The 72,089-nt window shown below is 40.8% G+C and overlaps 1 protein-coding gene across 2 annotated transcripts; it reads left to right on the forward strand.

Annotated features, from left to right (window-relative positions):
* The first annotated feature begins 29,550 nt into the window (after positions 1–29,550).
* On the forward strand, positions 29,551–48,804 carry TRA2B (transformer 2 beta homolog). 2 transcript variants are annotated; one of them, XM_011220303.2, is made up of 9 exons: positions 29,551–29,851; positions 41,399–41,532; positions 42,578–42,740; positions 43,651–43,839; positions 44,070–44,185; positions 45,191–45,274; positions 46,628–46,687; positions 47,242–47,315; positions 47,806–48,804. In XM_011220303.2, exons 1-9 carry the CDS (start codon positions 29,816–29,818, stop codon positions 47,814–47,816), a joined length of 867 nt encoding a protein of 288 aa, XP_011218605.1. In that variant the 5' UTR covers positions 29,551–29,815; the 3' UTR covers positions 47,817–48,804. The 2 variants fall into 2 exon arrangements, with proteins under 2 accessions (XP_011218605.1, XP_011218606.1); XM_011220304.3 differs by lacking the exon at positions 41,399–41,532 and having other exon boundaries at positions 29,640–29,851.
* Positions 48,805–72,089: the final 23,285 nt, after the last annotated feature.

Here is a 72,089-nt window from a genome sequence, read left to right on the forward strand (position 1 = left end):
TCTCCAAACAAAACATCTCTTTCTGGCCAAAAGAAGGCCCTAGAAGATCTGAACTGTCAACTTCATCAAGTGGTGCAGTTGCTTGGAAGGGGCCCAAGCGTGTTGGAGTCCTGGCCAGCCAAACGTACCCAAGCCACTTTTGGAGAGGCCAGGCGGAAGTGAGGGCTCTGATTTTCATGTTAAATCCCCATTTGGCCTTGGAAATGTTAAAAATAAACTTTCACCTGCATCTGATTTTCCTCTTTGTTATTGCAACCATTGTCTGTTTGAACAAAGACGTAGCAAGAGCCTCTTTGAGCAGTTCATAGAGTTCAAGCCAGAGCCCAAATTGGAGGGACACAGATGTTAATGAACAAGGGGACCAAGCAAGAGTGCCGCTGGGAATCAGAACACTTCCCAGGATGGCCAGGCCACACGCTGCTCTGTGAGCGGCCCCTCCTGGCTCTCAGGAGAAAGACCTAGGAGGTGCCTGTGCATGTCTCCCTCCGAGACGAGGTATTAGAGGGAGATGGTGATCCGGCCCTCCCCAGGCCCCCGTTTTTCTTCTCACTTGCTTGCATTTTGGAAGCACCCATCAAATTTGGGGGTGGGTAGGTTAGTTACAATAGAATGAGAAATCACAAACGCTACAGAATTTACTGGTGACCTTGGAAGCAGTACGTTGTTCTAGAAAGAGCCTGGGTTTGGGAGCTGGATAAACCTGGGTTCAAATTCATTTATTCTCAGCTGTGTGACCCTGGGCAAATTACTTGACCTCTCTGAGCCTCAGTTTTCTCTGCTATAAAATGGGCATAAAAACACCATATCGGTTAAGGCAATGCTAGCTGCTGTACTAAACACACACCCACCCAAAGTTACTTGGCTCTCACATTGGGGAAGTTCATTTCCGATTCACATAAAGTGCAAAACAGGTATTCCTAGTCTGCAGGCTGCTCTGTTCCAAGAGATGATTTATGTGCCTAGGTCCTTTCTCTGTCTGGCTTCCCCATTTTCTAAACATGGCTCTCCAGGTCATCAGGTTCTGTAGACATCAATCCAAAGGTGGGAGGAGGAGGATGGGGGACTGTGGCCAGTGGGAGAGTTTTATACTAAGCCTAGAAACACCACACAGCACTTCTGCTCACAGGCTAGTGTCACAGCACAGGTCTGTGGCTGCACTTAATTGCAAAGAGCACTTAGAACCGAGGTCCAGCTGTGTCCCAGGAAGATGAGGAAACAGGTTTGGTAACCATCTACCTAGTTTTTGCCACATACACCAACTTTTCAGGGCGATAATGGGGCTAAATGAAATAATGACCATGAAATAGGGCAACTTTCAACAAAGGCTGTTTCCTTTCCTCCTTCCCTTCTCCGTGGCCAGACTTGTGCTAGAAGCGATGAGAGAATCTTCATCTGTAATGACGCACGACAGAAGCAGCTGCTGACAGCAAGCTCCTGACCCCACCAGCCCTCGCCCGACATTTCCCTACTGCCAACACGGGGGGACCCTGAGACCGCGTTCCTGCTACTTCCCCGCATCTTCCAGCACTCTCCCCACAGCCTTTACGGCTTCGCCAGGTACCTACCCTTCCACGAAACTGGACGTTGCCGCCGTTAAATCCAGGGTCAGAAAATCATCACATAAGGAACAGGTGAGGTACGTTACCTGTGGTGTTGCTGTGTTTCTGTTAAATTGTATTCATGCCTGTGGGTGGGTTATGCAGTCTCTCACTGCCGTAGTCCCCACACTTTCCTGTTGGTGACATCGGTCTGCTTCATTCGTTGACCTGCCTGGTTCCTGGGAACCTTTGGATTTGATGCCCCCCAGGACTTCCTGGGGGCTGCCCAGGTCTCCATGCAGGGCTGGCACTCTCGAGCCCAGCACCCTTTCCTCGGGGGCGTTCTCAGTCGGCCATTCAGACCCCACGGGTATTGCCTGTGCCTGAGTCACAGCGTGGCCCCTCTTTCTGTGCACACACACGGCCTCAGGGATACGCTCCCCGTGACTTCCCCAGGTGCTGCCTTGTCCTCACCATAGCATTGGTCTCACTACTCATCTGGGCGAAACAGGTAGTGAGCAACATCTTACGGAAAGTCGTGGTTTCGGAGCATAGGGGTTGATGAGGGATCACCAGCTTCTAGAGGGTTGATCTTTGTACAGGGTGGCTGGTTAGCTTTCTATCTTGTCTCTAAGAGCAAATGTGTCCCAAATGCCAAACAAATGGATTCAGGATGAATGTTAGGATCCAAGCCTTTCATAACTTGAGAATTGCATTGATCAAAGTTCTGATATCATGGAAGACTCACGGACTTCAATTTAAATCCTGGCTCTGTCACCTTCTAGCTGTATAACTTTGGGCAAATTATCTAAACTCTCTGAAGTATGTTTCTTTCTCTGTAAATTGAGGAGATAGTCTTGTTTAGAGTGTTGGTGCAAAGACGTTGTGAAAGCATGTATGTATACAGCTCAGAGCATAGCGATGATACCAAGTAAACCTTCATAAATAACCATTATTATAGCTTGCCATAACGTAAGGAAGCATAGGTTGATCTATGCTGTTCATTGAATTTTATTTTTACTTATTTTTTATTGAGGTGTAATTGACTAACATTATGTTAGTTTTAGGTGTACAACATAGTGACTTGACATTTATATATATATAGGAAACGATCCCCATGATAAGTGTGGTTACCATCCGTCACCATACATAGTCATTACGGCATTATTGACTATACTCCCTATGCTGTACTTTGCATGTTTATTTTATAAATATGTGACTCATTTATTTTATAACTGGAAGCTTGTACCCCTTCACCTATTTTGCCCATCTCCCCACCCTCTGCTCTGGAAACCACCAGTTCTCTGTATTTATGACTCTGTTTCTGTTTTGTTTGTTTGTTTGTTTTTTTAGATTATTTGTTAAATTTTTAAAATAACTTTTTTTCCCATCAAGTTTCAACCTATAATTAACATATTTTTACTATGGAAAACTGAAGGAAAGGAGAAACTTAAAAGGAGAGAGTAGAAATCAACCAAAAACCTCACTATTCAATGAAAACCACTATTACCATCTTGGGGTTTTCCTCTCAGGATTTTACTACGTACGTGTGCACTTTACACCATTGGAATTAAGCTAACTATAATGTTGTTTCACATCCAACATTTTCCACTTAAAACATAATAAGCTTTTTTTTTCAGTAAAAATTCTTTACAAATGCTAATTTTTTAAAAAGATTTTATTTATTTATTCGAAAGAGCCCATGTAGGTGGTGGGAGGGGCAGAGGGAGAGGAAGAAGCAGACTCCCCACTGAGTGCAAAGCCAGCCAGTCCCAAAACCCTGAGACTGGGAAACCGACTGAGCCACCCAGGTGCCCCACAAGTTTTAAAGAATTTTAAATTCAAGGAAATTTTTTAAGCTATTCAATAGTTTATTTAAAGCCATTCATTTAGTGCTGAACATGTAGATTATTTCCATTTTCTTACTGTCATGAATAACACTTCCATATAAAATCCTGCAAATTTTATTTTTTCAATATTTGTGTTTACTTACTTAAAATAGCTTCCTAGAAGTAATATTGCCTAGTCAAAAGGGATGCACATTTCTAACCCTCTTGCAACAGGCAGCTCAGTATTTCCTTCAGAAATTCTATTACAACGTATTCTCTGGAGTGTTTTAAAATTCATGCTGTTGCTTTCCTATTCACTTGTGCAGGGAGCCCATGAGTTGACTCTTGCCAGGGGACGGTAACTTGGTAGAGTGCACAGTATTTTGGGGGGTTGCCCAGCATGCACTTTCTTTTCCTAACGATGCCCTGAATTCCATTGAGGGGATTGTCTCTGCCCCTTGTACAGTTTTGGTGTACAGAGTCGGAAGGGTCCCCTGGGCAGGAGGCAGAATGACACTGAGGCCAGCTGCAAGAGCACCCAGACCCAGGCTCTGCCCCCTCACCCCTGGGCTAGAGAGCAGTGCTCTGTGCTCCTGGGGCAGGAGCCTGGGGGCCCTTTTTCCATAAAAGTTTCACCCTCCACTCAAAAGCCTCTCTCCCCGGTGGGTCAAGCCAGTGCTGGAGCCTTTGGATAATACCCTGGCTCTTCCTTTCCTTTCCTTAATCCCAAAGTAGGCACAGAGAACGCACTTAATCCCACAGTGCCAGGTGCAAAGACAGTGTCTAGCACATGTTTGTTGAAACGACCTTGGAGGGGGACTGAGAGAGCCTTAAAGAGAGAGACCAAAGGGCTATAATATGCGCCATATAACTGTCTCCTGGAGCCTTGTTCTCCAAGAAAGCCCCTGGAGAAATCCAGGTGGGTCGAGGCTGATATCAAACTTCCTAATGGAAGGCTCGTCCTGCCATCTAGTGGTGGGCAAAGGGAGCGGGGCAGGGACCAGACCTCAGCAGCCAGCAGTCAGGGTGGGACGAACCTGCAGTCCAGGAGGCCACAAGTGGGTGGGCAGGTCAGGGGAGACCCAGAGCACCCCGTGGACACTGCAGAACTTGGGGTGCCATATAAAGGAGGCAAGAACAGGAATTATTCCCAATAATAGAATATTCCCGATAGTCTGCCAAGGACTATCCAAAGTGCTCTTTGCACTTCTGATCTTTTGGTCCTCCCAGCAGCCCATTGGGAGGAAGGGAACTAGCACCCAGAGAAGTCAGTGCCCGAGTTCCCACAACTAGTCAGTGGCACAGGGAGAGATTAAATCCAGCATTATCTGACTTCATAGATTGGGTTTCTAGGAAGATTTCTAAAATCCAGAGAGAGAGAAAGAGATCTCCTATGTCCCTCCTGTTTCATCACCCCAGCCCCACCCTCACCCAGCCCATTCCCTAGGCAACAGAGGGCAGTTTTGTTCACTGTGGTGCTCGGCCCCATTTCCACCTTCGGGGCCTCTCTTGGCTCCCCACATCTCTACTCAGAGCAACTCCAAAGGGAAGATTTCCTCTCCTAAGCCTGGAGATCGGACAGGCTGGTAGTGGACTCCTTTGTCTACTGGCAACAAATATTAAAATATTTTAGACTTTCTGTCACAGTTCTTTTCCCTTACTGGTTATGGGAGAGGAAGACGCAAACTAGGCCCTACAAGCATCATCTCCTTTCCGATGAGCCACTGTAAAGTTCGCTTCTAGGCCCGGAAAGGGCTTCATGCACCTTCCAAGAACAATGGTGGGGCTTGTGCAGGGCTACCCCAGCCATGTCCCAAGGCCTGAAAGGACCACCCAGCAAATACACAACGGGGCCAAGGAACCCACCAGCCTGCAGACACTCCCCATTAGGGGATGCTGAGGTTTATTTAGGAAAAAGCAGCCATTTTTTTCTGCCTGGCCCACCCAGATGAGTCATAAACTACCTATTTTTAGTTTAGGGATTTGTTTTTCTTTTCCCTTTTTAGAGATCTAGCCAGACCCATTTCCCAGGGTTGAGAGCTTCAAAGGCCTTGAGTTTGTTGCTCAGGGGAGAAGGAAAGTGCTCTTTGAAAAGGAGAGTGGTCCTCAAATGCACTGTGACTTCCCCCCAAGAACCAAGATTGTCCGCAATAACTTCAACATCATTCATTCATTGCAATAACTTCAATGTCATTCATCAGTCCACACTTGCCACTTGATGCCTTAAGAGCCAAAAAGGCTGATGTTTGGCACCGCCCCAGCTCGTTCTCCTCTGGGTCAGATCCTAGGTCACTTACATCCTCTCACACAGGGAGCACCATCCCATCCTGGCTCAGCTACTCTCAGTACCATCCACAGCCTGCCTCGCCTCCTCTCCCAGAAGTGGACAACCTCTCGTCCACTAACTACCAGTTGCTGGTTCTTACCACTCTCCAACCTATGCACATGAGTATTTCCCTTTCTTATAATTATATCATCAATTACCTTTTTCACTTATTAAGCCAATCAATACTTATTGATCACCTTACCTGCGCCAGATACCAGGACAAAGATGAGTTGCAATTCTCTGAGAGCCAAGAGAAAACTAGTAAGTAGGACAATTACAATATGGCGCAGGAAATGCTAAGCCGGAAATATACAAAGTTACCATGGAGTCCCTTCCCTCACCTCGTTCCACTTTCTTCCCTTCACCCTGGCCTTGCCTCAAGCTCCTTGCCTTCACCTACCGCAGGGCCTCCGGGTTTCACTTTAGCTACATGCTTAGATGGTCTCTCTTGCCCTGGCTTGACACAAACCCAGTCACAAACTGAAAAGGACCTATGGCAGCCTTGCGAGCCTGGGCCACCCCGACAGGAAAACACCCAGGAGAGAAGTCCACAAATGTACCATCAGTGCTGGCGCTAAAAATCAAGCTTGTGGAATGGATAAATGAAGGACCGATGAATGAATCCATGAATAACTGAATGATGAGTCAATAGATGGTTTAACGAATGAATGAGAGAATGAACTTCCATCCTCCAAGCAAAACTGAATTTTAGAATTTCCAACACTCGTGCTTGCTCATTGAACACTGTGTTCCCCAGAAAATCATCTACAAAGATTTTTTTAAAGATTTTATTTATTTATTTGACAGAGAGAGGGGGAGCACAAGCCGAGGGAGAGGCAGAGGGAGAGGGATAAGCAGACTTCCTGAGGAGCAGAGAGCTGGATGCAGGCAGGGCTCGATCCCAGGACCCTGGCATCATGACCTGAGCTGAAGGCAGACACCGAGCCGCCTGAGCCACCCACCCAGGTGCCCCCTCTACAGAGATTTCTAATTTAAGAAATTAAAGTTACTTAAAAGTTCATTGAGAACGTGACGATGCACTTGGAGATGCTGGAGCTGCAAGCAGGGTTCAGAGTCGCTTATGCAGGAGAACACTGAATGGCCCCCAACTCATGTGAGGGAGGAAGCTTCAAATTCCTCAGGCCAGAGCCTTTTGAGGCAGTGTGTCTGCTGCCCAGGTGGGGGAGGGGCTACCAAAGGTCATAGGTTTGGGGCTTCTCACTTAACCGAATGGGGGTACCAGGCTGAATGCTAGCTGGAAAGTCATGTGTGAGTGCAAAGTACTGTGTCCGATCACCGCTGCAGTGTTCCTATGGAGAAGAGAGCCGCAGGGACACCTTCAGCCTTCCAGCCGCTGGGTTCTGACATTATCTCTTCCATAAACGCAGATGATGTGCTGTAAAGAGGACCAGGGTGAGAGAGGAAAAGGGTTGTGTGGTCAGGGGCCTCTCTGAACAGTGTAAATGCCCTTCAAGGCTCCCTGGTTCTCTGAGATAAGCTGGCTGAAGCTTTTGACTTTGGGGTTTAGTTGGTGGGACAGCCTGACACCACGATCCAGCTCCATCTGAGAGACACAACTCATGTTGGCCGTTTCCTCCGCTGCAGGAAATCCCAGCTTCCCATAAGCTTCGGGGGGTGATCCTTTTTTTTTTTTTTTTAAAGATTTTATTTATTTATTTGGCAGAGATAGAGACAACCAGCGAGAGAGGGAACACAAGCAGGGGGAGTGGGAGAGGAAGAAGCAGGCTCATAGCGGAAGAGCCTGATGTGGGGCTCGATCCCATAACGCTGGGATCACGCCCTGAGCTGAAGGCAGACGCTTAACCGCTGTGCCACCCAGGCGCCCCTCGGGGGGTGATCCTTTAAGAACAAGTTAAAAGACAGGGAATGCTGTAGCCCACATTTAAAATAGTTTGAAATGAAATTATTCCCTTAGTGATGATACAGGTCCACAATTCTTTAGCCTAACTCTAAAACCCAAGGTACTCGGAACATTCTTAATGAGCAATTTGGCAGCACACTGACTTTTCTCAGCTAATTTTGTGGCAAAACCTGATCTGAACTTATGTGAAGCTATGTGTGGTGTTCAATGATCCCATTTAGTGGAAAGAGTCATGTATTTTTCTGCAGAGATATTGATGTGTTGATTACAGGCTCCTGCCCCAGCACCTGTTGGTGATGGTACATGATACATGCAGACCATAATCTGTCTAAAAGCTGGACGGTCCTAAAAGCTAAATCATTTCTGCCCTAAGTAATTTGGACAAGGTACTGTGGATCCGTACCCCCTTCACCTGACCAGCTTCCACAGACATGTCCTCATGGAATTCATCAGGAGCCCTCTGTGCAGCATCAAGGTTCCCTCGCTCTGGCCTCACACTGCCCCCCCACCCCTTGCTGCCTGACATCCCTTCCATCATCACTCCCCTCCTTGGTTAGAAATGAGCATTTTGACCATCCCAGCCTCTGCCAGGGCCAGGCCCAAACAGAAATGCTGCTGGTCACCTACCTTCTGAGCCACCTTCTGTCCCCTTCCACAAAATCCACCCCTCTGCATCCCTTCTGACACTAACTAGACCAATAGTTGCCCCACCTGAATCAGCAAAGACTGTTTCTAACTATTGGATCCAGTGTAATCTGTCTTTAGTCCCCAGAGATAAACTCTGACCTTGCTATGCCACTTGGCTTTAAAAAATGTGACAGACACAAACAACTTATATAAAACAGTGATCGTCATGTGCCATTTATAATAAGGAAAAAACAATAACAAATTACATGTCCCCCCAAAAAAAGGAATGGTGAAATAAATGTCGATACATTTTCTCTAAGGATATTATGCTGCTATTAAAATTAATGATTTTGAAGAAGTTTAACAGAATAGAAAAATGCTTATAATATAATGTTAAGTGAAAAAGCCAGGTACAAAATGTTACATATAGTATTATTTTAATTTTATTACATAAATACCCTGGGAAAGACTAGAAGAAATTATACCAAATCTTAACGGTTTCTATCTCTGATAAATCAAATTATGTGCTTTTTATTTTCTTTTTTATAATTTTCTTTATTTTCTGAGTTGTCTGCAGAAAGCACTGTTATTTTTGAAAACAGAAAAACAAATATAATTTCAGTGCCTTTAGAAACAGAACAGTATATGAGAAGCATGAAAGATGACTTCTTGTCTCCTTGGGTCACTCTCTCATCCTGTAATTTTGATTACTAATATCCTTCAGTCAAATAAGAGATTCTTTTCTGCAGATTTTGGAAGGAAAGAGATTTGTTCTTTTGTGTCTCAATTTCTGAGAGAACCGTGTTCCTTTTGAGATTACACAGACAGTTTCAGCCAGACCAGAGTTGCTGATGGGCGTTTGCTCTGAGGTATGGATTCACTGAAGTAATTAAGCCAACGGCCTCCTCTGACCAGACTGGAGGGAATGTCAGACTTCCAGGGCTGGAGCGCCACCTTGTGGCCACATGCATCCTTCCCCGGAGCAGCGTGGGCCGAAGCCCTTCCCCGCTCTCGACAGTGCAGGGCACTAAGTCAGGCGGGTTACTAAGAACAGCATCAACCGCTCTGTAGAGCGCCCAGCCTCTAATGCCCTCAAACTTCTGGTGCCAGAGAAGTTTCCACTGCATGGTGAAACAACTTGATGTACCGAGAATAGTCAGAGACCAGGTATACGATTAACATATGTTTGGAAGGTCCTGAGCCATCCAAAATAATGTCTACTCAGTCCCTGAGAATGGATGGACACACACACTCACACCACATGTTCGCACTCCTTCGCTTTTCTCCACTTTTCCTTACAGAACTCAAACCCCACAACACAAATTGAATACGAGACCCAAATGCAAATGCCCTGGGAGAGAGGTCAGTCACGGAGAAGTAAATTTGTACCCAGGCACAAGTGACTTGGCAGGTCTTCTCAGAAGTCCATTTTCTTCATGGGGTTGGAAGTAACATATTTTCTCCATGAAACTGTGTGTGGTTTTTAGTGAGATTCCCCAGATGTGGTTTTGNTTTTGGGAAAATTTGAAAACAAAAAAACCCCCCCCCCCAAAAAAAAAAAAAAAAAAAAAAAAATCCCTTGGTTCCAGTACCTGAGGCAGAGTTGGGAATCTAGACACCCCCTCAAGACTCACTTGGACCAAGAGTTGCAGATAAACACAAAAGCCAACCTTCTAACCCTAACTCCAGGACACATTTCACTGCAGGGATCAACGAGCTTTGTCTTAAAGGGCTAGAAATAAATACTTTAGGCTTTGTGGGTCTAACTGTTCAACCCTGTCATTGAATCATGAGCACAGCCACAGGCAATACATAAACAATGGTGTGTCTGTGTTCCAATAAATCACTATTTACCAAAGCAGGCTTGGAGTCTGTAAGGAAGAAGGGACCCCCTACTCTGAAGAGCTGTTAGTGCTGGATTGGACTTCAGAAATCATCCAAACAACAGTCTCATTTCACAGCTGGGAGAACCAGAGCCAAGAGAGGCAAAGAGCGTATTAGTCAAGGCTTGCCAGCTTGAGAGAAGGCATGGGCCCTCCTTTCAGCTCTGGCGGACTCCGTGTGAGGCGCACACAGACACACACTTCCTTCTCAGAAACCCTGTTCTCTTTCGCCTTCCTTGGAGAAATGGCTGGCGGTGCTCAGTACCATCAGCTCCTCTTGCTTTTCTGTAAATGGTCTGTCCTTGGGGCGCCTGGGTGGCTCAGTTGGTTAAGCGTCTGCCTTCGGCTCAGGTCTTGATTCCAGGGTCCCGGGGTGGGATGGAGCCCCGAGTTGGGCTCCTTGCTCAGTGGGCCTGCTTCTCCCCCTCCCTCTGCTTGCCACTCCCCCTGCTTATGCGAGTGCTTTCTCCTTCTCTCTCTCTGTCAAATAAATAAATAAAATCTTTAAAAAAATAAAAAAGAAAGGTCTGTCCTAGCCACACTCTAGGCCAGGCCATTCCAGCCCAATCCATTCCTGAGGGCTTACAGAGTGCCAGACCCCAAGCCAGGCACCTCCCTTGTGTTCCTCATTTCATCCTGCAACAGTCCCAGGAGAAAGAGATGTGATGACCTTTTTAAACATATGAATAAACCGAGGCTGGAGAAGTTACCTATCTTGCCAAGATTCCACAGATAGATAAGAAGAGAGCCAGGATTTGCTTACTTCCCCCAAAGGAGGAATGGTTCACTCATATTGATTCTAGAATTTAACCAGACCAGCTGTATCACTCCCTCCACCCAGACACAGTCTTGCCCACCCGCAAGGACCACTTCCCGGCCTCTTTCTTCTCCATGAAGTTTTCTCCTGCCCTCCTCTGGTCACCTCTAGCACGGATCATGTGAGCAGCACAGCTGAGCACCTATGACCTTCTGTTTTGTATTGAGCACTGTGACTTCAGGTGCATGAATATTTTTACCCCACCTCCTGTCAACTCCTCACAGATACGGGACATAACAGGTGCCTGGTACATATGTCTTGATGCCGAGCACTTCTTGCCATCTTCACTGCTACCACCCTGGTCCAAGCCACCGTCCTCTTTGACTTGAATTATCGCCAAGTTGGTCTTATTTCCACTCTTGCCCTTCCATGGTCTCTTTTCAACACAAAAGTTGGAATGATTCTGTAAAAACTGAAGTCATCTCATACCCTAACGGCTCATACCTCCAGTGGCTCTCTGTGTCTCTCAGAAAAACAAAACAAAATAAAAACAAAAACAAACAACAACAACAACAACAAAAACCATGGCTTACAGGACCAGCCCCTCTGTTAGCTCTGGCCTCACCTCCTACTTTCCCCCACATTTGCTCTGATCCAGCCATACTGGCTGTTCTCTTTGCCCAAAAACCTCTTGCCCTAAATATTCACAAAGCCCATTATTTACCTCCATCAGAAGGTGCTCAGATGTCACCTTCTCCAGGAGGCCCATCAGTTGTCTCATTTAAATCTCACATCCTCTCCTTCCTGCTGTCTCTCCACACATACTCACCCTGCCCTGGTTTTTCTATAGTACGGTCACCTTCTAACATACAAAATATTTTGCTTCTCTAGTATGATCTGTCTCCTCCACCAGAATGTGAGCTTCACGAGGGCAGAGCATTGTCTGTTTTGAACTGTTTCTCGCTGATTTCTCTATAAGGGACTGGCAAATAGACACGCGAACATATCGGCTGGTTTGATCCTCGAAACAATCTCAAAACACAGGAATATCAGGTCCTTGCCTGAGGACACTCAGCCAGGAAGCAGCAAAAGTGGGTTCAAACCCTCATCTCTCACTCCAAAGCCAGTGCCCTGCCTACAGGGTGATATGGCCTCTCATAGGTCCCCAGAATCCCAGGCCAGACCCCCGTGTAGACATGACCTAACCCCAGCACGCTCTTTTTTTTAAATGAAGAAACTAAGTCTATTGACTTGCCCAGTGCCTCGCTGTTAGAAGGCAACCGGCGAAGACAAGGATCATGGCCTCTGATTGTCACTCCAGTAAAAGTGACTTCAGGCTTAGCGGCCAGGGACTAAATACAGTATTTTGTCTTTTGAAGCAAAATTCGCTTTCTTAGATCGGATCTTATAGGTAAAATGTCTGCTCATTCCTTGGATATATATATCCTGTATCTGTCAAGCAGCTGGAGCCGCTTGAGGCCCTCAGCATCAAGTCTGCTCTGACTTTGAGATTTGTTTTTGCTTCGGGGTTGATGTTCTTGGACCAAGTTTAAAAGCAGCTGTGAGACAGTGGTAAAGAACATGGCCCCGGAGCCCAAGTGCCTGGGTTTAAGTCCTGGTCCTGCCTTTGAGATCTTGGGGATATTGCTCAGTATATCTGTCCCTCGGCTTCCTCATCTGTAAGATGGAGACAGCACAGTGCCAGGCACCTAGGAAGTGCTTAGTAAATATTACTTATTCCTGGAGTAGGGGGTGAGATTTGGGGATACCTGACACTGGGTTTTACAGACTTTGGGGGACCCTGATGGGACTGGGTACCAGCAGAAGTTAAAGGCATCATCTTTTCACCGATGGCTGATCCGGAAGTGACAGGCAAGCTGGCTTCTGAAACCAGGTAGAGGCGTGGGAAGAAAGGGGGGTGAAGAGATGTGCCACATTTATACATTTATCTAGTCATTTGTTGAACTATAATGGGAGTCACCTACAGGGCAGGGGAGGTGTTCCTGGCTCTAGCTCAGGTCTACTTGCCTGCCACTAGTTACCCTCTGAACAGTCTTAATTATGCGCCAAGGAAGAAAGGCTGAGTTGCTGCCACTGATCCTGCAGGATTCCCTCCATGCCCCAGAGCCACCTCGGACTATGGGCAAAGAAAACATCCCCAAAGGGTAAGGGGATGCCAGCCAGTGGAATTCCGAGGAGTCCTCGTTAAATCTATAGTCTTCCAGGCCCCAGCCCAGACCTATGGAATCAGGCTCTGCAGGCAGGGCTGGGAACCTGCCCCTGGGGTGCCAGGGTCCCACAAGAGACTCTGACCATGGGACCCAGGTCAGAGGAGAATGCTTTCCCTGCTGCTATAGAAGGTCAGGTGGATGAGCTAGAAGGAGAAGTCATCTTGTCCAACTTTCCCATCAGACACGAGAAAGCTAAGGCTTGAGGTCACAAAGCTAACTACTTATAGAAGAAGCATCAGTGTATGTTGAGACTGGAAGTGTAACCCTTTGTGTTCTCAGTCCAAGATCCCGTTCTCTGTGAAGTCCAGGGCAATCTGCTATCCCTCTCAGCACTTCACACACAGAGCTAAGCACATAGTCCACTGAAGAGGGGAAGCCAGGGAAGGAGGGAGGAGGGAAGGGGAGGACTGCTGGTGTCTGGCTAACTTTAACTGCAGCGTTCCAGGGGCACCTGGCTGGCTCAGTTGGTAGAACATGTGACCTTGATCTCGGAGTCATGAGTTCGAGCCCCACATTGGGCGTAGAGCTTACAAAGAAAGAAAGAAAGAAAGGAAGGAAGAAAGGAAGAAAGAAAGAAAGAAAGAAAGAAGACAGGAAAAGAAATCATTGCAATCTTCCATTTACCTACGGTGTGGTACTCACAGGCTTCCACGTGGTGAGAAAGTTTTCAAAGAGGCTGGATGCAGACACGGGTCATGGGGACGTCAATGGACCAGAAATGCTCCTCTACCTCTCCCTTCCCATCAAGGTGCGGCACCTCCAACTTGCCACCTCCTCGGGCACTTGACCTTTTCCAGGCTGCTGTAAATCACACGCTTCAGACCCAGGTGCTTGGCAGCCTCTGCCATGAGCTTTCCCAAGGGACAAATTCTCTCTAGACATGACTAGATTTGCATAGAGACTAGAGGACAGACAGGTGCTGGGTCCCCTCCACCCCCTTACTGCTGTTCTTAGAGAGGGAGCTTTTCCAGTATCAAAATATATTTAAGGTATCATATGAGAGGCCGCCAGTATCAGCGCGCAGAAACTCCACTGTGTCCAAATGCTGAAGCCGGCAGCCTGCTCCCACCAGAGCTGGAAGACCGTGGGACACTGGGGAGGTGGCAGGAGTAAAACAGGAAAGGAGGGAGGGGAGCAGAAAGAAAGGAATTCCAGGGACCACTGGGAAGCTGAGAGGCAACCTGGTGGGAACAGACCGGAAAATTGGCCCCTCCCTCTGGGCTTTCAGTGTCTTTACGGTTGATTGCCACTTTTACATATATATAAAATATGGTTTTCGGCTAATGGACTCCATCTGCATGTCATTTGGATATGGAGGGCATAACTGAGGGATATATAGATATATCATACACTTTACAGTTTGTTTTTACAATTTATAAAATACATAAAATTTGTATGTATAAAATCTATACTTACAGACAAATATAACTATCTTCTCTTTTTTGTGTGTGTTTTAGTTTCAAATTTTCCAAACACCTTCATCTCTCTCTCTTTTTTTTTTTTTCTCTTTCTTCCTTCTTTATTTTGACTGTGTCTTCTTTTGTCCCCTTACAAACCCATGTAACAGGCAGAGAAAACATAATTAATCTGGTTTAGTGGATGCAGACGTGAAGCAGAGAAGCGACTTGTGCTCCTCAGTTCCATAGTGAGTGAAGATCTGAATTAGAACCCAGAGTTCCTAAAATAAGCCTGCCCAAAGCCTATCACCAAAGACAAGCTGTAACAGACATTCCTTAAACAGTTCAATCCTGTTTTTAATTTTTTGAGTTATGCCACTTCTGCAAGAGGCTGAGCCCATCTATTACACTTTTAAAATCCAATTTTCATATTTTTTTCTAATTTATACATATATATCGTGTTCAAGTATACTGTGGGGGGAGTGGATCTTGTAATGACAAAGCAGTTCCCCGAGACCCTGTGCTGTTAACTGCTCTCCAAAGTAACCATTTTCATCTCTTAGCTCTTTAATTATTTCTAAATAACATATTAACTCTGCTAACTCCTCATTTTTTTCAGTTTACAATATCATTTCCTAAATTCCTACTATGAAAGATGAGCTCTCTTTTTTAGCGTTCTCTCTCAAGGTCTCTCTCACACACACAGTCCACCGCCATCACCACCACACGTATGCATAATTTCCTCTTGTTCATCCTCCCAACGTCGTAAAATCAGGGCTTACACCGAGCTGCAGCTGAGCCGTGTGACAGTCTACGGTTCCATTTGCTTTTTCTACAAACTTTTGTTTTCCCAGGAGTTAATCGTTGTGGGTTTATTTGCTTGTTTATTTCTTTTTCCGTATACCCGTTACTAATTCATCCCCAAATTCTCTGCCGGAAGTGTGAATACACTCATTGCACTTTTGTTCTTCCCAGTCTACTCTCAGGGTAACCTTAATATGTGGGGTGTCCTTCCTGCCACCCCTCCTACACCATCTACAAGCAAATGGGAACCAGAGAATCTAATGACGGGCTCCGTTGCACAGTGCCTCTCTGGAGATTTGGACAAGCGACACATAACACTGACTTCACAATCAAAGACACCTCTACCAAGCACCCCAAGTACATATATTTCATAAATGCCAGAGGGATGTTGTAGAGTCAGGTCTATATTTTTGCCCAGATTGAAGGCCTACCCCCTTCCAGGGAGGGCAGAGCAGCCAGGGAGGATGAAAGGAAAGGGCTCAGAGGTGGTTGCCACCTGACATGCTTCTTTCTCTCAGTCCCTTGACTGAAATGGTCCCAGAAGTTGGTGAGCACAAAGGTCCCCTGGGCACCTTTTAAGGCGGCATCCACTTCATCATTCAGGTCCCCTTTTACCACCTGGGCACCAAGGTTCCAGAGCGCCAGTGCATATGGTGGAATCACACACCTGGTCAGTGCTCTCCCAGCCGACTTCTTACTCCAAAATGGCCCTGGTCACAGAGTCAATCCTCAGCCCCTGCAGGATCAGGGAGAGAAGAAACACAGGAAGGATCAGAAAGAAAGTTCAGTAAAAGAAGTTGAGCTCTACTGTTCAGAGTAGAGCAGCTGTAGTCCCTGCATCAGAAGGTGCCCCCTGGCTTACCACACTGGTTTTCAAACTAGGTTTCAGAAGCACCTTTGCAGAAGCCATGGAGAAGAAGGATGGGAGAGGCTCGAGGAGAAGGTAGCCAAATGAGCAGGATACCAGACCCTGCCCCAGACTCAACTGAGCACCTCTACTCGTAGCAGGTTAAAGATTTTAGTTTGAGACCCTTCATACAATTTTATTTTCAAAAGAGGTTCCTAGTATGTCCTCTTTCCTAAGATAAATATACTACTGGAATACAGTCAGATATATCACAAGAAAGATACGCAGTGCCTCTGTGGCCCTAAACTACACTAGGTTGGAGAATTCTCAGAACCATTCCAAGCAAACATGCAAAAAGACAAAGATTTATATTCAAGGCAGTTTATCCATATCATTATTTCAATTGAAACAAACCAGACAGTCTGTTTGCCACAAGGGAATCAGTTAAGTAAGTTATGGCATAACCATAGGACAGAATGGTGTATCTCCATTAAAAATTACATTTTCTAAGAATTTTCATAATATGGGAAAATATGACATAAAGTTATATCAAGAGAATCAAGACCTGCCTACAGGGTGTGAGTCCAGGTTGTAAAGAAAAATAATTACACACACACACACACACACACACACACACACACAGACTGTTGAAGGCTTTTATGCAGTATGTTGGTGGTGGAGCCCAAGGACTGGGCATAACATGACGGTATCACACTCACACTTTTCTCCCAGTGTGGTACTAAGACAGGCACATTCTAAGAGCTGACTGAAAAAAACTAAAATCTATGAGGACATAGCAGCACTGTTCATGATAGCCAAAAGTTGGCAACAACCCAGATGTCCGTGCAGAGCAGACTGGATAAAGTATGGCAGGCAGACTCGCACGCCGGCATGCTGCCCAACGAGAAGGAACAGACTCTACCAACGTGCCACCTGGAAGAATCTCACAAATTAAATGTGGACCCAAAGAGTAAAGGAGCACCTAGCCGATGATTCCGTTTACATAAAATTTCAAAGGAACAACTAATCTACAGGATAGACATCAGAATAGTGGTTACTCTGGGGGCTAGTGACCCAAAGGAGCTTGAGAAGGCCTCCTGCAGGGCTGATCATGTTCATTTTGTGGAAATGTATCAAGCTGTGCAGTGAAGACTTGTGCACCTTTATATGAATATATAGATATATATACCTTAGACTTCACTGGAAAGTTTACTTCAAGGAAAAATAACAAGTTTGAAGTGACCCAACAGGAGAAGCTAAAATTGGCAGAGAGCAGCCTATAAGCGTATACACTGGGCGGAAACAAAAACGTGCGGCTTTTTAACTTAGCTGATCCCCCCAGGGCAAGTAGTGGCCCATTAAGAAGACCAGTCCTCGGAGAAAACAGTCAATGCCTTTTCCTTTGTAGTTTGAAGGCACCCTGAGCTGATGTCCAAGCTTACTTAGAGTTCCCTTGATGAGTCTGTGTTTTTGGTCCACCCAGTGAAGGGAACGGGCAGGAGTCCCTGCTCCTAACGTCCAGCTGCACGCCACCTTGCCTGCATTTGCCTCTTACGTCCAAGTATAATTACCTCGACCCAGTCAACTCTCGGCTAGAAGGCTGTATAACATGATTCAAGCTGCTGAGTATGACCGTCCTGGGTTTCACGCCCAGCTCCACCCCATACTAGCTGCACGAGCTTAGACAAGTTTCACACTTCCCTGAAGCTTCGATTTCCTCATTGTAGAGGTTGTAGGAGTATCAACAGCATATTGGCGTGGTGAGGATTAAATGAGATTAAACCACTTAATCTGTGTGGTTGCAGGCAAAAGAAATGAACTGCTATTATTTCTCAACCCACTTTGTACTATCCGGCTAGTTTCCTCACCACACCCAGCCTCTTACCCCACATTGCGGTTCATCTTCTCCACTGATAAGTACTCAAAGAGCAGCAGTTAGCTTATCAAAAAGGAAAATATGGAAATAAATCTGCCTGGGGGTGGGGGAGGCATGAAGCACATTTGAATCCAAACAAAAGATTTCATAGTTAGCCGAGCTTGGAGGCTTCCTGGGTCTCCCACTCTCCATGGCAGTTTCTCTTGGAGGATGAATGGCACCTTGACTCTACCCTTTTCCTCGGGTCTTAATGACACCAGCCAAAGAAACAGAGAAGCTTGGGGGATCTGGAGAGGTTGTCTTGACAGGGGTGGGCACTCACTTCAGTACGCAGTTTAAGGGATTGCCAAAAACTCCCTGATGAAGATAAAGATCTTAATGCATTATTTTTAAAAATGAAAATGAATCCCCAACATCCATGGTGAACATATTTCAAGATATACAGTAAAGACAGGATCCAGCAAGGCCAGGATTAGGGTGAGACAGGTGAGGCTATGTCTCCTTAGCACGTGCAGGACTCCTGAGCGTCTTCAACTCGATTTTACCCAGGAGAGCCACTGCTGTCTGGTAAAACACACATTTGTGTAATTTTCTTTTTTTTAAAAGATTTTATTTATTTATTTGACAGAGAGAGAGACAGCCAGTGAGAGAGGGAACACAGCAGGGGAGTGGGAGAGGAAGAAGCAGGCTCCCAGCGGAGGAGCCTGATGTGGGGCTCGATCCCAGAACACTGGGATCACACCCTCAGCCGAAGGCAGACGCTTAACAAACGACTGCGCCACCCAGGCGCCCCTGTGTAATTTTCTTTTAAACTAGGTGGTTAGCTTTCTGTAGGAGCCTGGCACAGGATCCTTTGTCCTACCGGGTCCCTTTGGAGCAGACTAAGCCGTGGTGTACCTGCATTTCCCAGAGCAGCAGCAAGAGTGAGTGTGTGTGTGTGTGTGTGTGTGTGTCCTCTCCCCTGAGAATGGGGACAAATTCTCAGGGGACAGAACTGATTAGCCTAACTTGGGTAAGTACCCACCCACAGTCCACTCAGCTGAGACATTGTGTGCCTACTCTGTCCCAGTCACTATGTAGGCATTAACGAAATATCTACTCCTTACACCAACCCTGTGATTTAGGTATTACTGCCTTCGTTTTCCTGATGAGGAAAGTGAATTACATCTAAATCCACAGAACTAGGAAGTGGCAGAATCGGGATTAGAATTCAGTTCTTCTCTCTGTCTGGCTGCAAAGCCCATGCTGTTTTCAATAAACACACTGCCTCCCTTTATATATAAGAAAGACCAGATAACTTCAATAGTTTCTCAATATTATAGTAAACTTAAGGTAAATTATTGGTGTTCTAAAAAGGGAAAAATCACTTATCACTTGGAGAGAAGCTGCGTGAAGGAGAAAAATCAGGGGAAGGACTTATGAAAGGCGTCATATTGTAGTTCAGATAAGAATTAGGATCGTAGGGGTGCCTGGGTGGCTCAGTCGGTTGGGTGTCTGCCTTCAGCTCGGGTCATGATCCCGGGATCCTGGGATGAGTCCTGCTTTGGGCTCCCCGCTCAGCAGGAGGCCTGCTTCTCCCTCTTGCTCTGCCTGCTTGTGCTCCTTCTCTCTCTGTCAAATAAATAAATCTTTAAAAAGAAATTAGGACTGTAGAAGTGGGTAAGAAAGATATTCCTGCTAAAGGACAAAGCTTCACAAGCCCGTAACTGCTTTAAGCATTAAAAAGTTTAGATGAAGTTCTTTGCTTGTGTTTATGTTTCCGAGATTTGAATGGATTTTTCTTATTTATCAAATAAGGCATTCCCCTGAAGAAGATTTGGAAAATTCTAGTAAGTGTAAATTAGGATCACTTTCCTCATAATATCACTACCTTCCTTGAGGCAACCACATTTAACATATTTAGCCCCATATTTTTTATTCATTTTTGTCTTTATGTAGTTGAGATCATTCTTTACATACAGGTGCGTAGCTATTGAGAAGTTAAATAAAGATGAACAAAAATAAAGGTGAATAAAATATAATAAAGCCATGTCAGTATATTCAAGATTTTATTAGTCAGGACTCTCATTTGCAAACAATAGGCACTGGTTATGGACATTATTCAAAAGATACAAGTCAAATTTAGAAACTTCAGAAATTCTGACAACAAATCTCAGAGGCTGAATGGTCAGGACATGCCTCAAAATGATGCTGTAGACTGGTCTGGCAAAGATACCAGGGCTGCTGTCTCTGAGCACGGCCACCACAACTCAGAGCCACCAACACTGCTGACCCCGGGTGGGGGACAATGGCAGCTTCCACATAAACCTGTATACAAATGGGAACATAATTTACAATAATAGCAGAACCACATAGAAAAGGACAAGTTATTTAATACCCAATGTTAGGGAAGCTGGTGATACCAGGTCCCAACCACACACAAAAGTAGACTGTACTTGGAATTTAACCCAAATGTGATAGATGAAAACAGCAAATAGAACAGAGCATAGAAGGTCTTTATAACTTATGATCACGGAAAGATTCATAAATAATTCATTAAAAAATTCATAAAATTTCTTAGTACACTAGTAGCCAGTTTAACATCTTAATAGGGAGGGTATCAAATGAAAGAGCTACAGCACCAGAGTCTCCTTCAGATCCTGAGAAACAAGCCATGTGGTGTGAATCAGAGCCCGAAATGCCCACAGTCCTGGCTAGGAGCAGTAGAGAAACACCACAGGGAGGAAGCAGGTGACAGACACCTCCTTAGGGACTTCTTGGACTGAATCAGAAGTGATTGGGGATGGGAGAGAAGGTTCCAGAGGTTCAGGCGGTTGAGCGTCAAATACTGTGTTGTAACTGATCATTCGACTTCTCACCTCACTGTGCTGATGTGGTCTGGGAAGACTTGTGCTAATTTTTTTAAAAAACTCTATCCACTCCATTTTAATGGCATTGGCCCTATAAATATTCTGGTGAGGGCGTTATTACAGGAAGACATTCATTTTCCCATAGCAAATCAGCAAAGAAAATCTCTCCTATCAGATTTGTCTGATAAGACAAAGATCAGGAGACAAAGATCAGGAGATAAAGAGAGTTTTAACCTTCTCTCTCACTTCTGTCCGGTCCCAGAAATTTTTCCTGCATGCCGAACCCTCTTTTCTTGATTTCTTCCTATGGTGTCATAACGAAAACTGTGTAACCACTGCCAAACGTTTAAAAGAAACCATACGAAGAAAAGCCTAGAGGAAAATATAAGGGTACACTTAACTCAGGAAGAGAAAGGACTTTCTCAGCTTAAATAGAATTTAAAAATTCCTAACAAAGAAAATGTGTAGCTCTGATTACATGAAAATGTATAATTTCTTGTGGTCAACACACGTCGAGATAGCTACCCAGCTCACAGTGATTTCCCATTGACCGTATTTGCGCCGATTTTTTTTTTAATGTGTAAACTATTTATCATTTTGTTAGCAATGTCATAATCAGGAACCCTTTACATCATTATAGATAATGTTAAACACTTTGGAAGCTAACCATTAAATTAAGTTAATGACCATCTGATTTAAATTCTGGAAAGTAAATGATCTGTAGTATCTATATATTTTCCCATTTGTTTAATTTTTATTTGCTTATTACTTTCTGAAAAGAAACTATAAAGGCATTGCAGAATAGATTGTAAATCTACATACATTAGAAGTCTGGTTATAAATTACTTCTTTTTTTTCTTCTTCTTGTATCAAAAAGGTAATATTGTTCAAAAAAGTTATATAAAGTTTCTGACATTTTAACAAATAGTTTGAAAGATGATTACTTTCAAACAGCTTTTTACAACCCCCTTTATTTATTGATTGATTTTTAATTATATGTTAGTCACCATCATTAGTTTGTGATGTAGTGCTCTATGATTCATTGTTTTCGTATAACACCCAGGTTTCCCTGAAATATGTTTCCTCCTTAATACCCATCATGAGGCTAGCCCATCCCCCCACCCTCTAAACCCCTCAGTTTGTTTCCCGAAGTCCATAGTCTCTCGTGGTTCATTTCCCCTTCTTTTTACCCCCCTTTCATTATTCCCTTCCTTCTCCTACCGATCTCCCTGCTACTCCTTATGTTCCACAAATGAGTGAAACCATATGATAATTGTCTTTCTCTGCTTGACTTATTTCACTTAGCATATTCTCCTCCAGTCCCATCCATGTTGATGCAAATGTTGGGTAATCATTCTTTCTGATGGCTGAGTAATACTCCATTGTCCACATCTTCTTTATCCATTTGTCTGTTGAAGGGCATCTCGTGCACCATGATTTCTTTTGCCATTAAGAGAGCTGCATCCCAGGATAGGGGTAGGCACGTGACCCAGCCTAGACAATCACAGTACCTCTCTCCTCCCACTTCCTATCATTTTGTCCTCCATTCATTTCACATCTATTCCTGAAGTGGGGATTCACGATGAGCAAAATATTTCTGTCCTCTTGAAGCTTAGAGTTTGGGGGAAATTAAACATTAATCAAAACAAACATAGATATTTGTTTTAAAAAATTATGTACAGCCATATGGTAGAATATTGTAGTGCCGGTAGTATACATGCAAGATATAACTCCACTTTTACAATCAGAGAAAATAATCCAATTATAATGTTCCAATTGCCAACAAGTCACGGGGAGGCAGGTTTCTACCTCATCTGGTCCAGATCTGCTCTCAGCACCACAAGCCTCCTTACTCACTACCCAGCTGTGCTCACAGGCATCCCGCGGTCTGGTTTCTAGGCTCCTGGACCCTGCCAAACATTCTCACCTCAGCGCCTTTGTGCCCTGGCTGATTCCCTCCTAGGAACACAGCTTTCTTGCTCTTGAAGCAGCTGGCTTCTCATCTTCATAAAAAGGGCACAGTATAAAGATCATGGCACGTATTTACAATGCAATACCACGCAACTGTTTTTAAAATACGAGCTAAATCTATGGGTACTAATATGGAAAAATATTTAGTGTATTTTACACTGCTAAGTGAAAAAAGCAGGTTGCAGAATAGCATGATTCCATGTGTTTTGTTAAAAAAAATTTTGCCTATCAAACATCTAAATTTAGTGTTTTTACACTAAATATTTAACCAAGTAATGAAACTGGGAAAGAAAGGACAATGGGAAAGAGGATTTTCACTTTTTACATTGCATACTTATTATTGGAGGGTTTTCTTATATCCTCAGCCTATATTATTTATATAATAAGAATTCTAAGGCAAACATTTTCTTTGTAAGTTGAATGTCTGAGCTCTAACTGTTGTTATTTTGGTACTCTAGTTTTTGCTACATCTCTTTCCCAGATTTCTCTAAGTAGTTGGAGAAGGTCTTTATTTTATTTTTTTAGGCTGAGTTTTTCTTTAGTGTTCAGGACCCTCCAAAGCAATTGGTTACCTCACCACAGTTATTTATATTATGCAGCCATAGTCATCATACTGTTTCCTTAATTTCTTCTCAGTTCTAAACTGGTTCATGAAAACCTGCCTCAACTAAGTCTCCAAGTTTTGACTTCCACAGTCCTGTTTCCAAGCAATGGACAGGTGTTGAGTCACTTGATCTACTATTAGTTCTCTGAGGACACCCCCACATCCCTCCTTTAGTAATCTTGCTTATTCAGTGGAAGGTTTCCTTCACCATCTCTATACTGGTAATTCCAGTTCTGTATATTCTACCCAGATCTCCCCTGAGTCCCATATTGCGATAACCAGTACTCACTGGACATCTTTGCTTGGATGTCCCTGCAAAACCTCACTTCCACATGTCCCAAACTGAACTCATCATTCTGCCCATTTGCCCTTATTTTCCTCCCTAGTTAATGGCACCATTGTCCTTCCACCTTGTCACCCAAGCTAAACCTAGAAGTTCGTCTAGCTTTTCTCTTGCCTTCACTTCCACACCCCAGCAGAATTTTAGGGGACCACTCCTGGGAGCAATGCTGAATCAGGGTCCAATTGGGAGAGATAAGCCACACAGTAACATGAACTGAGAATTTTTTGTTTGTATGGCATTCAAACAAACTTTAATAACCAGAGGCACCCTCCAGGTGTTCACTTCCTAGAAGGACAGGCTTTATCCAGATATACAGCCATGGTATCCATCTGGCTGACGCAAGAATAAGACGATTTCAAATATTTCCCATGGAATTTTCCACTGTGTTTTTCTTCCTTATATGGAATTTATCTTTTCTGATTATAAGAGCTTTTGGGTTTTGTAAACTTGCCAGTTTCAGATATGAACAAGGGAGACTGATCAGAGTTCCTGAGTCACATTCCAGGGTGGACCCTCCAGAGTTTGCACCCCTGAGTCATGCCGAGCCCTGAAACCATGGGATTTGAAGTAGGAAAGCTGCAAGCCTCCCCAAGCCATTCTACCCAGCACGGAATTCCCCAGCAGCAACTTCCTGTTTGATCTTCCAGTTTGTTCCAGAAGGTTCTTTTCCAGTTCTAGAGGCTAACCACATTCCTTGGCTCATAGCCCCTTCCCCCATCTGCAAAGCCAGGCTTTCTCCTGACACCACTTTACTCTGACCTCAAACCTTTAATATAAAGAATTATTAACTATAACTGGGGACAGGGTAATGAGAAACTAACTATGAAGAAGTAAAGGGATCTCTAAAGAACATAGGAATAGCAGATATAAGGAGAAGCCCTACCCCTAGGTCTATCACAGAGTCCCCCCAAAAAGACCTTCCTCTCCTCAAGAGCTGAGGTCCAGACCTTTTCATAGAGAGCACAGCTGTGGCTCACTGGATGACAGAGAAGTTGCTGAGATGCTATCCTGACAGAACATAATGGAAATCTGCTCTCTAGAATTTTTCAGAAATCTTCCCTCTAGGATACCAGGGAAAGCTGTTCATGGGGCAGTGTCTCACCTACAAAACCACCTGATGTGGAGCCAGGGAAAGCCACCAGCTGCTGGGTGCCGCTGGGTACCCCTGGGTGCCGCTGGGTGCCGCTGGGTGCCGCTGCATACTGTGTGCACTATAGGAACAGAGCACTGGAAAAGCTGCAAATGCTGCAAAAGCCAGAAGCCTCTGCTACAAAACCCGCTTGGAGTTGGGGGTGGGTGCTCTAGAGGAAGCCGCTGGCTGCTAGGAGCTTCCTGCAGCCATGCACTGCAGGAGCTGGGATCTGGAGATGCTGCCAACACACTGCAGAAGCTCAGCGCTGAAGAGAGCTATAATCTCTGTAGGAGCTGGTCACTGGGGAAGCTTCATGTGCTGCAGGAGTCTGTGGAACACTCTAGAGCTAAGAAGTAAACCCCTTCCTCCTGTAATGCCTGCATGATGCCCTATACTGACAAAGCTTCAGTGCCAACTGGCAAAAGGAGATATATATATATATATATAGTGTATAGTGTGTATACATATTTATATATATTTAGTGTATATATATTTAAATATATATATTTATTTATTTAAAGGGCCATATCTATTTTCACCGAGAAGCCAAAAAGGATGAATTTGGAGCAACAAGCACAGGAAGTCAGGTCCATTCATTCTTCTCTAGCACCACTGCCACAGCTCTGGTTCAGACTTACTCACTAGCTCACTTTCTCTTTTTATCCCTTGTCTGGAACATTGAAAGAGTCTAGAAACTGGTCTCCTGGCATGGCTGCCACTTACCCAAATGATGATATGTGAATTTGCAAAAGAAGGGTGTTCCGTTGGGTGTACAAAGCACATTGCCTGGCTGTCAGCTCTCATGGACCCTTGCTAGGTATGCCCTGCACAGCTAACAGCAGAGGTCTTGTTCCTCATCTGTCCCTAGACACCCGTCTTCCTTGGCCATATCACTCCTCGGATCTGTACTCCATACGGCTACCACTTTTCTACAGCCTAAACATGACAATGTAACTCACCTTTTAACCCCTCAATAATTCCCTGTTCCCTATACTAAATAAAATCTAAACTCCTTAAAAAGGCATACAAAGTCCTCTGTGATCTGCCTCTTGCTTTCTTCTCCAGTTTATTGAATAACCAAATGAACAAAAATGAAACCATAAATCAAAGAAAGAATGAACTCATGAATTCCCGGACAGAAGTTGAACAGCAAGGGTCTAGTCTCTATAAGGACAAACAATAATCAAATTCGGGGGCAGCCTCTGGCTTTTCTCTAAGCTGTGGGAGTAAGTCTCCGTTAAGAGAGTACTCCCAAACAGGCACATTACTTCCTCCTGCATATACCTCCCCTACCAAGACAAAGTTTTTATGGTCATTTTCCCCTATCTCTTTGCCTTTTAACCACATATTGCCATCATCAGGATCAGTGAGGCCCAGCTTCTGAGAGTCTACCCACTCACTGTTTCCTCTCCATTCTTGCTGCCAGTCCTCTCTCCACCTTGTATTTATAGTATGGGAACCACATGCCACACAGTCCCTCATTCAACAGCCTGGCCCTGGACTAGGTGTTGGAGATATAGACATGAATGACACATAAGCCCTCCAGAATGACTTCCATGTCTTTGCCAGGACAGTCTTCCTTGCTTTCAGCAAGTCTTTCCCCTGCTCAGGGACCTAAAAAGGTACCTGATGCCTACCCACTCATTTCTAAATTCATACTTGGCTTTCATTCACTCAACAAGTGTAACTGAAGGCTTAACATGCCAGGTACTGGTACTAGGTATAAAGCAGTGGGTAAGATAGGCATGGGCCCTGTCCTCAAGGAATCTAGTCCAGTGAGGAAGACAGACATAAAAGCCAAAATCACAAAAATAATTATAAAAGTATTGTTGTGTAACTACAATCATTATGAATGATATGAGGGATGCTTATAAAAGTATGTAAACAAGAGACCTAATCTAAACCAGGAAGCAAGGCAAGGCCTGAGATGTGAGTAGGAGCCCAAGTGTAGGTGTGTGTTGGGAGAAAGGGTGGTTGTTGAATGTCCCAGGAAGAGGGAACAGCTTATTCAAAAGTCTAAGATTGAGGATACAAGGAATGCGAGAAAATGTGTGCCTACAGCATAGCAAACAAGTGGGAGAATGGCAGATAAAGAACAAATCATGCAGAGAATTGCAGCTTGTATTAAGGTTTTTGAACTTTATCCTAAAAGTTATGAGGAGCCATTGATGGTTCCAGAGCATGTGGTACCATGACCTGACTTATGTTTTTTCCCCTCAACATTTTATTATGAAAATGTTCAAACATAGTGGAGAGAATTGTACAATGAACACCTATCAGTTTGCTCCTCACTTAATTTTTAAATTACAACACATTGACAATTGTCTAGGTGTTAAAAAGGAGGAAAGAAATTTAATCTCTTCTTCCCAGGGAGGCTACAAGGAAGTTTAGAAATGATACAGCCTGGCCAATGAAATGACTAAAAATTAATAAGTGAACAAAAACACAAGGGATCATTGCAAAATTCAAAACATAATTATTAGGGGAAAGTGTACTAGAATTTTTTTCCCAGGTACACCCTATCCTGTTTCATCTTTATAAACTATAACTCCAGGTCCAAGGTAATAGTTTGAATCTTTTTTAATCACTATTTTTTTGCTTATTAGAACTTGAAATAAAGCTGCTTAAAATGCTTAAAGCTGTAAAAACTCCACAAACACTAATTTAGTTTCTAAGGTAATTAGAAATTCTCCAGGTAAGCGGAGTTGATGAGGCCCTGATAAATGGTGGCAAGGGGCATGGAGAAGACGAGAAAAAATTTTTAATTATACAAGAAGTAGAACTGGGGCGCCTGGGTAGCGCAGTTGTTAAGCATCTGCCTTCGGCTCAGGGCGTGATCCCGGCGATCCGGGATCGAGTCCCACATCAGGCTCCTCGGCTGGGAGCCGGCTTCTTCCTCTCCCACTCCCCTGCTGTGTTCCCTCTCTCGCTGGCTGTCTCTCTGTCACATAAATAAAATGATGCTCAACATCATTATTAGGAAAATGCAAATCAAAACCACAAAGAGATACCATTTCACACTCATTAGGGTAGCTAGAATTAAATGGCAGTTCCTCAAAAAGTTAAACATAGGGGGGCGCCTGGGTGGCACAGCGGTTAAGCGTCTGCCTTCGGTTCAGGGCGTGATCCCTGCATTCTGGGATTGAGCCCCACATCAGGCTCCTCCGCTATGAGCCTGTTCTTCCTCTCCCACTCCCCCTGCTTGTGTTCCCTCTCTCGCTGGCTGTCTCTGTCAAATAAATAAATAAAATCTTAAAAAAAAAAAAGTTAAACATAGAGGTACCATAAAACCCAGCAATTCCACCCCTAGGTATATCCCCAAAATAATTGAAAATGTATGTTCAGGCAAAAACTTGTACATGAATATTCATAGCAGCAGCTATTATTATTCATAATAGCTAAAACGTGGAAAAATGCGCTTTTGGGTGCAAAAGTCTATCAACTGATGAATGAATAAATAAAATGTGATATATCTATATAATAAAGTATTATTCACTAATAAAAAAGAATGAAATACTGATACATGCTACAACATAGAAGAACCTTGGAAACATCACATTAGAGTAAGGAAGCCAATCACAAAGGACTTCATATTATGATTCCATTTATATGAAATGTTCAAAATAAGCAAAACTGTAGAGACAAAGTAGATTTCAGATTCCTTAGAGCTAGGAGGGTTCCAGGAGGAGGGTGTAGAGGGAGATGTACAATGACTATTAAGGAGTACAGATTTCTTTTTAGGGGTGATGAAACTTTTAAAATTGCAGTGATGCTTGCACAGTTCAGTGAATACAATAAAAAACATTTGAATTGTTCACTTTAAATGGGAGCATTGCATGGTATGTGAATTATATCTTAGTAAAGCTGTTTTTTAATAAAATCAAATGGCTCTTTACAGGTACCAAAGTACCTCACCAGCCAGGTACTATACTTTTTTAATGGGTGGGGAAATGACAGGTCCAGAGGATAAAGTCTGGACAGTACAGTCCTATATTTATAAAAAAAAAAAAAAAAAAAAAGTACAAGTGGACCAGAGCAGTTCGAACCCATGTTGTTCAAGAATCCGCTGTGTATCATGCTGTTGAGTGATTAATGAATTAATCATCCCTCCTGTGACATCATTATAGTAGATACCTCTAGCGCTTAAAATCATTGTTTATACATGTGTTTAATGGTTCCCCCTTACTAGACCACTAACTTTTTCAGAGTAGAGACTGTGTCTAATTTCAGCACATCAAGTACTCACATAGCGCTTGCGCACTTAATAGGTGTTCAAATGAAGGTTTTTTGTTTTTTTTTTTAGGAAGGAAGCATCCACGATTGAAGCTAAATAAAAAGTAAGACATGAGACCCAGTATAGGGATAGCCACCCTCTCCAACCAAGGGAAGGCACAAAAAAAGACAAAAATTAATAAAGAACGGAATCAAGGATGGGAGAAAAGGCCATCTCCTCCCTCTCCCGGCCAGGCCGGTTTCCCTGAAAAGTTCCAGAAGAGAATCGGGTGAAGCCAGTGACATCGCTGCACCCCTTAGCGACTACCAACCACAAGGGAAGGCCGGACAGCACCCTGACTTTCCCGCCTCACTGAGACCCAGGGTTGGTGGGCAGGGCCCGGCGAGCTGCGGGACGTACGTCACATCCGGTTCCGGACGCGCCACTGCTAGAAAAGGAAGGCCAAGAGCGGAGGGGAGGAGCCAAGAAAGCGCGCGTTCTGAAAGGGGGAGGGGCCGGGTTAAGGAGCGCCGCGTCACGTCCGGCAGACTTAGAGCCTGTGCGGAGGCGGTGCGGAGCGCTTCGGTACTCAGCGGCTCGGGAACCTGTGCGTTCTGTGAGGCTGCGGCGGAGCCTCCGTATAGAAGGCGCAAGAGGTTGGCAGCTTCGATTGAAGCACGTCGAGCGGCGGCAGCAGCTAGAAGTCATGAGCGACAGCGGCGAGCAGAACTACGGCGAGCGGGTACGTAGAGGTGGTGCAGGGGGCGGCTGTGTGGACCCAGCTTTCATCTTTTCCCAGGCCCGTCGGCCTCGGACCTGGAGACGGGCGATTTCGGCTCCGAAGTCTGAGGCTGGGAAGCATGGGAGTTGGGGTTAAAAAGCCCTTGCGGAGAGTGTCTTTACTCGTTAAGTAGGCCACCGGCGAGTTTATGTGGCCCCCTACTCGAGACGGCGGGTTTTTTCCGTTAAAAGAAGGGAAAAGATTAAAAATGGCCGCTGCGTCCCCTTGGTGTTGGGGGAGGGGAGCGGTATCTCATTTCGCCGTTGCTCTCCTGCGAAGCCTCGCTGCCGCCATCTTGGGCTGGCGGGCCGGGCGCGCTGCCAGAGGCACAAAATGGCGGAGAAGCCGCGCGTCAAGGCGGGCCCGCGCCTTACAGGGCCGCGTGGGGGTGGAGAAAGAAGGGCAGCGTTCTCTTGGGGTTTTCGCCAGGTCTTTAGTTTAAGAAAGGATCGTTTTATGGACCCTGGAAAGACGGAATTTAGGGTGTTCTTGGGGGCCTCTTTTAGGGTGGGGGAAACTAATCCGAGGTAGACAAGTTCTGGGCCCGTTAGGAGGAGATCGCGCGGGCTTTGTGTTTGGCCTAAATGGAGTGCTTTTCTTCAATGCCGAGAGTGCTTTCAAACGAAAAATCGTTCTCAGAGCATCCAGTGGATTAGACCCCCGAGGCCGCAGAGCTTTTCTTGATTTTTGGAGTGGATATTTTTCACGGGATTGTGTAGAAGAAACTGGCGGGCAACAGTTTATGGCACCGTTATTTCCTTTGTTTTGAGGCATTCTAATTCTGTGAACCACAACCTGTGTTGGTACACTTTTACTCTGAGTCTCCACCTCCCAAATGTAGAGTTCGGCGGAGGTTAATTAAATTGCAGGAATAAGACAGTTTCCGGACTTAAAAAGCGTGATGCAAAGCTTGGTTGCAAGCAAGCTTGTGGGTATAAATGAAGAAGCAAAAATACGAAACTTGTCAGAATCGTGCACATTTTGGAGGTTATGGAGAATTTCTTAGAAGGAGGTTAATAAAAAGCACCATAGAATTCGATTTTTTAACTTGATAGGAATAAGTTGGATTCTTTTACAGTTGACCTGTTAGGTTTTCCCTTTCTCGTAGTGCCATCCTAAGATCTCAGCAGTCGTCAGGTAAATCTGTTCAAATATATTAGCAAGCAAACTCCTATAAAATAGATTTGGGGCCCTTCATTGGGAGGGCTTTTTTTTTTTTTTTTAATTCCTGTCTTAGCTTCTGGAACGTTGTTGAACTTACTGTGTAACTGTGGAGACAAATCTGATTTAGTTTGAAATAACCAGGCTTCACCTGTTCAGAGGAATATCGGCTGTTTACAGTTTTCTCTAAGAAGATTGATGACACCGTCAGCGGCGCGTGTACCATTATTTTTAAGCCCTTGCTTTCTTATGGTAAGAAAGTTTGGATTGAGCCCACAGATTGTTAAAGCTGTGATTTCTGATTCTACCAGTTGACTATACTGTTGAAACTAGTCACTGGAGTTTGTACCGGAAAGCAAATGATTATTTTAAGTCTTCGTTTTCTAAACAGTACTTTTTGTGCTGAGAGAATACAAAATGGCTAGTTTCTAAATAGAAGCGCTCTCATTTGAATATGCCTGAATAAGTTATTGAAATGGTGTGCTTGTGAAGACGAAAATTGTCCAGAAATAAATTGGCATGTTTTACATAAGGGAGGAAACAATTGTTGGAAGTGGGTTCCTGGCTTGAGACTGTTCAAGGGGCGTCATCCCAATTATTTGCCATTTTTGATTTTTTTTTTCTGGTAGTGAAACATATCCTATTTTTTTCCGCAATCTTGTTCACATAGGTTAGCTATTCATTAAATTCTTATGGAAGGAAAATTATAGAATAATTTCAAGCTGTATGTTAGAAATCAGTTTTTTTTTCTTACGGAAGAGTCTTGAATCCTAGAAGGTTTCTAAACTTTGAAGTAGTGGAATACTTACATGTTGTTTTATTAGGCATTTTATTTTGTATGTAGATTGCTTTCCAATTGGTGTATTGGAACTTGAAGTGGTTAGAATAGACCTTTAAAAAAAAAAAAAACACGTTGAGGTTCCTAAAGAACGTCTGGCAAAACCCGAAAGCGTAATGGAACAGATTAGATACGATGCCATGAAAAAGACTAAGTGTACGTAACAGGCAGGTCTGATTGGCTAAAAACTTGCTTTTGAAAGTGCCTGAAAGCAGAGAAAAAGTTGCATTCAGGCTAATAATCTTGGACATGACTGGTATGAATAGCTTCTCTGAAGCCTGAAAAATTACTGTAAATCCACTCTAGGTCCTCAAAAGACTCCAAACTATTAATGTAAATCATTAATACAAGCCTAATTGGTACTGTTAATGTAATCACTTGTCATAGATCTCCCAAGTTTGGAATCCCACCCACCTGCAAACCTACCCCATCCCCCATTTAATTTTGCTGTCCAGAATCCAGACATTCCTGTACCCTGGGCTCCAGCATAGTTCTGGAAGTATTTTTTTATTTCTTTAGACTTCAGAAGTTCCTTTCTTAAACAGACTGGTTGTGTATGTGTGCAGTAAATTGTTTGATCACCCTTATTGAATGAATATATTGACACTTAGAACTGTGGTTAAGTGTGTCCCCTTATCTCTTTAAATGCATACTTAGGGTACATTCTAGAGTTTTTGTGGTTCACGTCACACTTTTTTATGGCAGAGTAGCTTTTACCTTTATTTGTGGGTTTTTTCATGTGAAAGTTGATAGATTTAAATTAAAATGTGTCTTTAGAGTTGATTTCCTTGATGTAACCAAACCTGTGCAAAATCATTTTTCATCTCCAAATTCAGTTCTCTTCCAGTACTTTGCAAAAATTGCTGGCAAACATTTTTTGGGAAAGGGCTGACCAGCACCTTTGCAAAAGGAAGTATTCTTAGCTATGTCACAATTTGGACGAGTAAGAATACGAGAAACGAGTTGGTGGCAAGTTTGGAGGTGCATAGTAATATTCGGGGGGTAGTAAACCTTCAAGGCCCACTAATGGTCACAGTATTTAGGGTATGCAGTGTTTGTGTGTTTGGTCTTGGCACTGGATTAATGTATTACCCTCCTAATGATTGTACTTTCTTTAGATTCTACAAATACATCTATACGTAGAGAATACAGAAACTAAGGAAACACTATTGTATGAACCAGGTGGTTTTGATTTTTGTCTTGTCAGGATTACAAGAGCAAGCAGTTATAAGAAAATTTCTGGTAGAATATGGGCTATAGTTTTTGTAGAAATAATGTTTGCAATGTAGATATATTATCTTTAATCTTATTTATGGAGATGAATAGCATCTGGATACCATCCCATCAAACTGCTTTTCAGATTTCTGCAGTTTTTCTCTTCTGCTTAATCTTGGGTTGTCTTTCTGTATTCGTTTTTAGCCCCTAACTCTGAATTCTGATTTTCAAATACTGAAACATCTCAATCTATTTCATTCTAAAGAATTACAGCCATCGCACCAATTCCTTTAATAAAGGATTGAATTAATGTCCAGTGGGAGGAAATAGTTTGCATTGTTTGACTGTGAGTCTGGTTAGGTACGAGTCTCTTGAAGAAACCAGGTTGAAGAATATTTTTCTTGGTTTTAACTAAGAATGTTTAATGTTGTGGATGTTGTCTGGAACTAGAAGGTGGCATTTTCAAACTGAAATTACAAGTGATTACAAGGTAAGTACTTTTGTCAAAAGATTAAAGAGGAATTCAGGTGGTGAGAGATGTTAATGTTAATAGCATTTACCTTTTCCCCCTTTATCTCCAATAAAGCCCAAAACCTAAGTAATAAGTATTCAACATTTTCATAGTTCACATTTTGCCCAAGAGAAGGACAGAGCTACAAATGGGTGTTACTTTTTGAGCCTTAGCAGTCTGTGTTATTGATGGTGATCAGTTTTCATTCGTAATTGTTTTTTTAGAAGGGATGGTGATTGAAGTATAGAAAATTTCAAGTGTTTTTACCTAGCTTAGTTTTTTGGGGTATGGGTTGCATTGAATTTCAGGTATTATTGTCACTTAATCTTGTTTTTAAGCAAGCCCAGAAAAAGTTTTTCACTATAGTAAATTAGACTTTTCAAATTCCCCAAAATCTTTTTGAATTAGGTTGTGGAGGTCATTTTCAGATTGCTACTTTGATCAACGTAGATTGCCCAATAGTGCAGCATGTGTGAGGCCCCCCTTTTCAGAGTCTGTATTATTGATGCAAGAGATGGGCTTACAACTGATGTAGGCAAGTCTGGATGAGGGGGTGCCACCCAACCCCCGGGGATTTTTCTCATCTTTTGAAGATTTTTCTCCACCCAACCTTTGGGTGAAGTTTGACTGCAGAAAAATAAAATAGTCGATCGATGTGAGCATTAACCTTTATATTTCTAGCAGGATAAACAATTTTTCTTTGCCGTTTCAATTTGTAAGGTATTACTTTGTCAGCAACCTATGGAGTTTGTACATGTTTTTAATGTTATTTGAATTCCAGCCAAAATCCCTAGAATTGTTTTTTAACGAAAATTGTGTTGATGGGAGAAGTTTTTGCTTATTTCTAAGTAGGATCTCTTAACCAAATGGACAATAACATTAGTTAGCCCAGTCGTTGGTCATCTGCTTTTATTAAAGTGGCCACTTGAGCTTAGTAGTTGAGTTGAATAAACCTAATATTTACATTATCTAGCGGCATGTTCTGATCTTCGAATATAAAAGGAGGAAGATGGTTGGGAAGGGGTAATAAAAGAAAAGCAGGAAGGCATCCATATTGAAAAGTTCCAATACCTAGAGCTTTGGCCTCCATTCCAATATCTTCTGCATCTAAGCCCTGTATCTGTATGTTATCTTTAGGAGGCCGCAAAGAGGAAACCTGCTTGGGCATTCTGATTCCACGATTACATTTGTGCTGCCAGCAAAGATTCCCATTACATTTTAGTGATGGATATTAAAAGAAAATCAATTACTATTTCTCCCTTAAATAAAAAGCTATTTAAAATTTTTCCTGGATTAAACAATAATTGACTTTCAAAAAAAAAAAACCAGACTGAAAATTCTGCTTTCTTAGGAAAGACATCACACTTCCCACGATAGCCATGGTTGTCTTTATATCCAGACAGATTTCTGAGGACTTTCTTTCTTTGTTTTTTCTTTCTTTCTTTCTTTCTTTTTTTTTTTAAAGAAACTTTTAAACCCAATCACCCCAACAGAAAATAAAACTAGTAGAGAGGAAATTGTGGACAAATGAAAGATCCTAAGGTGAAGTTCAGGACAAGGAGAACGAGGATGTTTTGTGAGGATTATTTATTTTGTTCAGGGTGTTCAACAGACACTTTTATACTTTATTATAATCTGTTAAGTGATGTTGAGTTTTTTAAATAATTTCAGGAGGTGAGCTATAATTTTATCCCAATATTGCCACCTTAAAAAGTAGGATTTCTCCTTTGGACTGCAGAAGATTTTAATACTTTGTTCATTGAGGGGGAATTTTTAAAAATTCTTTGAAAACACCACTGTTCAAGTTTGTTCTGCTTTCCTTCATAGCTACTTGGATATAATAGTTGGTTGACTTGATTTTGTCTTTTTATGATTTTAGTGCTAAATTTAGTAGTTGAACCTTTCATATTCTAAAATGTCACTAGAGCAGTTTTCTAGGGGTGGGTTTTGAGCACTTTAGTCCAAATTTTCTGATTTCCCTGACACTGTCTTCTCAGAGCTCTTTAAATATGCAGTACAAAAATGTGTGACATTAAATACATTTCTTTATTATCTAGACAAGTCACAAGTTGTAAGCCTCCAACCTGAGCCTTGTCGTCACTGTACAAATGAATTGTCCGTGCTTTCCTTTCTTGCACTTTTGTATTAATGTGTCACTTTTTGACTAGAGATGTGCTTTTGACACTTAACATTTTCTATTGATGAATACAATAAGTAAGAAGTGTGAATTGTAATTAAAGTTCTTAAATGTTAGATGAACAGCAAATGTTCAGTTGAGCACTTCGAATTAAACTTAAGCATGATACAGGTCTATTTGGAGTAGACAACTGAGGTTGATTACCTTATATATTTTAGAACCAACAGGAAGCTAGTTTCAGGTTTTTGAGCTGCATATTCTAGGTTTTTTTTTTTTAAATCCAAAAAAGGGATTTTTTTTTCTAGTTTCAGTTTTGGCACTGGATTTTATCCTGGAGTTTTAAAATATCTTCATCCTGTTCTTTTTCTATTAAGGTTAATGTTGAAGAAGGAAAATGCGGAAGTCGTCATTTGACAAGTTTTATAAATGAGTATTTGAAGCTCAGGAATAAGTGAAGCTGAAATTTGAAAAAATAAAAGAAAGAATGCATGCTAATTATCAGACCAGAAGTCCCACTTGTAGAATATTGAGCAATTTGTGTGAAGTGGGGAAGATGAAAGAAGTCAGAATTTGAAACGGAAGAATGAAGAAAAGAAATAAAAATGAAGTTAAGATAAGAAGTAATCTGGAATCAGAAAGCACTACGCTAAGTAATTACTAGTCTGTTTATGTGTCCCTGTATATTTTGCTAAACATGCATGCATTATTTGTTTAATAGAAGAAAATATATACAGGGCAAAGACGTGCCTTCCAGGGGAAACGTTTAAATTAGGTAATTCTAATTTTAACTTCTTAGTCAAATGATTGAAATGCAATTTAAAAAAATAATAACCCTTTGTAGTCAAATATGAGGCAGGAATGAGCTCTCCAGCATGGGTAACAGTTGGCTTCATATTGTCCCTCTAGATTTTTTCATCTAACTCTGCTGGTCCTGGGGTATGAACGAGTACCTCCAGAGTTGGAATTGGTGGTTTGTGCCACCTCCATGGACTCTTAAAATTCACTGACCCTCTATGCTTCAGTATTGAACAATGTATAGTAAAATATTTTCTGTGTTTGTCATAGTTTTCCTAAAGACTGTCACCAGGATGGTTATAGAATGGAACCTTCAAAATTGAAGTAAACCAGTGAACAGGATAGTTAGCTCCTTTGGCGTTTATGAAAATATTGTCTTTCCAGATGGCATAGTGGAAAGCTATGACCAATTAGGCCCTACCTTTCAAGGTGCAGGTTCTAAATTCACAAGGATGATTCTTAATTCTTTCCTGTTTAAATGCCTTTTCCAGCTGTGAATGGCTAGGATTACTGCTTAAAAAAAAATAGTTTACCTTAGAACTGAGATGGGTCACACAAGTGAACAGGATCTCTGACTCCAAAGTGGCAATAGTGGTAGGTGCTTTATTCAGAAAACATCTTTGTTCCCTTTTCTCATTTTCTGCTATTAACACTTAACTGTTACAATGATGTGAGAGGTATAGATTATAAAGTAGCTTTACTCTGGTTCCCTGCTCCCACTACTTGGAAAAAAGAAACCTCAAAGTTCGATGATTTCCCCATCTGTGTGTTTTTAGTTGAATAAAAGAAACAGATGATCAGTGTAATGTTACTTTCAGTTGGATGGGACAAGTACATGTGTCAAGATAATCACCAGTGGTAGCTAACCAACAGTTGGCCCTGTTGGGAAAGCCAGGGGTATCACTTCTCCTTCCTGAAATGAAGACAACCTAAAAAAAACTTTCTCTGAGAGTTGTCCGATCTTCCAGCTCTTGGAAAAAGTGGCTTAAATGACATTTCTAGAAGGATCTGTTTTCTGGGGTTTTAGGGCCAGCTGTCGATGTGAAATTCGTGTTTTACAATTCTGTGTTTTGCAAGGAGAAGAAAATTATTCCTGTTTATGGTAGTTTCCAGCTTTGGTTTTGTCCCCGTTATTGGTTTGTGAAATTTTTTGCCATGTATAAACTAATAACATTAAGTTAATGTTCATTTTGCATTCTGAATTATTACTTACCGATTAGGCAGAGAGCTGAGGTAAGAGATGTGAATGGATATTCTATTTCAAGTCCATGGATTCTTTTATCAGGAGACCTGAAAGGTTCTTGGGGTCCAAAAGAGGAAAGACCTCTTAAGCCTCTAAATGGAAGGAAAGCAGTTCGGAATTTGATTATATGGCCTAAGCTGGACAGATGTATGGTGAAACTAAACACTGATGCTGGTGGACCATCCCATCCATTCAGGGTTTTCCCCCACCACCACCCATTGGCCAAAGTATCTTACTCCTCTAACCCCCACCCTGGCTATTGGGAAGGTAAGAGGGAGATAGGCCTCTTGTCTTGAGGCAGGTGGAGCAAAGAAAATGAGAGAAATAAGGTTCCAAGAAGATGCTTTTACCAAGGAAAATCAATAGGAAGCATAAAACTCTGAAATTGAATAAGTCATTGAGACTTAATTAGCATCATAAATATGTAGGGTGCTTCTAAGAAGTGTAGAAGACCAGCTCGAGTTAACTAAGATGAGCGCTAGTTTAGGGACCTGTATTCTTAAATACTGTGTAGGTTTACTGCATACCTCTGTTTAAGAGCCACTGTTCAGAACCTAATTTACTGCATCTAGTTCTAAAATAATACAGGAGAAACCTTAGTGATTCCAGATGGTTTCCACTTCCTTTATCTCTTTCAAAGTTTTTCTAAGATAGTGCCATTCTCAGAATAGGGTGGAGATGATTATTTTGTCGAAAGGCTTGAGTTAGTTTTTTTCTGACATGCTCCTTTTAAGTTGTATATTGTTAGTATATGACTAAGATTAATCTATGAAAACTTGATTCAGGGAATTTTTTGGCTTTGTTATTTATATTTAAGTTCATGATCCTTTTCTTTGAGGTATTGAAGGTCCAGAGTAGTGTTTTTGGTAGGGTTTTAATGCGTTGACATGTAAAATTTTTTAGCCCTAAGAGTGGACTCCGTTTTCTTTGTGTCGAGGCTTTCCCAGCTGGCTTTGTAGATTTGCCCATGGATTAAGGTTTAAAGTTAACTTTGTTTTTAGATTTGGCTAATAATTTTAGGTCTCATTTCTTCTGGACAGTCTAAATTTCCTTGAATATGTATTTCCAAACCAGCTAATGGGCAGCATAACTACAAAAAGGGGTTTAACTTCTTTAAGAAGTTAAACATCCCTGACAAGAAAGGTAGGAGGTGGTGGAGGCATTGTTTAGGTATTAGCCTCACCAAACATCAGTATGAAAGGGACAATCTTTGCATTCTGGCTGGTGTTTCCTCTGTTCTTAGCCTAAGAAATGATTGCTTACAAAATATATATGCATATAGCCAGTTAGTCTTAGAGGCTGAGAGGAAAGACTTATAATTTCACAGATACTATATCTTTGACTCTTGGTCTGCTAGGCTAAAAGTAGTCTCTTCTCAGTGGGCAGACTGGTCAAGCAGGTTAGAATAAGGTTTTTCTTTTTAATGAAGCAAGAGGCTTAAAAAGAGATACTGATTTTTCTACCATTTCTTCCCTTATATTCCGATCCCTAGGCTGACTGAATTGTTAACTACTTTATTGGTAATCTTTTAATTCTTACTGTGAGTTGTTATTGTGAGCATATTCAGCTCTCCTTTCCAGCGTAAACTGTTTTCTTTGGTTTCCATTAAAAGCTATAGTTGTTCCATGAAATAATCTTTATTAGCGTTGAAATAAACAAAGGCAGTTCACTTTTGGGGTCCCTTTTTCTATTTTCTCTTCTAGGTTAGCTTTTGCCTGTGGTAAAGATGTCCGAAACCACACCTCTATTTTTTGAGAACAACTTTGTCCGAGGAGGGAGGTGTATTGTACTTTTAAATGTCTCAGTGTGCAGAATATTTGCCAGAGAATGTCACAAGAGATTGTTAATTGGGGTCCCCAAAGCTGCAGTACACCCTCTAACCATTCCTTGTTGAAGGTAGCTGTTCTCACTAATAGGAGTACCATCTTTTTCTTTGAACTGAAACTTTTTACAGTCAATTCATGGGGGGATGGAGAGGAGGCTGTCACATTTCATGTCCCTTCACACCGTGTTTTATAATGACTGAAATCTTACTGGAAAGTTTCTAGAGTTCTTTCAGGCCTAGAGACCAGAACTCGTTTTACTGGTTGAGTTACTCTTTCCTGTTTTTAAACTTCAAGCTTAAGTTTCTTCTGTATTGCATAGAATTTTTTTTCCCTGAGCCACATTTTCTCCTGTTATGCTGTAGATCACGGAACATAATCTTAAAAGGCTGTAGCTATAATTTAAAATCCTATTCTATCCTTTCAAGAATGGCCAGAATATTGTGAAAGTTTACTACACAGGGAGGTCTCCAGTGGTAACTTTTATCCAGTAGTTTGAGCATTGAGTCTTACCCTTAGGATGACTTACTGTAATGTTTTGATTCCTTTTGGGTCTGGCCATTTTTGCTCTGTCTTGGGTGGAAAGACTCACTAGACTTTATGCCTTTTAATTTGCCTTTGGTTGGAACCTAAAATAATGTGGTCTTGCTTGATGATACACCTTTGCTATCAGAATGAGTGGGTCTGTTCTCTTAATCTGCTGCTTCTGTTTTGGTGCCTTGGCAGAACATTTCCTTGGTTCCATTACTTCATATGTATGTCTTTTCTGCTTAGAGTTGATTGTTTTTTTTTTGACTCACCGATGAGCCAGTTACCCTGTTTCCCCGTTCTTTTGCTGGTGTCTTTAGAGATTTTCCTTACTGTGCCACTTACCTACTAGGTAGTCTAGTTTTGATTGGGAAAGCTATGGCTAATATACTATGTACCTACTACTTTGGTTTTTACATACAGTTCTGAACTCCCTCCCTTAGTGGACCTTGATAGGAGCTCCTTATTTAATCTGTTCTGGTTTTAATAAGTCCTTTATGTAACTTATCTAGCTACTTATTCCTAGATCCCCATCAGTTTGCCCTGGTTCATCTCCATTTAGCCATGGAAGCTGTAGATCTCTGGCACTCTCTCTGCTCTTCTTCTGCACAGTTCACTGCCTTTCTGCTGTGGCTCCTTTTGGTTGATTTGAGATTCTTAGGGGCCTCCCACCATGGTTAGATGGAATAGGGTTTAGTGTCCTTCAGGCTGGTCCTTGCTTTCCACTAGGTTTCTGCCTTTTGCTAGGACTTGAAAGAGATTGTCCTTGCCTCTTTTCCCACTCAACAATAAATAAAACTTGAGAAGGTGAGGTCTTATGGGGAAAAAAAGCATTTTAAAAGTAAGTTTTATGAATTTCATAGGGTTTTGTTTTATTGATGGCAACTTGATTGAAATATAGGTATAAGGTATAGGTGTCATAGTTAATAAGATTCTTTCTCACCCTAGTCTTTATGGAGTCCCAAAACACAATCCTTGGACAGTTCCCTTAACTGCTTGGCTTTGGCGCCCCTTTCTGAAGAGAGTGGGGTCAGTTAACTCTCATCCCTGCTCCAGAAAAGGTGGAAGTTCAAGTTAATTGGCTTATGTCAGTTGGAGCAATGTAAATATACCAGGTATATTCAGTTCCTGCCCTTACCTATGTGTTCTTATCTTGGAAGGGGATTGCTTTCCCTCACCATTTATCTCACAGCAGCTTATTTGTTTTTAAAGTTGCCCAGAAAGTATACAAATTAAACTTTTGACATCTACGTGTAGGAATCCCGTTCTGCTTCCAGAAGTGGAAGTGCTCATGGATCTGGGAAATCTGCAAGGCATACCCCTGCAAGGTCTCGCTCCAAGGAAGATTCCAGGCGTTCCAGATCAAAGTCCAGGTCCAGATCTGAATCTAGGTAAGAAAGACTGTCTTGGGATTTTCTTCTGTTACTCTTAGCTTTGAAATTGGTGTGTGCTTTGTAAATTAGGAAGATAGAGAGGGTTAGATCATTTGTTGGCTTACTTAATATTCGTACTGGCTTATTTAATATTCGTACTAGCAATGTACTTAATTGTAAGTTCTGGGACAGAAGACTAAGTGGTTAAGAGCCTGGGCTTTTGGCGTTAGGGTTCAAATCTTACCTCTATTTTTTCTGGCTTGGGCAGATTACTTAACCTTTTTCCACTTTAGCTTCCTTATCTTTAAAAGGCGAGTTAGTAATAGTACTAGTTCTTCAGAATTGTAAGGATTCACTATGGGTTTTAAGTATGACAAATAGACTGCAGAACATTACATTGGCTTTCATAACTGCAATTCTTGATAAATAGGTGTAGTCTAATATTATATACATGTGTGTATAAAACAAAAATAATACCTTAATAGAGCGCACTTTTTTTTTTTTAAACGCTGGTCAAGAGTAGGCTATACGCCCTTGTTTGCCCAGGACAGCCCCAGTTTATGCCTATTGTCAGGCATAATTAACTGCACCTCTTTTCTCTCTTACAATGTGTCCTGTCTGGTTTAGATGATAATTCATATGACTCTAGTTAAGAGCTATTGGTTTTTAAACACTGCTGGAGAAAACTATGGTGATGGTGATTTTATCTTAAGTGAATGGTGGGCATAATGGGAAAGACCGAAAAAGAGAGGGTGGTATACTGAGGGAAAAGGTGGGCACAAATCAAGCTAGTGTGAAGTGCTGCATGTTGTGTGATTATCAAATTTTTGAGTGTGTTAATTGGTCTTGAGTATGTTTTTGATCTCCTTTATCTTAATGGAAGAGAGCTGGGTAGTGGTTTGGAGCTCTTAATAGAGTTGAGGTAACTGTAGATACAGAAGAAAAATCTCAGTCTCATGTTAATATATGTCTGAATCGTGTTCTGTCTTTCGGAGTTTAACTCTAGATTATTAGAAGAATTGAAAGCTGTATCAGTCATAACCCTGAAGCCTTTGTCTTACAGGTCTAGATCCAGAAGAAGTTCTCGAAGGCATTACACAAGATCAAGATCTCGGTCCCGCTCCCATAGACGATCCCGTAGCAGGTCTTACAGTCGAGATTATCGAAGACGGCATAGCCACAGTCATTCTCCCATGTCTACTCGCAGGCGTCATGTTGGGAATCGGGTAAGATGAAAAAATAGTTGAAGCAGTGAACTGTATCTCTCTCATTTCAAAATAAGAACTGATTACATTTGACAGTAGACTTTTAGCAGTGAGAGTTTTTTCGAGACTTTTTAGTGTTTTGAAATAAGTTTCTTTAAAAGGTATTTCTTATGTAATGGTCTATATTTGGACTATCAGTTACACATAAGGAAAATACTATGACAGTGGTGTAGCTCAGCTCATCAAAAAATCGCCATTGTGCATGACTATCCATATGTACCATACTAATGTTACTGAAGTTTTCTGGGTTGGCTCTAATACTCTTTAGAATGCTTCTTGGTTTTTCCACTTAATTTTAAGGGAGTTTATTTCAGGTGTCAATAAGGCTTGCCTTCCCTGAGATGGTTTTTCCTTCTGGCTTATAGAGATAATGCTACTCTCATTATTCTTGTTCCTAGAATAAATTCCTAGGAGGTGAATCCTTTGGGCAAATTGCTCCTGCAATCTCCCCCCACAAAAATACCAGTTTTGGTATTCACTAGTATGAGTCCCTATTTCTCCCTCCCTGCGCACGCACGCACACACACTTAATTCTGAGGTTGAAATTCTCTTTGCAGTATTTTGGAGGGGGTGGCGGGGGTTTCTTAAGCAGGCTCCATGGCCAGCGTGGAGCCCGACGTTGGGCTTGATCTCAACCCTGAGATCATGACCTGAGTTAAAATCAAGAGTCCAGTGCTTAACTGACTGAGCCACCCAGGCGCCCCTTTTCTGCCCATTCTTAAAATGCTTGCAGCTATTGCCATAACATACTGATTTTAAATTTTGTTTATTTAAATCTACTTTATTAGTGACATTTTGGGTAATTTATGTATTTTTTTAACTTTGGTTTATGATAAATTTTAAGGTTCAAAATTTATTTTTCCATTTCTAGGCAAATCCTGATCCCAACTGCTGTCTTGGAGTATTTGGATTGAGCTTGTACACTACCGAAAGAGATCTAAGAGAAGTGTTCTCTAAATATGGCCCCATTGCTGATGTGTCTATTGTATATGACCAGCAGTCTAGACGTTCAAGAGGATTTGCCTTTGTATATTTTGAAAATGTGGATGATGCCAAGGAAGTAAGTAAAAGTTAGCCTGTATTTTTTTCTTTTTAAAATAGTCACTATTGCTGACTCCCAAGTACTAATGAACTTGGATAAGAACAGTTTTTGCTTTTATATTTAAATAGGATATATTTATAGTTACTTATAAATATCTTATTTGTAAATATTTACAAAAGCATATCTTACATGGGATAGTTTGTGGCTTTGTCCTGGGTGTATATAATAACTTAATGTATCTTTCAAAGGCAAAAGAGCGTGCCAATGGAATGGAGCTTGATGGACGTAGGATCAGAGTTGATTTCTCTATAACAAAAAGACCACATACCCCGACACCAGGAATTTACATGGGGAGACCTACCTAGTAAGTTTATTTTGAAGATGAAGATTGATGGCTGAGTGCATTTTCTCTAAGAACTATGTACTGGGGGGGAATACCTTTGACATTTCATCCAGTCATGGCACAGTACAAATCATTCTTCCTAAGTTTTTTGTTTTTTTTAACTGGGTAAGGCTATTCAAAAGAATATATTCAATGGAAACCTTGTATTTGGGCTGCACAGTGAGATAGATGATATCCCACCATATCATACAGAAGGGCTTTGCTTGGTAGTTAATGTTCTTGATAACACCATTTTTATCATGAATTCTTAACCATTATAGGTAAAGTCAGGTTTATAACAAATATTACTCCTGTGCATATTTTAGTTTTTGATTTCGTTAAGCAGAGTGGAAAACACAGTTTTTACATTGGACTATGAATAGGATACTTGTCTCCTTTGTCGTCATTCTCACCAGTGTTTCTGTTGATCAAAAGCTCTGAGTTGAAGTCTTTTAATTTTCCCACTCCGGAAACCACATTCTTCCACATACTTCATTTTCCTTTCTTCTAGGAAAATACGTGTGCCTAACAAATTGACTTTTGAAAGCAAATTAGCAGAATGTGTGTCCCTTAACCAAAGATTTTTAAAATATATTTATTATGTACATTGTTGGGGGGGGGCAGAGAAAGGACAATATTTATCCCATATCAGTGAAATCTTAAATAGGAATAATAATCCTTTTCCAGTTAACTTCTCTATTAGAAAAGGCCTATCTGTGAATTAATACTTAGGGGGGTATTAGTAGTAATTTTGCTAGTAGAAGAGAGTAGAGATTATACATGAAGCAGTTGCCCGGTCCTGTCCTTAGATCTCAGCTGTGGCTCCCAGAACCCAAATGAGCCATGCCGCTGCTGTTGTCTGAACAGCTTTAAACAAAGTTGTATGTAGGAAGATAGGAAAGGCCATGGGGTATTTTATGAAGATATTCTGTGAAAATCTATTTCACCGGATGAAATATACTTACAAAGGTATGTTGTTGTTCATAGTGGCAGCTCACGCCGTCGGGATTACTATGACAGAGGATATGATCGAGGCTATGATGATCGAGACTACTATAGTAGATCATACAGGTAAGTTAACCATAATACAAGATTTAAGTTGCCAAAAATTTGAAGTATCTCCTGAATCAGTTGCAACATAATTTAAGGCATGGCCTTAAAAAACACTAAGGTTTTATTGTTTAATAAAATCATTTTTATACTAAACCTATTTTATGCTAAGAAATGGAGGGCTAGAGTTTAAAACTAGATTTTAAGGTTATGTGTCTAGTCAGTTGAACTTATTAGTATGATAGGATAGTTTTTTTTTTTAAGCATCAAGTTGTAAACCAACTAAAATCCCTGGTTTTGAGCATGGCAATGGAATCAGAATTATAGACTATTGGGATTTTTCATTTTTTTGTACTAGTACTTAAGTTCTATAGGCTGCATTTTTAAAGTCGCTGCTTTATGAAGCATTTTTGATGTCTCTAATGTATGCTGCACCCGAGAGAGGGAAAATAAGTCTTGGAAGAGCCCAAATAATTGCTGAAAGGCAATAATTTGGTATAACAATGGCTAGAGGTTTTTAATTACCAAAAGATTGAAACTTTTTTTTTTTAGGGGTTAGTAGAAAAATATATTAGAAATAGTTTTGAATATAAAATGAAGTAAAACTGTTATAGCTGCAGCAGGTAATTTAGACCCTGTCTTGCTTGTGAAAATGTAAATTGTGCAATAAGTATTGGCTACAACAGTTATCCTTGGTGCCTTATTTTGGTGTGGTATTGAGGTGTGGGTGTCTTTTTTTGTACACTGTTTTGAATGTTTAAAGAAGTTGATGATTGTCAACCATTATCTGTGGAAGTGAGTCCTTAAGCTTGCTTCTGACACTGTGGTGCAGCATTTTATTTTTTTTTAAGATTTTATTTATTTGACAGAGAAACAGCCAGGGAGAGAGGGAACACAAGCAAGGGGAGTGGGAGAGGAAGAAGCGGGCTCCTGGAGGAGCCCTATGGAAGGCTCGCCCAGGACTGGGATCACTGGGATCACGCCCTGAGCCAAAGGCAGATGCTTAACGACTGAACCACCCAGGCGCCCCCTATGGTGCAGCATTTTATCCCCTACAAAAACCTTTTCTGAAAGAACATTTGTGTGTTAATTGGCACTTTAAGGGATTAATCTGGAGGCTGGGAAGATTACACTTTCAGGTTTTACTTTAATTCAGTTGAGCATTTACTTTAGAAGTGTAATTTGTTCTGTTACTCATTTTAGCCACCAGAGAGAGCTCTATGCCAGTTGGTAAAAAGGGTGACAAAAGTTAGCGCTTTAATGACATTACTTAAAAAAATGACCTTTCACTTCTCTGTGGGAGTTCTGATTTTACTGCATAAGTAATATATTTTTTAAAACTTTTAAAAAAATGTGTGTTTTCTGCCTTCACAGAGGAGGAGGTGGTGGAGGAGGAGGATGGAGAGCTGCTCAAGACAGGGATCAAATTTACAGGTATGGCAGGAGAGCATTCTAAATCTACACTGTACGCAGTAGAATGGCTCACCTTAAAAACACTTGGTTACTAGTATTTTGGTAGTTACAAATTGCATCACACAGATTGGATTGCATGAAATTGATAAAATACTGTAAATGAAACCCATGAAATAAAACCATGACTTCATTTGTGTGTTTACAGAAATGGGCTTATACTGGTAACTACTCCTTGGCCCCATTTTGTACCTTAATATGCGATGTTAGTATAAATTAAGGTCATTGATAAGCATCCATAATATTAGTTTTAATTCCTTAGAGCTGTTTTCTTATACTACTGCATTTTTATTAGCCTTTAAAGAGCATCTCAGTAAGCAAGTTAATATTCAAGTCGGTCTTAAACCACTTTGAAGCACTGGTAATATTTGGGGTGTTCATGAAGGTGTGCTTGGGATTAATGGTTTTACTGTCTAAAACAGACTTTTGTAATACCATGACTATTGCAATCTTCGTATGTCATTTAGTCTATAACCTCAGTCTATGGAGTCTTAGACAGTCTTGGCATTTATTTACAGAAGGCGGTCACCTTCTCCTTACTATAGTCGTGGAGGATACAGATCACGTTCTAGATCTCGATCATACTCACCTCGTAAGTTTTTACCTTGTTACGATTTTTATAATAGTCTGGCTTGAAGTCCTCAAACTATGGTAGAGAGTGGGTTAATTCAGGTAGTTTCATCTATATTATAATCCACCCACCCTTGGTTTTTGTGTGTATGGTTCAAGGAAGTATATGAAAACAATCCTTGGAATCTCATTGCCAATTAAAATGGTAAATGTATAATATATTCTGGTCACCGTTTGTAGTTTTTCTTTTCAGGTGGTCTTGCAATTTTTTATACAGCCTGGAAACATTTGGGTGACTTTAAAACCTCAGCTCTTGGGGTTTGAGTTATACTTTTCAGTTATTTCTATTCTTCAGTGTTGGTTTTTTGATTTTTAGTGTAACCCTTTTCACAGGAGAGAATCTGGTGCATAGAATTTTCTAATGGTAGAATAGTCTAAAAAGTCTCAACATGGAAGTATGCTTAATAAATATTCTTCAGTGCTGAAAGACTGATTTTATTATTTCTTCCTAGGTCGCTATTAAAGCATGAAGTTGAAGACTTTCTGAAACCTACCCTAGAGTTGGGATATTGTTTGTGGACAATATTTTTTATTGTCTCCTGTTTAAAAAGTGAACAGTGCCTAGTGAAGTTAGGTGACTTTTACACCTTTTATGATGACTACTTTTGGTGGAGTTGAAATGCTGTTTTCATTCTGCATTTGTGTAGTTCGGTGCTTTGTTCAAAGTTAAGTGTTTTCAGAAAAGTATGTTTTGCATGTATTTTTTTACAGTCTAAATTTTGACTGCTGAGAAGTTTCTATTGTACAAAACTTCATTTAAAAGGTTTTTCTACTGAATCCAGGGTATTCTGAAGATCGAAGCCTGTGTGTAAAAATGCTACCAAATGGTAAAAAGCAACAATAAAGTTTGGTTTTTACTTTTCTTTCTAACATCAATGCTTAGCAAAACTGTTCAGATTAGGTTGTCAGTGAATTTCAAGACAAAAATACCCATTTTCCTCCAATTCATGAAACATACTATACTTAATATACCTGCAACTAAGTGTTAAAAAATTATGCTTTGTAACCCTGTACTGCTAGTATTAGAAAGAACTTTCAATACAGCCAATGCTTAATGCTTATATAAATGTGGATTTGTCAGCCTTTATGTAATCTGTATCATATAAAGCAGGGAATAAGAAAAGAGGTACACAATGTATGCCTTTAAAAGGCTATTTCTTAAAGCTGTTACAAGGGGATAATGGTATTTCAACTAGTTTTCGGCAAGTGACAATACATTCCACCACAAATGTACTCTTGTTCTTCTAGCTTTTAGACTATGGAAAAAACTGAGTGCTTCAGAGTTCGGGAAAAGAGAAGGGAACACTACACCTGTGTTGTGGATGAACTGAAGACTTTGCCTGTTCATTTTTTAAATATTATTTTCAGGTCCTTTGCTTACCAAAGGAAGCCCAATTTGACTCAAATGTTTTGAGAACTGTGTTTAAATAAATGCAAATGAAAAGAGTAAAGGCTGGTACAACTCAGTTGACATAGAAGATTTCGTTTTAACCTTGATACTTAGAGGGTTTTTAAAAATAGTTTTTAGTCTCTTGTACAGCATCCCTTGGGCTGAAATGTATTCTTTTTGCTGTTTTTTTTTTTAACAGATAATTGTATGTTCCTAGAAAATATATTTAAGAAGGGAGTTAGGTATTTGAGTGACTGTCTTCATTTGGCTGATGTTCTCTTAAATTAGTCTCCACACCTGCCCTGAGGTTGGCCAATTCAAGGGAAAATGCAATAGGCAGGTAATTTATCAAAATCATTTAGTGTGTCCCAGGTATTTTGTAAAACACTTTACATATATTAGTTCATTTAGTCTGTAGCAGCCTTGAGATGTAATTTACCTTAAGTTAAACAGCTATTAAATGGCAATGCCAGGATCCAGATGTGGGTAGATGTCCATCCAGTCTGTACTTTGATCCATGATGCCATTCTGCCACTACTCTGCCACCAGATGAATTAAAAAGGGGTGATGGGGTGCCTGGCTGGCTCAGTTGGTAGAACATGGAACTCTTGATCACAAGAGTAGTGACTTCAAGCCCCATGTTGGGAATGGAACCTACTTTAACATATGTGTGTGTGTGTGTGTGTACACATATATATAAGATATGGTTCATAGGCAATATTTGCAGGCCTTAATTTGTTGAACTGGGTGGTGTCTCACATGCATACCTCTCATACTTTTGAAACTCAAATGGATAAAATTCTGTATGTTTGTGTTTCTAAAAAGCACCTGGAACTTCGTTTCAAATCTGTTGTCAACCACTTTGAGAGTAAGACTTGGCCCCTCAGATACTTGCATAATGTGGTCCAGAAGGGGTTGAATTATAGTTTTGTGGTGATAAGTGTGTACATGAAGGAACATGGTACCACTTAGAGGCTGTCTGTTAGGGGAAGGGGTAGGCCAGCACCAACGCAGTGGGTGTGAGAACTGTAGGCATCCAGTGCAGGTTTCGCTGAATGAGGTCCCCTACCCAAAGACTACCTCTTCATTCCTGCATTACAGTATGTGTAGTAAGAAATACAAATAATTCCCAGCCCTTTAATTGGCCTCAGGTCTAGAGCAATTTTAAAAGCAACCATGCCTAACTGATGCATCCCAGAAGGTGTTGGCTTGCAATTAATTCGTGTAAGCCACCCATTATCCTGCCAATGAAGTGGTTTTTTTTAAAGCTAGTGATCAGTTGGGCTTTTGGATCTGGAAGCATTTTGATTTAGAAATTGCTACCAGGAGTGTATTACAGGCAGCAGACCTTGAAAATTTAGAACTTACCGGTTTGATGGGTGGAGACTCCTTTTCTATTCTGGGATAGGAAACAAGTTAATGTGCTGTGATGGTGGTCATCTGGTGAGTCCCTTGGGTTAACTGTTGGCATACACCAATTTAAAGAAACAAATGTCAGAACCATAGGAGAGCCATTGGATAATTTAATTTATGGATTGGATAAATTAATAAGTCTTGAAATTCCTGCCTCAAGGCAAAAGAACCCAGGTTTTTATATGCCAGTACTAACAATACATTGTTTACCGCTGCAGGCCTGAGATGATTGAAACCAAATGCAAAGTTGATTTGGAGGATGCTGAATTAAAATAGTTAAAATTCATGATCATACTGGGGTTTTGTGAAAGCACACATTATTCAGGAAATGTCAGATCCCAACAGTTGGCATAAGTTTTTGTTTTTTGTTGTGCCTTTTTGGAGGCCTGAGAACCCCAAGCCCTCCAAAATGCTCTTAAGTTGGCTTCCCTTGCATAAGGAAAGTATGCTTTGGGATAAAACTAAAAATTCTCAACCCTCATTTCCTGCTAATCAGTATTTCAACTCTACAAAGGCTGCAGGGGAGAAATTATGAATTAGACTAGGAAAAAAGTTTCATCCAGAGGGTGAAATTTATATTATCAAAATAGGTAAATTTTACAGTAAGGGATTTATTGATAGGAGTGGCACACCACCAGTTTTGCTTCAGACAACAGACAGATCTTGATTATATAACAAAAAACATTCTGGATTTTGTGAACATGGGCCTGACACAATAGAGAATTCATAAGACACAACTCTGAAGAGGCCAGAAATTCAAAATAAGAACCACCTGTGCATATGAACTTTACCAGTTTTGCCAAGGCAACCGTTGTGCAATCATTTGTGCACTTAACTATGTACAAGAGGGAAAAAATAACCAAATTTACCAGACATATTAGATACTGGCTTGCAATTAAACTGGTTCATGGGAACCAAGGGCAGACAATATTGTGACCAAAAAAAAAAAAAAAGTTAAAACTGGGCTTGGAACTAGGTGATGAATAGGACTGCTTGAAATTTATTTTGTGGTAGGTCTGGGGGAACATTGGAATTATCGTGGGGGGTGGGGTTCTCTCCCCCCACCCCAAAAATCCTGTGCAGGTTTTAACTAATATCCTCAACTAGGAGGATCTTCTTAACCTTGGGATAAAGGCCAAGGGGAAGCCATTTTTTAGGACTTAATAAGTCCTAAAATGTAAATGTTTTCCATTCACTTAGTTTAGACTCGTGGCATCTTAAGTGGTTATTTTAAGCAGGTGCTAGTTCAGATGAATTTTCCTTATTGGGACTAATAGGACACTTGGTATGTCTCTAAAATCTAAAAGTTTTTTCATCATTTTGGTCAACATCAGAAGCAATATGCATTTGTGGGAAGGAGAGCAACTGACCTTTCCATCTTAAGAATTTTTGAATTCCCAAAGGAAGGCAAACTAAACCCTCTGTACTAAATCTGGTCGGTTTCTTTCCAGTTTTTACATAACCATTCACTTAATGCATTATATATGACTGCCTTCATATTATAATGGCAGCCTTGAGTAGTTGTGATGGACCATACGACCCCAAAAACTGCAAATAATTACTGAACTTTTTACAGGAAAATTTCTGCTTGCTGATATTTTAGTCCACAGGTAACTGATCCACCTCCACATCCTACCTGATTCATGGGCGGCTCTCTACCCTCTGCCTGCATCAGCCAGAATCAGACTATTCAAGACTCACTCGGGACCCTGATGATCAACAGCAGTTTTCCCAGTGACAACTAACAGTAGTGTATACCTCCACTGTCTTGGCCTAAAAGATACACTGAATTCATGGGTATCTCCTAGACAGTGTCTTGTGACCTTGCTATATAGCTAAGTAGCTGGAAAGGAGGGTTGGTAATAAAGACAAAGAACCTGTATCTGTAAATTTGAATGTTCACCTAGGCTAAACATTACTATCACTTCGAAAAACCTATCTTGCCAGTAGTGATAACCAATCCTGAGCTCCAGTGTGAAATAAGTACTTTGAAGGAATCACTGTAATAGGTAGTTGCATTGAGCTCTTTGCATTGGGAAGGGGACAGTAGTTTTAATTGTAAATAGAATTCTGGAATTGGATTTCTTGACCTGCCACACAACTTGGGTTTATCAAGGGTTCTTCAGAGAAAATGGAAAGTGGGTATGTGTGTGCATTATTATAGACACTTTTACTTATCAACTGTAATTCACTTCTCACTACCTCCATATCTTAAAACACGATGCCTTTAAAATACTTCAGAAAACATCCATTTGAGAATTTTTTTTTTTTAAAGATTTTATTTATTTATTCGACAGAGATAGAGACAGCCAGTGAGAGAGGGAACACAAGCAGGGGAAGCGGGAGAGGAAGAAGCAGGCTCATAGCAGAGGAGCCTGATGTGGGGCTCGATCCCATAACGCCAGGATCACGCCCTGAGCCGAAGGCAGACGCTTAGAAAGCAGGCGCTTAACCGCTGTGCCACCCAGGCGCCCCTCCATTTGAGAATTCTTTAGTCTTCTCATCATTACCAGAAATTAATGTAACCTGTAAAGTTTTCTATTTTCCCATTCTTAAATTCTCAAAGTGGACTTAAAAGTTCTAAAGCGTATGAACATTTTTAAGGCTCAGGAATGCTCCAGTACATACCACTAAGTTATTTTTCCAGAAGAATTTAACAAATTTACCCTTCCCCCAGTAAATAACGTGCCTAAACCCTTAGTCTTAACCGCAGTTAAGTATTATCATCCTAGAGGCTTTTCAAATTTGGTAGGTAAAAGCACCGCTGAAGTCTTAGAAAAGTGGGTTACCTGGTAAAGAGAGTCCTGCTGCTTTGTGCCTCTTAAAGTTTAATTCTCTCAGTGCATCCAAAGACATGTGCATTGGGAATAGAGCATGACTGTTCCATTATCCATTCCATTCACTGCTGCTGAACTCCCCACTGTGAGATGTGATGATGGAATTACAGTATAAACTTAGGCATTTCATAGGAAAACCATTGTGTTAGAATGAGTTTATCGAGCTCTAAGCAGTGAGCACAGATGCCATCTGTTTGAACCTTACATTGGGTTTTAACTTAACACATTCAACTTTAACTTGGTCAGGGAAGACTACATTTAGTATGACATTTGAGAGAAAAAAGGTGAAAGTGAGCCATATGGGTATCTGAGGAAAGAATATTGATGGACTAAGTTCCTTGGTTTGTTCAAATCTAAGGGAGGCCAGTGTGAGTAAAAATTAAGTGGGTAAGCAAAGAGCCGTATCAGTTTGTGATTTTTGTAGACACTAAGGAAGATGTGGCTTTTACTTGTGATGGCATGAGCCGTTGGGAGTGTTCAATGGAAGAGTGAGCTGATAACAAAAGCTCAGCTTTGGAGTGCCAATCAAATGTGTAATGAATAGAATGAGGTCATCCAGTGGGAAAGACAGGCACCTACAGAGGTGATTTTGTTATAATAATGGAAGATCTGTTAGGTACGTTTGGGATGGTATGACATCCCAGAAGAGAGGCCCTGGCTAGGCTTGGGTCAGATGACAGTAATAGTCCTGGGTTTATGAGCATGTTTAAGAAGTGCTTTGTAAGCCATAAGACCAGCATATAAATGTGAGGATTTTGAAAACCGTTCATACATACAGAGCTGAGTAGTCACTCAGCAGAATTTAGTACAGACAGGTCTCAAGACTGATCCACACTCTGAAACATTTGTTTCCGTAATTAAAGCTGCCTTATACTTGCCAACTTTTCAACCTTGTGGAGTTCCTTTAGTCAGCTATTGCTGCGTAATAAACCATAGAAATTCGGAGGTGTATAGTAAGTACTTAGCTGCTTGTCTCAGCCAGGTTCCCATCTGCAGGACAGCTGGGGCTTGTTAATCTGGACTGCAGTGGCTTCACACTGCAGGTGTGTGGGTCTGCTCCACATGTCTGAGCCTCCTTGGAAAAGTGGGCAAGCCAGCACATGTTCCTCACATGATGGCAGAAATAAGGTCAATCGCCCAAGTATGTTTTAAGTTTCTGCTTGTCAACTTTCCAAGGCAACAGCAAGTCACGTGGCCAAGGAAAAAGCCACAGGATGAGGAAATACACTACTTTCAGTTAAGGGGATTGCAGAGTTACATGCAAAGGGCACAGATAACAGAGAAAGGTCGATAATTCAATCTATACCAGGTTTTCCACTGCTGGTATCAGATGTGTCATTTTCTCAGCTGCTCAGGAGGCCGACCTGTCAGGGATATTGATCAATGAGTTTTTCTGGGAGGCAGAGTACCTAACAGCAAAGGTGCAGAAAATCCTAGGTACTGTAACCCACCCTTTTCTGCTTGTAGTGCATATGCCTGTGACTTAATGTTTGGTCAGTCAGATGCATCCAAACTTGACATCAGTAACCAGTAACGCCAAGAAGTAAGGACAGTAGAAAATCTATTCCAGTGGATAGGGTAGCTAAGAGTGCCTCAAAGATGTGGGGCAGGAGTTGGGGAGGAAGGGAAGGGATGAAGCTGGGAGTGGGAGGTGCTTCTAGCTTCAGGAGCCAGATGGCTTGTCTATGTCAGCAGCGGTGGGGCAGGTTGGGGTTTGGCAGTCCACACTGAACTGTGGTGTAACTTCGGCTGTTAAACTTCCTTCCAGGCCTGGTTCTCCCCTCTTCCTGCAGAGTCTGCAAACTACCAAATGGTCTTATTTAAAAAATAAAATAATAAAACAAGCTCCTTTTCTGCTTAAATCAGCTGGCATTTTCCATTTTTTACAACCAAGAATTTTCACTGATGATAACTCAGTTGTGATACCTACTTGGTAACCTCCTCTGGTCTCAATTTCTGTCCCTTTGAATCCATTCTTCACTTAGCAATGAAAGTGAATGTCTTAAAATAGAAATGGAAATCACATCACTCCTTTGCTTTGAAACGTGCCTCCCTCAAACCTTGTCACGACCTCATCGCGTTGCCTGTCTGATGTGATAAGAAAAAAATAATCTTTCGATGGCCTCCTCTTGCATTTTGACATAAATCCCAACTCTTAGTAGCCTGCGAGAACCTTCATTATTTAGCCAGGCCTCTAACCCACCAGGTCTCTCCAACCTCCTCTTGCAACTGTCTTTTGAATACCAGAAGCAGGAGCTTCCTCAGTTTAGGGACATGCAGCAGGAGCTCTGACAGTAAGCCACTTGGGAAGAGGAGACAGACCTTGGAACTAGGTGCTTCATGATGGTACTTCTCGGGCTTGGAACCAATTTCTTAATCCTTATTTTGCTTACTGCCTGCTTGGCCTTTGTAACTGCAGTAGAGTTTTTTTAAAACATGCTTTAAGAAGTAAGCAGCCTAGGGGCGCCTGGGTGGCACAGCGGTTAAGCCTCTGCCTTCAGCTCAGGGCGTGATCCCGGCGTTATGGGATCGAGCCCCACATCAGGCTCCTCCGCTATGAGCCTGCTTCTTCCTCTCCCACTCCCCCTGCTTGTGCCCTCTCTCGCTGGCTGTCTCTCTCTCTGTCGAATAAATAAAAATAAAATCTTTAAAAAAAAAAAAAAAGTAAGCAGCCTAAATTTTTTAAACTTAATTTTCTTAAGATATAAAGGCCTACAGTCTTCTTACACTGTTCAAATTGAATTATTTTCTCAATATAGTGGATATCTTTTTGTTAAAGCTAAAAAGTTATCAGACTCCTAAGACAAACGCTCTCTTCTCCCACCCCAAAAGATTGTCTCATTAGGCAATATAAAGAGATTTGTACAAATAGAGTATTTGTATATTATGGGGATTCTCTGCTTCAGTCTGACTTAAGGGTTATTGAATGAAGCAGTTACCAAATGATTTCTGGTTTCCAGGCCAGCATGTAAAGGACCTTAGAAGTCACTCCATCCTAACAAGTAAAAAAGCTGAAAAATTAACAGCTCATTTTAGATCATTAAGAGAGGTGAGGTCACAGGGCAAACAGCTGCTCCCCAAACTGGGCCCAGGCAGGCAGACACACAGAATCACAGCTTAACTGGAGCAGAAGCCCACAAGCAGAAATCTCTGAAAGAACCAGTGTCAGGGGAGGAAAACAGTATAATTGAGGAGTTGCTGGAAGCTGGGTGCAGACATATCTGAGAGTCAAAAACTCCGGGGACCCAGTCATCGGGGAATCCTCACACTTCAATGAGTTTTGCCTCCAAGGGCTCAACTAGTTTTTTGCCGTGAATGTTGGAGAGAAGTCGCTTTGTACTTCTGTCAGTGGGGAGGGGAAAAGGAATCACTGAAATTAGCCAGAGCATTCTGTACTTAACAAGGTTTGCCCCCTCTCCCCGGAAAAAGTTTAACCAGACCCTAACCTGCTGGGGTTTTATCAGAGCCTAATGACCTGCGGAAGGGAAATGCTCCACTCCAGCCCCCTCTAGCCATCTTGTCCCACCCTAAAGGGTCCTGGAGAGTGGTTTGGAGGGGGTAGGGTTGGAGTGGTGGACAGGGGAACTCAAGCACTTGTGAAGTCTGCAGAGACACAGACACACTCAAAGACTGAGACCAAATCATACGACTATAGATCATTTTCCTCCACCCACACCTTACCATATTACTGAAGGCCTACAGCAATTCCTTTTTCATTCATGTCTAGCTATCAAGAAAAAAATTACAAGGCATTGTAATGGCCAAACTGTGAAGGCTAAACCCGCAGTTTAAAGAGACAGTAAGCATTAGAACCAGACTCAGATATGGCAGGGAGCTTAGAATTAACAGACTGAACTTAAAACAACTGTGATTACTAAGCTAAGGGCTGTAATGGACAAAGTAGATCTCAAACAGGAACAGATGGGCAACGTAAACAGAGATGGAACTTACATGAAAAAAGAAATGCTAGAGATCAAAAATACTGACAGAAATGAAGATCTTTAATGGGCTTATTCATAGGGTATAGCTGGTGAAAGAATCTCTGAGCTTGAGGAATGCTCAAATAGAAACTGCCAAAACTGAAATGCAGAGAGAATGACATATCCAAGAGCTACGAGACAACTACAAAAGATTACACAGAATGGTAATACCAAAAAGAAGAAAGGAAGGAACAGAAGAAATACTTTTGAAACAATAATGACTGAGAATTTCCCCGAGTCCATATCAGCTGCTGTAGACTGTTCCACAGCACAAACTCTTGTTGAAACCTAATCTCTAATGTCACGTGATTTGGAGGTTGGGCCTTTGGGAGGCAATCTGGTCATAAGGATGGGACTGTCATGAATGGTCCCCTTCATGAGAGATCTCCCCTTGCTCTTTGTTCTATGTTAGCACACACCAAAAAGACAAAATGACTATGAGTCAGGTAGTGGACCCTCACCAGATACTGCAGCTGACGGTGTCTTGATCTTGGATTGCCCAGCCCCAAGAACTGTGAGAAGTACCCTTCTGTAGTTTATAAGCCACCTAGTTTATGGTATTCTGTTACAGCCACCTTGGAACAGACCATGACCTCAAACTACGGATCCAGGAAACTCACGTTACACCAAACAGGATAAGTGCCAAACAAACCCTAAACAACAATAACAAACCTATACCTAGGCCTATCATTTTCCAACTACAGATAATCAAAGATGGAGGGGGAAATCCTGAAAGAAGCTAGAGGAAAAAACCTTACTTATAGAATAGCAAAGATAAGAATTACATCTCAATTGTCAGAAATGATGAAAGCAAGAGAGAGGAATGTGAGATTTTTAAAATATTGAGGGGGCACCTAGGTGGCTTAGTTAGTTAAGCATCCAACTCTTTTTTTTTTTTTAAGATTTTATTTATTTGACAGAGACAGACAGCGAGAGAGGGAACGACTGAGCCACCCAGGTGCCCCTAAGCAGCCAACTCTTGATTTTGGCTCAGGTCATAATCTCAGGGTGATGGGACTGAGCCCTGCGTTGGGCTCAGTGCTCAGCATGGAGTCTACATGAGATTCTCTCTCCCCCTGCTGTTCCCCCCACTCACGCACTCTCTCTCTTCCCCCCTCTAAAATAAATAAAATTTTTAAAAATACAAAGACACATATACATTAATAGTAAGTAGATGATTGGGGCACCTGGGTGGCTCAGCTGTTAAGTGTCTGCCTTCGGCTCAGGTCATGATCCCAGGGTCCTAGGATTGAGCCCCGCATCGGGCTCCCTGCTCTGCAGGAAGCCTGCTTCTCCCTCTCACATTCCCCTTGTGTTCCCTCTCTCGCTGTCTCTCTGTCAAAAAAATAAAATCTTTAAAAAAAAACAGTAAGTAGATGGACAAAAATATACCATGCTAATTCTAATAGAAAGAAAGCAAGAGTGATTATATTAATTTCAGACAGCCAATTTCAGAGTAAGGAAGGTTATCAGAGATAAAAAGAGGCATTACAGGGGCGCCTGGGTGGCACAGCGGTTAAGCGTCTGCCTTCAGCTCAGGGCGTGATCCCGGTGTTGTGGGATCGAGCCCCAACGTCAGGCTTCTCTGCTACGAGCCTGCTTCTTCCTCTCCCACTCCCCCTGCTTGTGTTCCCTCTCTCACTGGCTGTCTCTATCTCTGTCAAGTAAATAAATAAAAAATCTTCAAAAAAAAAAAAGGCATTACATAATCATAATCACGAAGGGGCCAATTCTTCAAGAAGATAAAACAATCCTGTGGTTATGTGCCGAACCACAAAGCATCAAAATATGTGAAGCAAAAACTGATATAACTACAAGGAGAAATAGATGTCTCCAATATAAAGATGGAGACTTCAACTCCCCTCTTTCAGAAATGGACAGACCAAGCAAGCAGAAAATCAGTTAGGTCATAGTTGACCTCAACAATAAAATCAATAAACTGGATATAATGGACATCTGTAAACTAATTCATCCAGCAACAGAAGAAGATACATTCTTTTCAAACTCACATGGAATATTCACCGAGCTGGACCACATCTGGGCCATAAAATAAATCTAAACAAAAAATTTTTTAAAGATTTTATTTATTTATTACACAGAAAGAGACACAGCTAGAGAGGGAACACCAGCAGGGGGAGTGGGAGAGGGAGAAGCAGGCCTCCCGCTGAGCAGGGAGCCTGATGTGGGGCTCGATCCCAGGACCCTGGGATCATGACCTGAGCCCAAGGCAGACGCTTAACGACTGAGCCACCCAGGCACCCCCTAAACAAATTTTTAAAAATAGAAATCATACAATACCTGCTCAGACTAAAACAGAAACTAGAAATCAATAACAGAAAGACAGCTGGAAAATCCCCAAGTAATTGGAGGTTAGACAACATACTTTTTTTTTTTTTTAAAGATTTTATTTATTTATTCGACAGAGATAGAGACAGCCAGTGAGAGAGGGAACACAAGCAGGGGGAGTGGGAGAGGAAGAAGCAGGCTCGTAGCAGAGGAGCCTGATGTGGGGCTCGATCCCATAACGCCAGGATCACGCCCTGAGCCGAAGGCAGACACTTAACCGCTGTGCCACCCAGGCACCCCAGACAACACACTTCTAAATAACACATGTCAAGAAATTTCAAGAGAAATTTAAAAATACTTTTAACTAAATTAAAAAGAAAACACAACTTACCCAATTCGGGTGATGCAGTGAAAGCAGTGCTTAAAGGGAAATTTGTAGCATTGACAATATATATCAGAAAAAGAGAACAGTCTAAAATCAATCATCTAAGCTTCTACCTTAGGAAATTAGGAAAAGAAGAGCAAATTAAATGCAAAGGAAACAAGAAAATAATAATAATAAATATAGCAAAAACCAATGAAATTGAACGTAAGGATTCAAAAGAGAAAATCAATGAAAACAAAGCTGGTTCTTTGAAAAGATTAATAAAATTAATAAGCCTCTAGTGAGGCTAAGGAAAAAAGAGAGGGGACACAAATAACATATGAAATGAAGAAAGGGTCATTGCCTCAGATCCCATGGACATTTAAATGATAACAAAGAAATATTATGGACAACTCTATAACCACAAATTTGATAACCTAGTTGAAGTAAACCAATTTCTTGAAAGACACAATCTGCCAAAACTCCCACAAGAAGAAACAATCTGAATAACCCTATATTTATTGAAGAAAGTGAATTAATAATGAATAACCTTCCAAAACTGCACCAAACCCAGATGGATTGACTCGTGAATTCTATGAAACACTTAAGGAAGAAATTATGCCAATTCTCTTCAGTCTCTTAAAAGACAGAAGCAAAGGGAATACTTTCTAACTTATTCTAGGAGGACAGCATTACCCTAAACCAAAATCAGACAAAAATATTACAAGAAAAGTACAGATCAATACCTCATGAACACACATATAAAAATATTAGCAAAGCAACTCCAACAAAGTATACAAAGAATTTTACACCATAACCAAGTGGGATTTATCCCAGTTGGGCAAGACTTGTTCAACATTCAAACATCAAATAATGTAATCCATCACATCCACATGGTAAAGAAGAAAAATCACATAATCATGTCAATAGATGCAGAAAAAGCATTGACAAAACCCAGCACCCATTCATGATAAAAACTCTTGGTAAACTGGGGTGCCTGGCTGGCTTAGTCAGTGGAGCATTTCGCTCTTGATCTTGGGGTTTCAAGTTCGAGACCCATATGTGGTATGGAGTTTACTTAAAAAAAAAAAAAAAAAAAAAACCTCAGTAAACGAAATGGAAGGGAATTTTCCCTGCTTGATAATCTTCAAAAAACCTACAACTGACATCACACTGAATGCTAAGAAATATAAGCTTTACCACTAAGATCAAGAACAAGACATCACCCCTTTTCAACACCATCCTGGAAGTCCTAGGATGTCCTAGGCAATAACACAAGAAAAGGAGTTTTAAAATATAGAGATTGAGAAGGAAGAAGGCTGTCTTTATTCGCAGGGGACATGATTGTCTATGTAGAAAAGCTGAAAGAATCTACAAAAATAAAAATAAAACTGGAATAAGCAATTATAGCAATGTTGCAGGATACAAGGTTAATATATAAAAGTCAATTGTTTTCCTATATATCTGCAATTAACAAGTGGAATTTGAAATTAAAAACAATACCCTTTACACTAATAAAAAAATGAAATGATTAGGTATAAATCTAACAAATTATATAGAAGACGTATGAGAAAAACTAAAAAAAAAAAACCAACAAACCAAAAAAAACTCTGATGAATAAAATCCCAAGAATAAATAAATGAAGAAGAGCTATTTCATGTTCATGGATAGGAAGACTCAATATTGTCAAAATGCCAGTTATTTCCAACTTGATCTATAGATTCAATGCAATCTATAGAAATAGAAATCTCAATAGAAATCTCTGCAAGTTTTTTTGTGGATATTGACAAGTTGATTCTAAAGTTAATGTGGAGGGGCGCCTGGGTGGCACAGTCGTTAAGCATCTGACTTCGGCTCAGGGCGTGATCCCAGCATTCTGGGATTGAGCCCCACATCAGGCTCCTCTGCTCAGAGCCTGCTTCTTCCTCTCCCACTCCCCCTGCTTGTGTTCCCTCTTGCTGGCTGTGTCTCTCTGTCAAATAAATAAATAAAATCTTAAAAAAAAATAAAGTTGATATGGAGAGTCAAAAGAACCAGAATGATCAACAAAATATTGAAGGGAAAAACAAAGTTGGACTTCAAGACATACTAAAAGTTACAGTAATCAAGACAATGTAATATTGGAAAAAGAACAAACAGGTCAACTAAACAGAATAGAGAGCCCAGAAATAGACCCATATAGTTAACTGATCTTTAACAAAGGAGCAGAGGCAATACAAAGGAGAAAAGATAGTCTTCTCAATAAATGATGCTGGAACAACTGGACATCTATGTACAAAAAGGGGAAAAATGTAGAAACAGAACTTACACCTTTTACAATTAACTCAAATTGGATTAGAGACCTAAATGTAAAATACAAAACTATAAAACTCCTAGAAAATAACATAGGAGAAAACCTAGATGATATTGGATATGGTGATGATTCTTCAGATATAACACCAAAGGAGCAATCCATGAAAGAAATAATTGGTAAGTTAGATTTCATTAAATTTAAAAATTTCTACTTTATGAAAGACAATGTCAAGAGAATGAAAAGACAAGCTACAACCTGGGAGAAAAAATTTGTGGAAGATATATCTGATTAAGGACTGTTATCTGAAATATACAAAAAAAACTCCTTTTTTTTTTTTTAAAGTAAACTCTACACCCAACGTGGGGCTCACACTTATGACCCCAAGATCAAGAGTCACATGCTGTACAGTCTGAGCCAGCCAGACACCCTGTGCAAAGAACTCTCACTCAGCAATACAAAAATGAACAACTTGTTTAAAACATGAGTCAAAGACTTGGGCAGACACGTTCACCAAAAAGATCTCTAGAAGGTAAATGGGAATATGAAAAAAAGCATATGAAAAGATGCTCTACCTCTTATGTCAGCAGGATATGCAAACTGAAACAATTAGAATGTCCAAAATCCAGAACACTGACAATATCAAATGCTGATGAAAATGTGAAGCAACAGGAGCCCTTATTCACTACTGATGGGATGCAAAATGGTTCAGCACTTTGGAAAATAGTTTGGCAGCTTCTCAGAAAACTAAACATACTCTTATCCACATGATCCAGCACACTCCTTAGTCATTTTACCCAAAGAAGTTGAAAATTTAGGGGCACCTGGGTGGCTCAGTTGGTTGGGCATTTGCCTTCAGCTCAGGTCAAGATCCCAGGGACTTGGGACTGAGCCCCGAGTTACCTCCCTGCTCAGTGGGAGTCTGCTTCTCCCTCTCCCTCTGCCCTTACCCCCCCCACTTGTTTGTTCTCTCTCTCAAATAAATAAAATAAATAAATAAATAAATAAATAAATAAATAAATAAATAATAAATAAATAAATAATCTTTCTAGAAATTTTTAAAAATAAGGTCTTAAAAGAAAAAGTTAGGGGCGCCTGGATGGCTCAGTCATTAAGCATCTGCCTTCGGCTCAGGGCGTGATCCCGGTGTTCTGGGATTGAGCCCCGCATCAGGCTCCTCTGCTGGGAGCCTGCTTCTTCCTCTCCCACTCCCCCTGCTTGTGTTCCCTCTCTCGCTGGCTGTCTCTCTCTGTCAAATAAATAAATAAAATCTTAAAAAAAAAGTTACACACAACCCAACAATTTCACTCCTAGTTATTTAACTGAAAATGTATGTTCGTATAAAAACTTATCCATGAACGTTCATAGTAGCACTATTCATAATAGCCAAAAAGTAGAAACAGCCAAAATGACCCTTCAACTCTTGAATGGATAAATGTGATATGTCCATATAATAGAATATTATTTGGCAGTAAAAAGGAATGGCATACTGTCACATGCTACAACGTGGATAATTCTCCTACACATTGTACTAAATGAAATAAGCCAGTCAAAAGAGAACATATGTTGTATAATTTAATCTATATAAAATGTTCGGGACAGGCAATTTTATATACAGAAAAAGTCGATTAGTGGTTTTATAGGGCTGGGAGTTTGCAGAAGGAATAGTGAGTGACTGGTGTTAGGTATGGGGTTTCCTTTAAGGATGATGAAAATATCCATAAACTGATTGTTGTGATAGTTGCATATCTCAATAAAGCCATTAAATTCTAGTCACCAAAAGGCAGTATTAAGTGATAAGTTACTCTGACAGTGTTGCCACATCTAACAGAGAACTTCTAATCAGAATATGTAGAAAAGGGCAGACAACCTGGAGAAGCCAGCTCCCCAAACAATCCACATTGGTCTTTGCTTCCTGAGATTTACACCCTCATTTAGGTTAGTCCTCTCACATACTGAACTAGACAGACTTAGGCAACCAAGAATGTTACAAACCTGACAAAATGTAACTTCAAACTCAAGGTCAGAAAAGACATGGAAGCTTCTGCCTTGCTTTCACCTGTGTCACTTGCTCTGGGAAAGGCAACAATATTGTGAGAAATGTCAAGCCACCCTATGAAGAGTCCATATGGCAAGGAACTGTGGCTTCCTGCCAACAGCCAGCACCAACTTACCAGCCATGTGAGTAAGCCATCTTGGAAGTGGATCGTCCAAACCTTACTCAAGCCTGTAGATGACTGCAGCCCTAGTTAAGCTCTTGACTGCAACTTCATAAGAAACTCCAAGCCAGAAGCACCCATCTAAGCCACTCCAGAATTCCTGACCCACAGAAACCAAAAGAATAAATGTTTACTGGGGTTTTAAGCCAGTATGTCTTGAGGTAATTTGTTACTCAGAATAGATAATACACAACCCAATTTTCTAAAAAATGGACAAAATCTTGAACAGAAATTTCATGTTAAAAAAAGGAGAAAGGGGCACCTGGGGGTTGCAGTCAGGCATCCAACTCTTGGTTTCAGCTCAAGTCATGATCTCAGGGTTGTGGCTCCATGCATCAGCACTCCTGATACGGCTCCACATGCAGCAGAGGCTGCTCGGGATTCTCTCCCTCTCCCTTTGCCCCTCCTGCTTGTGCAGGCTCTCTCTCTCTCTCACGTAAATAAATAAATCTTTTAAAAGTTTTATTTAAAAAAGGATATGCAGGAATACCTGGCTGGCTCAGTTGGTGGAGTGTGAGACATTTGATATCAGGGTTGTAAGTTCAAGCTCCACATTCAGTGTAGACATAACTTAAATAAAATAGTTTTTAAAAAAAGATATGCAAATAGCTGATAAGCTTAGCAGGGAAATTCATATTAAGGCTGCAATGAAATATTGCTGTATACCCACTAGAATGACTAAAACTTTGAAATTGACAATAATAAGTGTTGACAAGGATGTGGAACAACCGGAACTTTCACACATTGCTGGTGGAAGTTTCCGTAGGTACAGCCCCTTTGAAAAACTATTTGACAATATATTTTAAAGCTAAATATTTATAAACCTTATGACCTAGAAATTTCACTCCTGAATATATATCCCTCAGAACTGAGTGCTTATATCTATAATAAACATGTACAGGAATATTCTTAGATTTATTCATAATAGACTCCAACTGGCAACAACTCAAAGGTCTTTCAATAGGAAAGTAATAAACAAACTGTGATATATTTATACAATGGAATACTATACAGCAATAAAAATAATTAACAACTGTTACACTGATTACATGGATGAGTCAAACAGGCTTAATATTGTTGAAAGAAGTAAACCAGATACAGAAGAGTACATACTGTATGACTCCACTGATATGAAGTTGAAAACCAACAAAACGAACTGTTGTTGATAGAAATCAAAAGAGTGATTACTTCTTCTGGGGTTATATTGCCGGGAAAGGGTCATGAGGGAGACTTTTGTGTCACTAGAATATTCTATATCTTGATCTGGGTGTGGTTACAGGAGTGTAATCAGATGCAAAATTCATCAAGTTGTATAACCAAGTTCTATATCCATCTCAATAAGTTATACCTCAATTAAAAAGTTAAACTAAAATGGGGGGATTTATATAAAAGACAAACCACACAGGGAACAGAAGAAAATATTTAAAAATTATGATTAACAACATCTGAGTAGTAAGATAAAATATTACAGCTATGAATAAGAGTATTACACCTAAAACCAAGAACAATTAGACAAGAAGATAGAACTCTTCAAAATTAAAAACATGATGGGTGGAATAGAAGCTCAATAAAAGGTTGAAAGATAAAAATGAAGAAACCTCTCAGGAAGTATAATACAAAAACCAAAGAGGTGGACGGTATGAGTGATAAGAAGAAATTAAGAGTATTCCAGGGGGGGCGCCTGGGTGGCACAGCGGTTAAGCGTCTGCCTTCGGCTCAGGGCGTGATCCCGGCGTTATGGGATCGAGCCCCACGTCAGGCTCCTCTGCTATGAGCCTGCTTCTTCCTCTCCCACTCCCCCTGCTTGTGTTCCCTCTCTCGCTGGCTGTCTCTATCTCTGTCAAATAAATAAATAAAATCTTTAAAAAAAAAAAAAAGAGTATTCCAGGAGATGGGTAATAATACAATTTGCCAAAAGAGAGACCAGAGAATATGGAGGCGAGAAAATTATTTAAGGTAGAATACAAATAAATTTCCCAGAATTGAAGTAATAATTCTCTATATTGAAAATGCCCCTTGAGTACCCAGCACACAAATCCATGTCACAAAAGTTAAAGAATACCAAAGAAAATCATGAAAGCATGGAGTGGGACAGAAGGAGATAGAAGGAGAGAAGCCAAGGGGGAAATTATAGAGACAGAAATAGAACACAGATCTCATTCGAAGAACTAGATAACAGGGGTGCCTGGCTGGCTCAGTCTGTAGAGCATGTAACTCTTGATCTCAGGTCTTGAGTTTGAGCCCCACGTTGGGCATAGAGGTTACTTAAAAATAATTTCTTTCTTTCTTTCTTTCTTTCTTTCTCTTTCTTTCTTTCTTTCTTTCTTTCTTTCTTTCTTTCTTTCTTCCTTCCTTCCTTCCTTCCTTCCTTCCTTCCTTCCTTTCTTTCTTTCTTTCTTTCTTTCTTTCTTTCTTTCTCAAAGATTTTATTTATTTATTTGTCAGAGAGAGAGAGAGCATGCATAAGCAGGGGGAGCAGGAGGCAGAGGGAGAAGCAGGCTCCCTGCTGAGCAAGACACCCAATACAGGACTTGATCCCAGGATCCTGGGATCATGACCTGAGCCGAAGGCAGACACTTAACTCACTGAGCCACCCAGGCGTTCCAGCATGGGAGTTTTCAAGAGCAACAGTGGGTGCTAGAAAAGAGTAAAGAAATGCTTTTAAAATTCTGAGGAAAAATTATTTTCAACCTAAAATTCTATACTCATTCAAACTTAAGTATGAGGATTGAATAAAAATATTTCCAAGCATGTAAAGACTCTCCTTCTTTGGAAAAAAAATATATATATTTATATTTATATATATTATTTTTTCCCAGGCACCTGGTTGGCTCAGTCGGTGGAGCATGCAATTCTTGATCTTGGGGTTGTGAGTTTGAGCCCCACATTGGGTTAGGATCACTTAAAAAAAATAAAAATCTTTGAAAATATTTTTTCCTATATGACTTTTAAGGTATCTCCTAGAAGATGTGCTTTGGCAAAATTGGGGCATAACTTAGGAAAGCAGAAGGGATGGGATCCAAGAGACTGAGCATCCCAGCCAGAAAAGCAGCCAAGGGAAGCCCAGTATCATAGTTGTGTGCCCAGCCTAGAGATGCCCAAGTCTACGTTGGAGGAAAGTCTCTATGGGAAAAATGAAATTGTGTTTTTTGCATTCAGAAAAATATTGAGAGGTTTTAACAGATTTGTTACTTTACCAAATAGTTGTTTAGGTACATGCACATGAAAAACTTCGAAATTGAAAAGATAAAATAATTTTCAACTCAAGGAGAAAAAACAAAATCTATAAGAGATAATAAAGCCATTCGTTCAACTCATCAAGAGAATATAACAGTTGCATATATACACACCCAACATCAAAGCACCTAAATATATAAAGCAAATATTAATAGAATTGAAGGGAAAAATAGACGTCAATACAATAATAGTAGGAGAGTTCAACAACCCATGTTCAACAACAGAGAGATCATCTAGACAGAAAAGCAATAAAGAAACATTGGGCTTGAACAATTCTTTGGGCCAAATGAACATAACAGAACATTCTGTGCAGTAGCACCAGAATACATATTCTTCTAAAGCAAACATGAAATATTCCCCAGTAGAGAGATCATATGTTAGGACACAAAACAAGCCTTGACAAATATTCATTCATTCATTCATTCATTCGTTCGTTCGTTCATTCATTCATAGGTCTTAAGTTATCTCTACACCCAAAATAGGGCTCAAACTTACAACCCAAGATCAAGAGTTGCACGCTCTACCAACTGAACCAGCCAGGTGTCCCAAGACTTGACGAATTTTAAAAGACTCAAAAGCATATTGAGTATCTTTCCAACCATAGCTGGTATGAAACTAAAAATCAATAGCAGGAGGAAAAGTGGAAATTTAAAAAATATGTAGGAAATAAACCACATACTCCTGAAGAACCAATGGGTTAAATAAGAAATCACAAGGAAAAATTTAAAATATCTGAAAACAAAAATGGAAACACAATATATTAAAACTTATGGAGTGTGGAAAAATTAGTTCTAAGATGGAACTTTATAGCAATAAATGCCTACATTAAGAAAAAAGAAACAGGGGTGCCCGGGTGGCTCAGCTGGTTGGGCGCCTGCCTTCAGCTCTGGTCATGATCCCAGGGTCCTGGGATTGAGTCCTGCATCAGGCTCCCTGCTCAGCTGGGAGTCCGCTTCTCCCTTTCCCCTCCCTGCCCCATTCATGCTGGCAAATAAATAAATAAAATCTTTAAGAAAAAAAAGAAAAAAGAAACATATTAAGTAAACAATGTAACTTTATATCTCAAGGAATTAGAAAAAGAACAAACTAAGCCCAAAGTGAGCAGAAGGAAGGAAATAAAAAAGGCCAGAGCAGAAATAAATGAAATAGGGGCCACAAAAACAATAGAAAAGATTGACAAAACTAAGAGGATGGCTTTTTGGAAAAAAAAAACTGACAAACCTTTAGCTAGACTAGGAAAAAAGAAGACTCAAATGAAGTCAGAAATGAAAGATAAGACATTACAAATGATACCACATAAATCCAAAGGATAAGAAACAACTCTTATATGCCCACAAATTGGATAGCCTAGAGGAAAGGAATAAATTCCTAGAAACATACAACCTACCAAGACTGAATCATTAATAAATAGAAAATCTGAACAGACCAATGGTGAGTAAGGAGACTGGATCAGTAAACAAAAACTTCCCCCAAAAAGAAAAGCCTAGGAACACATGGTTTCACTGGTGAATTCTGAGAAACATTTAAAGAAGAATTAATGTCAGTCTTTCCCAAACTCTTCCAAAAAATTGAAGAAGAGGAACACTCCCAAACTCATTTTATGAGGCCAGCATTACCTAAACTCCAAAGCCAGAAAAGGACACTAGAAGAAAAGGAAACTACAGGCAATTTTCCTGATGAATATAGATGCAAAAATTCTCAACAAAATATTAGCAAACAGAATTCAACAACACACTGAAAGGATTATACACCATGACCAAGTGAGATGTACCCCTGGGATGCAGAAATGGTTCAACATATGCAAATCAATAAATATGAGACACCACAGTCATGGGATGAATGATAAAGAGCGTATGAATATCTCAATAAATGCAGGAAAAGCATTTGACAATATAGTATCTTTTCATGATAAAAATTCAACAAATTGGGTATAAAAGGAACATAACCCAGCATAATAGAGGCCATTTACAATACATCTACAGCTAATATTACACTTAATTATGAGAAATTGAGAGCTTCCCCTCAAATATCAGGAAAAAACAAAGATGCCACTGTTACCACTGTTTCTCAACACCATACTGTTAGTCCTGGCCAGAGTAGTTAGGCAAGTAAAAGAAATACAAGGTTTGTAAATAGGAAACAAAGAAGCAAAATTGTTGTTATCTGTAGATGAGATGATATTATATATAGAAATCCTAGGGATGCCTAGCTGCCTCAGTCAGAAGACCATATGACTCTTTATATTGGGGTTGTGAGTTTGAGCCCCACATTGGTGTAGAGATTACTTATATAAATAAATAAACTTTAAAAAAAAAAAGAAAGAAATCCTAAAGACTCATGCAAAAAAACTACTGGAATTAATCAAGAAATTCAGTAAAGTTGCAGGATATAAAATCAACACACAAACATCAGTTGTATTTCAATGCAGTAACAATAACTATCTGAAAAAGAAATAAAACTATCTCATTCACAATAGCATCAAAAATAAAATACTTGGGAATAAATTTAACCAAGGAATTGAAAGATCTGTACAATAAAAACTATAAGACCTTGATGAAAGAAATTGAAGAAGACAAAGGAAAAAATATCCCATGTTCATAAATTGGAAAAATCAATACTGAAAAATATCATACTGCCCAAAGCCAACTATAGATTCAACACAATCCCTATCAAAATTCCAATGGCATTTTTCACAGAAATATTTTAAAAATCCTAAAATTTGTATGGAGCCATAAAAGACTCAAATAGCTAAAGCAATCATAAGAAAGAACAGGGGCACTTGGGTGGCTCAGTTGGTTAAGCGTCTGACTCTTGGTTTCTGGTCAGGTCATGATCCCATGGGTCATGAGATCGAGCTGGAGTCAGGCTCCAAGCTCAGTATCTGCTTGAAGATTCTCTCCATCTGTCGTTTCCTGTGCTTGTGCATGCTCTTTCTCCCTCTCAAATAAATACATCTTTTAAAAAGAAGAAGAGCAAAGCTGGGGGCATCACACTTCTGGATTTCAAACTATACCACAAAGCTACAGTAATTAAAACAGTATGGTACCAGCATAAAAATGGACAAATAGACCAATAACAAAACAGAGAGCTCAGAAATAAACCCCAGCACATACAGCTCAGGCATATTTGACAAGAACACTCAATGGGGAAAGAATAGCCTCTTCCACAAATGGTGCTGGTAAAACAGGATAATGACCTGCAGAAAACTTGGGAAAATTGGACCCCTGTCCTATACCATTCAAACAAATTAACTCAAAATAGATAAATATTAGACCTGATACCATGAAATTCCTAAAAGAAAAAATGGGGAAGAAGCTCCTTGACACTGGTCTGGGCAATAATTTTTTGGATATGACACTGAAAGCACAAGCAACAAAAGCAAAAATCAATAAATGGGACTACGTCAAAGTAAAAAGCCTCTACACAGCAAAGGAAACAATAAAAAAATGAAAAGGCACATTGTGGAATGAGAAAAAATATTTGGAAACCATGTATCTGATGAGCAGCTAACATCCAAAATATAGAAAGAACTCCTACAACTCAATAACAAACAAAGAATCTATTTTTTAAATAGGCAGGGGATTAATAAACATTTTTCCAAGGAAGACATCTAAAAGGCCAACAGTACATGAAATGATGTTCAACTAATCATCAGGGAAATGCAAATCAAAACCACAATGAGAGATCATCTCACACCTGTTAGAAGGGCTATCATCAAGAAGATAACAGATAAGAAGTGCTGGCAGGATATGGACAAAAGGGAACCTGCATTCAGTACGCGGGAATGTAAATTGGTGCAGCCACTATGAAAAACAATGTGGAGTTTCCTCAAAAAATTAAAAAATAGAACTACCACCTGATCCAGCAATCCTGGGTTTATACCCAAAGGCAATGAAACAGGATATTGAAGTGATATATGCACTCCCATGTTTATTGAAGCATTATTCACAACAGTCAAGATACGGAAACAGCCTAAGTGTCTGACAACAGATAAATGGATAAAGAAAATGTGTAAAAATATAGAATGGAGTGTTATTCAGCCATGAGAAAGAAGGACATCTTGCCATTTGCAACAGCATGGATGAACCTTGAAGGTATTTTGCTGAGTGAGATAAGTCAGAGAGAGAAACACTAATACTGCATAGTATCATTTATATTAGAATCTAAAAGAGCTGAATTCATAAAAACAGATGGTAGACCAGTGGTTACCAGGGGCTACAGGGTGGGGGAATTGGGGATATATTGTTTAATGGTACCAACTTGCAGCTAGTAGGTAAATAAATCCTGGGAGCTAATGTATAGCATAGTGATCATAGATAACAATACTATATCATAAACCTCAAAGTTTCTAAGAGAGTAGGTCTTAATTCTTCCCACCCCGAAAAACAAATGATAATTATGTGACAGAGGTATCAGCGAATGCTATGGTGTTAATCACATTGCAATATATAAATGTATCAAATCAATGCATTGTATATCTTAAATTCACACAGTATGTCAACCATATCCCAAATTTTTAAAGCCACAATTTGAAAACCTAGCAAAAGAAATCATGAGCACCTGGGTGGCTCAGTCAGTTAAGCATCTGACTCTTGATTTTGGCTCAGGTCATGATCTCATGGGTCATGGCACTGAGCCCCACATGAGCGGGGAGCCTGCTTGGGGATTATCTCCCTCTGCCCCTCCCCCCACACACAGATGCTCTCACTCTCTCTCAAAG

The sequence above is a fragment of the Ailuropoda melanoleuca genome, chromosome 1 (genome assembly GCF_002007445.2).
Source record: "Ailuropoda melanoleuca isolate Jingjing chromosome 1, ASM200744v2, whole genome shotgun sequence".
Taxonomy (NCBI): domain Eukaryota; kingdom Metazoa; phylum Chordata; class Mammalia; order Carnivora; family Ursidae; genus Ailuropoda; species Ailuropoda melanoleuca.

Coding starts and splice junctions, on each gene's coding strand:
- TRA2B (XM_011220303.2), top strand. CDS start 29,816: ATGAGCGACAGCGGCGAGCAGAACTACGGCGAGCGG. Junction 41,533..42,577: donor AGGTCCAGATCTGAATCTAG/GTAAGAAAGACT, acceptor TTTGTCTTACAG/GTCTAGATCCAGAAGAAGTT. Junction 43,840..44,069: donor ATGTGGATGATGCCAAGGAA/GTAAGTAAAAGT, acceptor TATCTTTCAAAG/GCAAAAGAGCGTGCCAATGG.